Here is a 72,089-nt window from a genome sequence, read left to right as displayed (position 1 = left end):
TTGTAAGGGGACCTCATAGACCTATAGATTATAAGCTCTGATGATCCTGAATAATTAATTACCTCTATGTTTTTAAGTACCACTTATCCTCTAATAAATAATTTGTTTATGATCTAACCATAAATCAAGTTCCTTTCGTGCTAGTGAGAGGGTGATACCACATTGTTAAGTCTCAGAGTCAACACTTAAGAGAATTACTCATCTACTTACCAAATACGGGAATGAGTGAATTACATCTTGTGAAATTACGTTCCCTACTTTCTATTTGTTTAAGTCCCCAAAATGGTAGGCATATTAAGTCACTCGGGCCACTCTCACCCATGCAATATAAAGGACAAATGTCACACCCCCTCCTAAGCTCACCTCTTGAGCTCGAAAGAAGGCGTGAGGATGACAGATACCACTCTTTTGTGATATTTGCTACCTATCTCACCTTAACTAGTGACAGTAATTTTCACCTCACCTATTGTCCATATTCATTTTCAGCGACACTTATTTTTAGTGACATAGTAATTTTCGTTGGTAAAAGTTGATTTATAGCGACGTCTTAAAAGAATGCCATAAAATATTATTATCAGTGATGCGACTTAAAATCGTGTCACTAAAAGATTCTGCAACGAGTCAATTCATGCCATTAAATTATTTATAACTTTTAGCAACATAGTATAATGTACTAAAAATGCATTAAATTTTATAAACTAGGGCAAATTTTCAGCCCTTTAGTTTTCCCTCCACCATACACCCATATTTCCTAGCTCCCTCCCTTTCCCATTTCGTTTTCCCACTCTCCCTTTTCATTTTCCCCTTCCTTAAACCTCTCCCCCTTTCCATTTTCTCCCTTTAATGCTTTCAAGTTTGTAGAAGTAAGCTTATTCTCACAACTACCAGAATGGTATCAAGGCTATTTGGATTTGCTTAGTAAGTATCAACTCACTTGGAACCCGTTCCAACTTGTTTAAAGTATTTTAAAATTGTCTCAAACATTTGGAAATTCTAGTTGGTTGTTAAGTTTGTTTATAGTTCCCATTGAGTTGTATATGTTTATAAGTCTTTTTTGTTTATGTTTATATATTTTGCCAAATTCTAGTTTGTTGTGTTTTCTACTAAGTCCATGAGTATCATTAACTTGTTGAGTTTATATTGAATCATTTATGTGTGCTTTTGTGTTTATGTTTATGTATTTTATCAAATGAATTTGGGATTTATTAGTCTTTCCTCTTAGTTTAAAGATATTCAAGACCGAAGTAAGAGGACACTTGAGTTCAAGTTGGATATGGTGATGCTGATGACTTCATTGGAAAAAAGTTAGGTGTAGTGAAACTGACGGTGAGACTTCATGAAGTATTTAAGCTAAAAAAGACAACTATTTCGGGGTTAATTTTAAGGTTTTAGAGTTCTGTACTTATTATAATTACCAATTTTGTTTGTCTTTGTAAGTTGAATATAGCTTGTGGAGGGACGAATAATTATATTACTTTTGTTGAATTAAATTACTTAATTGTTATATTGGTTGAAAGTTGTGTATACAAATATCTTATTACTTTTATTATATTATTTTTTTAATTAATGAAATATTTTTAACGACGTTTACATATGTTGCAAAAGATACTTGCAATGACTATTGATCCAAATTAAGCAACAATCTTTTATGTTGCTAAAACTTAACTTTTAGAGACGAATTTTCAATGTCACTATATAACACAAATAGCGACAAAATATGTGTTGCTACAAGTATGCTTTTAGTAACGCAATAGCATCAGTAAAAGTCACATTTTAGCGGCGCGTAGTAAGTCTGTCACTAAAACTTTCGACTACACGGCTACCACGACATTCACAACGACACACCCCTATGCATTGCTAATACTTTTAGCTGTGTTTTTTTTTTTTTTTTTTTTTTTTTTTTTTTTTTTTTTTTTTTTTTGCTTTTAGCAATGCATTTTACTCGCCACTAAAAGCTATTTTTCTTGTAGTATCTCTTTATCTCAAATTAACCGCTCAATCAAGTAAATATAACAACAGCTCTTGGCTAAACTTATTTTATTACAACCAATACAAAGTTTACACAATCCATAACTCAACTGAACAATTATAGACACTTAACTATAGAATCTCACAATAGTAGCTTAAGCTCAATAGTGTGACTATAGTGTGATAGACCTTGACTTCAACAACACCCTGAAACTCCTTTCTTTCGATACCTGGTGGCGGAAAACATTTTGGAAAACATGAGCTACTAGCCCAGTGAGTGACTTTTAAACCATAAACATTAAACTTTATACTGAAAAACTGCCAAGCAAACTCATACTTAAAACTTGAAAACATAGAATCTCTAAAAACATAAAACAGCATAATCCTTAGATGAAAGAGAATGTGTTCAATCTCTCAACGTGAAACCTTAGTTTGTATAGAGTAATCTCAACACTACCAACATCAACTCTACCTACGTGAATATGGTGACAACTAAGTACATTCATACCTTAGGTACTATGGTCCAGATACCTTCTCAATGTCCTTCAATATCAGGTTTATTACTAAAACATCCCCAAATAACTTCCCAAAGTCCTTCAGTATTAGGTTTATAATAATCATCATAAAAACATATTCATTGAAACATGTATGCTTGAAAGCATAAATAACATAAATCATATGCTTTAAACATCTTTACAATATAATCATGAAACTACTAACGCAATACCTCACAAACATAAAGTATATAAATACTTAAAACATGCTCTCATAAACAACTTAAAACTATGAATGCGTTTGAGAAACTCTTGGGAAAACTTGTTTGCTTGTAAACTATCTTAATTATACTTTTAAATAAAAGCAAGCATGAAGCTAAACTTGTAAGTAAATCATGCACTTATTACAGCATTTGAAAAACACTTAGTTTTGTCACTCACAGCCTTGGGCGTCCTTCCTAGGGTTGATAAGCCTTCCATATTGGCATTAACCCTGTAGAAATGATAAACATGTTTGGTGAATGCTATTAGTCCCCTTGTGAGACTAACTCACTTAAAAAAGCTTAACATTTAACTTGAAACACCAATTCCCATCTCAACGCATACCTCCTCTATGCGTTCATTGAAGGAAATCAAATCTGAGGATTTCCATGAGTAACGGAAGGATCATTCCAAATTACAATCGTATATAAACTTTACAATTACAATCACAAACAGAAACATACAGTTATGCATAAAATACAGAAATTACAGCATGTTCTACAAAAGATCAAGGACAAGAGCAACACATTTTTGTAAACTCATCTCAAAGCTCCTTGATCATGAATGCTCGATCACAGCTACACAGCAACACACGAACGCTCATCCAACACAACCGCTACACTGCACGAACACCGCGCACTCGAACTAAGCGATCGCCTTGGTCACAAACACCCCGAACAACACAAATGGCCTCCACAGAATCTCGACAGTGTTGAGTTGAGTATGACACCACCAAGAAGGCTACCTTGGTATTCTCGGTGTGAGAATCCAAAGGGTGGGCTCTATGTCAACTTGGATTGAGGCAGAAAACTACACAATCGTGTAAATGATTGAGCAAGTGGGAGATGAAAGAACCTATCGTATAGGTCAATGCCCAATCGTTTAGGAAAAGCTAAGCGATCGTCTAGCAAAAACTATGTGATCACTTAGCTCATCACTTAGCTGAGTTTCTATCGTCTAAGAACACTCCATGATCGTTTAGCTAACTCCAAGTTGTCGCTTAGTAAATCTAATTTACTTGACAACTCTCCATGAGATTTTTTCGAGAGAGGAAATCTCAAATTCACAATTTTGCAAATCTTACTAAAATTAGGAAAACATTGTTCCTTTTATCTCATGGTTACCATGAAACCACCAATAATCTCACTCAATTGGTTATTAGAGGAAAATAGATAATATCCAATAATTAATATTATTATAAATATAAATAATAATCAACTTATCATACAATATTTATAACCTATAATTTTAATATTTCATCTCATGAAACATACAAACCATAGCTCTTTTTTTATTTCATGGCACTTAATGTAAATCTCATTTACATTAATCCTCCACTAGATGTATCTCATACATCATACCAATCATATCATATATAACCGAATTACCTCTTGTCAATTTGAACATTACAAATCAACACCAAGAACTGATCCTCAACTTGAATTCATTGAGCTACCAAGGGGACCTTATGGATCTGTAGTCCGAAGCTCCAACGGTACGTGAATAACTGACTAAACTCTTTAGTCATGGGATCCACCATCTATTAACTTTCAGGCACTCCACTAAAGATTGACAGTTGAACTCTCTTTATCACAAATATATTATGTGTCCATATTAACCAATCAATAGCGCGACAACCCTTCACAGATTGCTCGTAAGTACAACTTGGCCAACAACCGTTATACCCCTATAGTTACATCTAACTCCTTAAGTACCACTGAATCCTCTAATGAACATAAGTAATAGTCCTACTATGACTGAGTCTTCTCTTCCAAAGAGAAGTTGTGGCCACTATGTTCAAGCCTCGGAATCAGCCCTTAAGGGAGCAATCTCTCTACTTATCCCTGCTTCGGGAAAGGAGTGAATTCCATCTTGTGTATTGAGTTCCCAGCTCCCAAATCAGACAAGTCCCCAAAAAGGTAGGCATGTTGAGTTGGCAATCTGGGCACTCTCACCCATACTAATCAGAGGACTACCTTCAAAGCCACGAGTTCCCAGAACACTCAAGATTGAGGTCGTGTCACTTATGGTCGTTTAGGTGAGATGTAAGTCTCTAGTATCAACGGTGTTATATATAGAGTCTAGTCATCTTGTGGTCTTGTCTTATAAAACCTCCTTGTATAGGATACCCTCGCTCGCATGTCTGTACATGAATGGTCAGGATCTACCATTTATAGTAGTTTACAACACTTGCAAACCTCTACAAAGTGGGCCATATCCATAGTATCACCAGGATCAGGTATCCCACCTTAATCGTTATACTACAGACCTATTTAGGTTATCACTTAAGGCATGATCCACTTGTATATCACATATACATGCTTGAGTTTACATAAGATAATCATGGAGCTTTGTTTATTGGATGTGAGTAAATGCCAGAATGAAATAACAGTTATTTTATTCATAAAACAATGTGTATCATTACAAACAACGAGACTCCGGGAGAATTAGGACACCAATTCCAACAATATTTCACTTGTCCTAATGCCTCGAGAGAGTAATGTACAATACAATATAAAACATGTACAATATACAATAAACTAGGACATACCCCAATATCATCTCCCATCAGACTCTCCAGGTGACCCTCAAACACTTTAGCCGTGGGAGCTTTTGTAAATGGATCAGTAGTGTTGCGCTCTGACGCGACTTTCGTGACTATCACATCACCGCGATGCACAATCTCCCTGATCAAGTGGTATTTCTACTCTATATGCTTACCCCGACGATGACTCCGAGGCTCCTTTGAATTTTCCACAACCCCACTGTTATCACAATAAAGAGTGATAGGCAAATCTATCTTTGAAAAAACTAAATTGGAAAGGAATTTCCTCAGCCAAACAGTTTTTTTAGCTGCTTCACAAACAGCTACGTATTCGGATTCCATAGTGGAGTCCATGATGCATGCGCGTTTGATGCTTCACCACACTATAGCCCCTTCATTCAGAGTGAACATTGACCCCAATGTCGATTTGCAAGAATCTCTATCAGTCTAAAAGTTAGAGTCCATGTATCTTGTAAGGATCAGATTCTTATCTCCATACACAAGCATGTAGTCCCTCGTTCTCCAAAGATACTTGAGGATCGTCTTGACTGTAGTCCAATGATCAAATCCTGGATTGGACTGATACTAACTAACAGTCCTTACTGCATAGCAAATGCTTGTCTGGTTACAACATTACATACATTAAGCTTCCTACAGCTGAAGCATAGGAAATCCGTCTCATCTCCTCAACCTATTGAGGTGTCTTAGGACATTGATCCTTAGACAAAATGATTCCATGCCTGAAGGGTAACAAACCCCTATTGGAATCCTGCATCATGTACCTGATCAACATTTGATCGATGTATGATGCCTGAGACAAGGTTAACCGTTTGTTCTTATGATCCCAAAGGATCTGGATCCTTAAAACATACCATTAAAGTGAATTAGATAGACTAATGTGGGAACTTACCTGGGAACTTACCATTAAACATAAACAACGTTTAAGTTGACGGAAACATAAAACCCCTACCTGGGAACTTACCTGGAAAGGTGAATTAGATAGATTTGATGCATGCATGCAACTTAAGGACATACCATTAAAGTGTTTAAATGTGACTACTTAAACTTGTTCATATTTCATAGACAAACGTTGTTTATGAGCAGAGTTTAAAAAGACGACTTAGACTAAAATCAGTAGCCGGATTGTCTAGGTTAATGAATCCCTAGGTAGAACATTCAGTGGGAGGTACTTAGGGCATAAGATGTTTCACTTAAACCTTTCACTTTTCTCCTAAATAGTCCACACTGTGAGATCTATCCTCGGCCTCGCGGCACCTTTGGCGGGTCCCCCCAACGGATGCTGTTTGGGTAGGTTAATATCAAGGTGGATGGAGAAAATGTTCATAGTAAATAGGAGTAGGAAGTGCGACAGAATATCCCTCGGTCTCCCTCGTTAGGTTGAATAAAGTTACTGTGCATCGCCTCGAGGCACCCTGGGAGTGTCCCCCTATAGGATGGAAGTTTTGCGCGTTCCTTTATTTGATCTCCTGTAAGAGGATAAGGTAACTTAGTCTCTTGTCTTAATCTGTCTTTTCCATACGATAAGCACATTAGAGCGGGACTCTAGCACCGAAAGCGAAGGGTTATACTTACGCGGAATAGTTAAAAGTTAACGATTCTAGACCGAAAATGGTGGCTGTTAAGTTCAATTCCAAGAGTTAGTTCTGCCTAATGGTTGAGAATGTCTCATCCCAGCGAAGGGGCAGCTGATCACCCCACCGATGGCGTTTGTCCTGCCTCACTGGGGCATCATTGCAAAATAGAAGTCTATAACTTAGGGTACTTGAAACTGTTTTGCAAAACTGATTGGTTTAAAAGTGGTTTAGCAAAATCTAATAAAGTTTTATTCGTATTTTCAGCAACATTTTCAAATGGCAACAACCACGTTATCGTTGTTAAGTACCAAAAAACTCACTGGCGATAATTTTTCAACATGGAAACACATGATCACGATGATCATAATCATCGAGGATCTCATGTTCGCTCTCACGGAGGCTTGTCCTCCTATTCCAGCTCCAAATGTCGCTCGAAATATTGGGGAGGCATACAAGCGATGGACAAGGGCGAATGAGAAGGCCCGAGCCTATATCTTGGTAAGTCTTTCTGAAGTCTTGGCCAAGAAACATGAGCCTGTGGTCTCAGGGTGTGAGATCATGGTGTCCCTACGGGGGATGTTTGGACAACCGTCTGAACGACTTATGCATGAGACTCTTAAATACATATTCAACTCCAAAATGTAAGAAGGCACCTATGTTCGTGAACATGTGCTAAACATGATGGTCCATTTTAATGTAGTGGAGTTGAATGGGTCTACCATCGATGAGGGCAACCAGGTTAGCATAATCCTACATTCTTTACCGAAGAGCTTCCTGCACTTTGTTAGTAATGTGATTCTTAACAAAGTGAAGTATAACCTTATAACTCTCCTCAACGAGTTGCAGACATACCAATCTTTACTGAAAAAGTAAGGAGAGGCAAAAGGGTGAGGCAAATGTTGCTTCATCCTCCAGGACATTCCATAGAGGTTCGACCTCAGGAATGAAGTCTGCACCTTCTACTTCTAACTCTACAAAAGAGAAGAAGAAGAACGGTGGTAAGGGAAAAGAGAAGGCACCTACTAACCCATTGCCTATCGCCCCAAGGAGTCCACAAGTTTCTAAGGGAAAGTGTTTCTATTGCAACCAAGATGGACATTGGAAGAGGAACAACTTTCATCTTCTTCCATCTTTAGCAACCTTTGACTGAAATTTTTAGAGCATACCACCTCTTCTTCTTCCTCTGGCCGCCAATGAATGCTTCTTTGTCATTCTTCCACTATGACTTCTCTCGGCCTCTACCATGATTTTTCGACCACATGGCTGCCAGCGTACTGTCTTTACTCAATCGTTTATCCTCCCATATGTCGCCGTAATCTATTTTCTTTTCTCTCGATCACGACCATTCTTCCTTTGCTACTATTGATTGCAACATTTTTTTTTCATATCCATTCGCGCCTTCTCTTACCATCGATGAGGGACTCTAATCAATCTCCATCTTCCTTTAGTTTCTTTTTTTCTTTGACCGTTGGCCGTCGATTCTTCTACCATCTCTACACGTCCCTTGAGGTGGCGTCTTCTTTGAAGATTCACCTCTGACCGCCCTTGCCAACGATGTTGACAATGGTCTCTCTCATCCTTTTCTCTTTATTTCTTTCGTAACTTGCAGCTACTAAACCGCTGTTTCCTCCACCGAGCCGACGACCTCTCATTGGACAACCAGCCTTCGGTATGCTAGATGCAAATTCAGCCTCTCCAATTACTACTATTGAACTCCACTCCATCACAAATCTACGTCTCCAATCCTTCCATTTCTGATGGTAACTCATTTTGACCCCTTCTATATCTTCTTTGTGCTTTCGTGTTCGCTTCCATATGACATCAACACTTTGATTTACTAGTTTTTCAATGACTTCTCATTCTCTATTTTATTTATCTTTTGATAATTCAAGTGCATTTTACCTTGTTCTTTCATCTTTGTTCCTCCCTCCTTTTTTGCTTTTCTGTATTAGACTTCACTAATGACTCCCTTTTTCTTCTTCTCTTCTTGTTTGATCGATTGACTCTACTTCTCTCAGGGGTGCCCTCTGGTAAGATCTTCGTCTTCCAGCCACATTTCGAACTCGATCGGATAATTTTTTAATAAAGTTTTCTTTCCCTGCTTCAATGGTTGTTGATCTTATCTCTTCTCTTTCTTTATCTCTTTGGTGAGACTCCTTAATCCTTTATTGTAGTGTCTTCATTTCTCTTTTTATGTCTAACAATGCTTCAATCAACTGATCATGATTCATTTCTAAAATTGATGTTCCAGAATGAACAACTTTGATACCAATTTGTTAGGATCCTTCCTAACAAGAACAAACTCAATAACAAGGAATGGACTTAAGAACAATCAAACATGAAAATATATTGAAATATTAAAAGAAATAGCAATAAGATAATACTCAGCACATTCTAGAGGGCTGAGAAATCCTCTCCCAAATTCCTAATTAGAAAATCCCACTAAATTTTTCACACCTTTCTCCAACCCTTCCCCTTTTATTTATAGTAAAAAAACCTAACCAACTTACAAACTATTTACTAATATGCCCTAACTAATAACCATTCTAATATTCTACTAATTATCCCAAAAAATTCCTAACTAGGGGTCTTATATTTTCATCCCCTAAGCTTCCAAGTTTTGAATTGAGAGTGAGGTCATAGTTATTTTTCTTCTTGGGAGTTGTGCTTATTCACCAACAGGAAAAATTAAAAGGGTAATGACTATTTCATATCTATATTTTGTACTTGGATAACTCAGGGTTGGATCCTTATAGTAAAGAGGATGTAGGTTAGCGTTTTGGGCAGCTAATTTGCTTTTAATTCTGAAATATTATGATGGATTCTATGTTGGGTGAAAATTTAACTTCAAAAATAAGAGGGAACCAACCTTTGGTTAGAGAATCCCACGTTGAAAAATTTTGATTTGGAAGCCTCCTTTATGTACTCCAATCTTGAGTTTTGGGTTTGGGCCCCAAGGGGTACCCATGTTCTGGAAGGAGTGAGGAGATAGACTAATGTGGGTTCGGTGGACGTCCCACACGCATGACAACGTCTGTTTAGTGGGGTGTGTGTGTGTGTGATTATTAATTTTAATAAAAATATTGTTATTTTTATTTTTCATTTTTTTAAACCGAAAAAACAAAAAAAAAAACAAAAGAAAAAGTCCTCCTATGCAGTTCGAAAACACAACTCATTCACTCCATTCCAATTTTCCTCTCTTAACTCTTCCATTTTAGTTTTTCAAGCAGTGGGTTAGAAAGAGTGTGTGTTTCAGTCGGTAACAGTGAATTTACGATCGAGTTTCTTTGGTTGTTTTATCTTGGGGACGACGTGGTAATTTTCAGACTTGCTTGCACACTTAGGTAGAGCTACGAAACGTCTTAAAGAGAGTGAGCTCCACGACTCAGCCTATAACGAGTTTTTGTTTTGCAGGTTTTTGCTCTTTGCTTAACCGCCGTGTTGTTATGAGAGCCCTGTTGTTTACAACAATTTTAAGACGTACTCGCCACATCATCAATGGCCCTCAGTAGCAACAATGACGTTATGATATCTGACCTCAACCATCCATTCTGGTTCGAATGAGCGAACTTCAAACAGTGGAAGCAAAAGTGTTGTTCTTTCTCACCGTCAAGAAAGTTGCTGAAACATGTATCAGAGATAAGCCGATCGTCCCTTTAGAAAAACCAACTGAACAATAGATAAAAGAAGCTGCTGACTGGGAGGAAAAAGACTTTCTTTGTAAGAATTTTATTTTAAATGGTTTGACTGATGATTTGTATGACTACTACAATACAATGAAGACAGCGAAGGTGGTATAGGATGCCCTGCAAAAGAAGTACGACACTGAGGAGGTCGGGTCGAAGAAATATGTTGTTAGCCGTTATCTCAAGTTCCAGATGATGGATGAAAAATCTGTGGAGGCCCAATCCGATGAACTCCAAAAGATAGCCCACGAGATAATTACTAAAGGTATGCCTCTAGACAAACAATTCCAAGTTGATGTTATTATTGATAAACTGCCCCCTTTGTGGAAGAATTTTAAGAACACTTTGAGGCATAAGACCAAGGAGTTCTCCTTGGAGAGTCTTATAACCCAGCTAAGGATCGAGGAGGAAGTTCGGAAGCATGACCAGAGGGAGGAGGTGAACACAGTACCTGAGAAACCCGCCCTCTACTGTGGTAAAACCTAATAAAAAAATCCAAGGGGACAATGAGGAAAGGTCAGAATCGTGGATCCAGCAACCAGAACCAACAGAAAAAACCAGAAGCCCCCTTCAGGAGAAACGGTACAATTCCTTTGCTTTAATTGTAATAAATCTGGGCACATGGCTAGAAACTATAGGAACAGGCATTGTCCTACTGGTTAGGCGAACCCGACAGAAGAACCGTTAGTCGCCATGATCACAGAAGTAAATGTGATTGATGGTTGTGAAGGGTGGTGGATAGACACTGGTGCTACACGCCATGTCTGTCACGACCTTAGTCTATTTAAAACTTATACTGAAACTGAGGATAAGAATATTCTGTTGAGAGATCACCACTCCACGAAAGTTGCTAGAACCGGTGAGGTGGAAATAAAGTTTACCTCTGGGAAGACCCTCACATTGAAGAATGTCCTGCACACTCCGGAGATAAGAAAGAATTTGGTTTCAGGCTATCTCCTCAACAAAGCCGGGTTTACTCAAACTATAGGGGCAAACCTATATACCCTTACCAAAAATCATGTATTTGTAGGGAAAGGGTATGCAACTAAGGGAATATTCAAATTAAATTTAGATCTTAATAAAATGAAATCTTCTGTGTATATGTTGTGTTCTATGAATATTTGGCATGCTAGACTCTGTGATGTGAATAAGAATTTAATTAGTAACATGATTAGGCTGAAAATGATACCTAAGTTATCCACGAATGATTTTGATAAATGTGAGTATTGTAGTTAGGCTAAAATTACTAAAACTCCACATAAATCTGTACTTGGGAATTCTGAGCCTCTAGATTTGATTCATTATGTTGTATGTGAATTTGATGGCATCTTGACTAGGAACAGTAAAAGATATTTCATTATCTTTATTGACGATTGCTCTGATTTTACTTTTATATACGTGTTGAAAAAACAAAAGTGATGCTTTTGATGCCTTCAAACTTTTTGTTTTTGAAATAGAGAATCAATTTAATAGAAGGGTTAAAAGACTTTGTAGTGATAGGGGAACTGAGTACGACTCGGATAGTTTTAATGATTTCTTTAACTCACATGGAATAATACACGAAAAGACCGCACCTTATTCTCCTGAAATGAACGAAAAAGCCAAAAGAAAAAATAGAACTTTAGCTGAGCTAGTAGTTACTATTTTACTTAGTTCAGGAGCCGCGTCTTATTGGTGGGGTAAAATCATTCTTACTATGTGTTATGTCCTAAATAGAATCCCAAAGTCTGAAAACAAAACTTCACCTTACGAAATTCTCAAGAATAAGAAACCAAACTTGTCCTACTTTAGAACATGGGGTTGTCTGGCCTTTGTAAGGATTCCAGACCTAAAAAGGAGAAAGTTAGCTAGTAGAGCTTACGAGTGTGTCTTTATAGGTTGTGCCTTAAATATTAAAGCCTATAGGTTCTATGATCTAGTGAACCAAGTGATCACTGAGTCAAATGATGCCGACTTCTTTGAAGATAGATTTCCTTTTAAATCAAGGAATAGTAGGGGCTCTAGATCAAGTGGTATAGCGCTAGTTAGAAATCCTAACCCTAGAGAGGAAACTGACCCAAAACCTAGAAGAAGCAAAAGAGCTAGAACCGCCAAAGATTTTGGAAATGACTTCCTAACCTACAATGTAGAAGAAAACCCTAAAGATCTAAGAGTTGCCCTGTCCTCAATAGATGCTAACCTATGGCAAGAAGCCATAAATGATGAGATGTACTCACTTGGGTCAAATAGAACTTACACTTAGTAGATTTACCCCCAGACTGTAAGGCAATAAGGTGCAAATGGATCTTAAGGAGGAAACTTAGACCTGATGGGACTGTCGACAAATTAAAGCTAGGTTAGTAGCAAAGGGCTTTAGACAAAGAGAAAACGTAGATTTCTTTGATACCTTCTCCCCTGTCACTAGAATTACCTCAATCCGTGTCCTGTTCTCTCTCACTGCCTTTATAACCTCGTAGTACATCAGATGGATATAAAGAACTCTTTCCTAAACGATGAACTTGAAGAAGAGATTTACATGGAATAACCTGAGGGTTTTGTTGTCCGTGGTCAAGAAAATAAGGTGTGTAAATTAGACAAATCTCTCTATGGACTAAAACAAGTTCCTAAACAATGGCATGAAAAATTTGACGACCTTATTCTACCTAAAGGTTTCAAGGTTAATGAAAGTGACAAATACATCTACTATAAGTTTGATAATAACCTTTGCACTATCTTGTGTCTATATGTAGATGATTTATTGATCTTTGGGTTGAACTTGCACGTCATAAATGATGTGAAATCAATATTGAGTGCAAACTTCAACATGAAAGACTTAGGAGAAGCTAGTGTAATCTTAGGCATAAAAGCAAATAGGTCTTAAAGGGAATTTCTTCTGATCGATCTCACTATATAGAAAAGATTCTAAAGAAATATAATTACTTTGATTGTAAACCAGCCTATACTTCTTATGACCCTAGTGTCAAGTTGTTCAAGAACATTGGTGATAGTGTTAATTAATCTGAGTATGCGAGCATTATAGGCAGTCTTAGATACGTTGCTAACTACATTAGGCCTGACATAGCTTATGCTGTAGGATTACTTTGCAGGTTTACAAGAAAACCTAGTAAAGAGCATTGGAATGTTATAGAAAAGGTAATGAGATACTTGAAGAAAACCCAAAACCTAGGATTACATTATCAAAAGTTTCCTACTGTACTGAAAAGGTTCAGCGATGCTGACTATAACTCTCTTTCGGATGATCCAAATGCTACAAGTGGCTATATCTTTAATATAGCTGGCGGAGCGTCTCTTGGAAATCCAAGAAATAAACTATTTTAGACCAATCTAAAATGGAGTAAAAAATGATAGCACTGCGACAACTAGTGAAGAAGCAGGCTAGCTTAGAAGTCTGCTATTTGAGATTCCTTTATGCGAAAAGCCGGTACCAGCCATATTGATCCATTGCATTAGTACTGAAGCAATCGCAAAAGTTCAGAACCGTTACTACAATGGAAAGAGACGAAAAATACGTCGTAAGCACAATACCATTAGAGTTTTCTCACTACTAATGTAGTTAGAGTGGATCACATATGAACTGATGAAAATTTGGCAGATCCTTTGACGAAAGAACTGTCCAGAGAAAAGGTTTTCAGAACCTCAAAAAGGATGGGACTCATGCCTATAGAAAGATGAATCACGGTGAGGAAAACCCAACCTGTAGACTGGAGATCCCAAGAAATAGGTTCAATGGGTAATAACTAATCACGAGCGATATATAGTGAATCATGCTAAACCAAACATAGAGTTCCATTCATATGACTTATAGTCTAAGCATGATATCCTGAAGCGTAAGAAAGGTTGAACTCAGTTCTTAATGAGATCTATACTTGATGTCAAATGAGGTACCTAGCTACAGGAGTACTCTTGATAGATTCACCTGTGTGAATGTGGAAGTGAGGGCCGCTTCCTATGGATTTTTAGACAAACTCTCTAGAGCATTCACTAAACCGAGATACACGTGCTAGGTCTTAAAGCACGAACTTTCGTATTACACCCTAATGACACTCTGTGTGAGATGCTGTTAGAGCTAGAGTTCAAAACCAAGGGTTACTCTAATATATTCTGAATCATCTACACTATGTAAAGGTTCAAGTCGTAAGATACCTTTGCTTATGCACAATGTTGTATAGACTGAAACTGCTCGATGAAATTTTTTTTCTCTTTCTCTTTTTGATTAAATTTCCAAGTGGGGGATTGTTGGGTGAAATTTTAACTTTAAAAAATAAGAGAGAACCAACCTTTGGTTGGAGAATCCCATATTGGAAAATTTTGATTTGGAAGTCTCCCTTATGTACTCCAACATTGAGTTTTGTGTTTAGGCCCCGAGCGGTATCCAGGTTTTGGAGGGAATGAGGAGATAGATCAATGTGGGTTTAGTGAACGTTCCACACGCACACCGTCACCGTTCGTCGGGGCGTGGAGAGGCGCGTGTGATTATTAATTTTAATAAAAATATTATCATTTTTATTTTTTATTTTTTAAACCAAAAAAAGACAAAAGAAAAAGTACTCCTCGTCTGCGCAAATGCGTTTCTTTCGTGCACGTTCTGAGGCTCACCGCCTATTTCGCTCCTTACCATTCCATGCTGAAGGCCTATAAAAGGCGCGACCTTCAACAGTTCGAAAACATAACTCATTCACTCCATTCCAATTTTCCTCTCCTAGCTCTTCCATTTTAGTTTTTCGAGCAGTGGGTTAGAAAGGATGTGTGTTTCGGTCGTTAACGATGCATTTCTGATCGGGTTTCTTTGGTTGTTTTATCCTGGGGGCGACGTGGCAATTTTCAGACCTGCTTGTACACTTGGGCAGAACCGCAAAACGACTTAAAGAAGGCGAGCTCCGCGACTCAGCCTATAACGAGTTTATGTTTTGCAGGTTTTTACTCTTTGCTTGACTGCCGTGTCGTTTTGAGAGTCCTGCCATTTACAACATTCTATAAGGAAGAACGCCTTATATAGGATGCATGACTAGTTATTAGTTATGCAATCTATTATGATCATGTCAGAGTAAACAAAGGGAAAGTAGGTGTTGTTTTATAGTTCCAAGGTAGGTGATGTGGTGCTTGGTAACAATATCTGTTACCATAAAGCCACTGAATTGGTCTTTAGTGGAACCATATATGCTTAGGCATGTGTCAATTCCCCTATAGAACCGTTTGAATTTTTCTTTTGCACACCCTTTATGTATTATTAAAAGATATGTTGAAGTTGTAAAATATACGCTGTGAAAAGGAATTGAAATTAAATACTATAGAGCTGCTAGGCTTATGATTATTATTGGAAGATCCATAACTTGAAGTTTTTATGATTGTTATTCTTTTATAAATCTTCTTCATCTAGCTAATCAATGTTTTCTTCTAGTCATTGAACCAAAACTAAATTTTAACAATTGATGCGTTTTCCTCAAACTCAAATAATTGTTTCCTCTTTACAGGTTATTAATGTTTCATCACCCAATACTCCTTGATTGCGTGTGCTTCAAGGTAGGAAGCAATTAAAGGACCTTGTTCGTAAGGTATAAAGCAAGGGCCTCGACATATTCATTAAGTTACTTTATAAGGGTTCTTGTCATGATATCTTTTACGTTTCATCTAGGTTCAAGAAGCTCGGGATGAACTGCAATGGGGTGAGGAGGGTCCTCCTCCACTGCTAGTGAAAATAGCCCCTGGCTTGTCTAAGGAAGACCTTGAAGATATAGCAGCTGTATGTGTATGCTGGTTGTCTCTTCCTTTGTATGTTCTTATTTTTCATTTGTTGCTCAGTTTTGTTAATTTTTTTTTTATTTTCTTCCTCATTGTAGGTTGCCCTAGCCCTCCATTTGGATGGATTGGTATCTTTTCTTTCTACAACATGCTATGATAAATTTGCAACTTAAGTCTTTGTTGGGTTATTAAATCTTCACTAGACTTAATTACTCAAGATCAACACTGAAATGGTGAAGAAAAGGCTGAGAAAGATTCTGCCAAATCCTCGATGCTGGATACTCGACGCTCGATATGTTTCTACTCGATGCTTGATGCGAATTTCCTTCTTTGTCTGACGAGTTTCTGTTGAATCCTCGATTGAACTCGATGAATATTGAACGATACTCGATCTTACTCGATGAGTCTTGATCTTTACTCAATACGACTCGATAAAGGAAATCGACCAACTCGAAGCTACTCGATAGCAAAGATCGATCCACGATTCAACTCGATACTCTGTAATTCAATACATTTTGAAACAAGATTGTTTTTGTGCGCGATTTGCAGAAAGATAATAGTCGATCAAACAAAGAAGATAAAGACAAGAAGAAGAAACAAAAAGGCTTACGTTGTTCAGTAAGAATGCCTATGTCCACGAGAAGATTCAAGTTCTTTCACTTAGAAGATTGCGTACAATGTTTGTTTGTTTACAGAAAATTAGGAAATGATAAACTCACTCTTTGTTTTTGTTTTCCGATCAGAAGTATTTATAATATATACCTACTGACCGTTACAACATGAAGTTAGTTAAAAACAAAAAATAAGTTGAAGTATTTGAGTCACAGCTTCTTCAGTCCTACTAAAAATTTTGTTGCTTGGTTAATTAACTTGAGTGTGTAGTCTAATTTTTGTCTATTTTTGTTTTAGATTATAACTAATACAACTGTTTCAAGACCGGAGCCTGCTGATAAAAATCCATTGGCTGCTGAAGCTGGTGGACTTAGTGGGAAGCTTCTCTTCAATCTATCCACCAATATCTTAAAGGAGATGTATATTTTGACCAGGGTATGTTGATGAATCTCATGAAATGTGAAGCTTTTAATTCATTGGGTTGCTCTATATGGTAAAATAATATGGGCCTCCTAGTAAGAATGGTTATTTCAAGTTCTTAGACACGCTACTGTTGGATTTCAACTCAGTCATTTGCATGGAAATTCCCATGCTTATAGTCTTCATGTGTCTCACCGCCTACTTTTTGAGTTCCATTAATTTGTTCATCTTTGAAATCATAGGTGATTTTCTTTATTTCACTAAGTTTAAGTGCTAGCTTAGGGCGTTTTAAAATTTGCATGAGGTCCAACCAGTACATTTAATATTAACTCTAGAAGAAACGATATGTGTTGGGCTTGCTCACTTAATTGTTTGATCAAGAAAAGTCTAAATGATGAAAATATCCTCAGTTGAAAATGTCCACGATTCAAAAGGCCTTAGTTGATTTGCCCCAAGACCTGGTAGGTAATCGCACGGCTCTAGTTGCTCCACGACCTTCTAGCTGATGTGCAACACGTGGTAATCACCACTTTCACTGTCTGATAAAAGTGACACCATTCTGATGGGAAAAAAGGAAAAATAACAAAACAATCTAATTTTCTTTCTCTCTCTCGTTTCAGATTTCTGTTTACATGAGCTTTCTCTCTAACCCACTTCTTATTTGATCGTTTGCGTGAGTTTGCTGTGTGACTGAAGAAGATGAAACATGCAATCTGATAAAGAGAAAAAAGGGGAGAAGAGCTACACAAAAATGTACACGGTTCAACAATGGAGTGCCTATATCCACGAAAAGGAGAAGAACTTTTATTATTCAAGAGCTAAGTCACTTTTCTTTTACAGATCTTGTAGCTTCCTTGTCAGTTTATAAAAGAACTCACTACTAAATGTAAATGATGCATATTTATACTTTGAATTGATACAAATAGTTATATAAAAAATTGTAAAGAAAGTATAAATAGCCGTTGAAGTCTTGATTTGTATGCTTGAACTTATTTTTGTACTTCAACATATTTGAGAGATTTTAAAATATGTTTTTTTTAGAGAAGAAATGACATTGTGTAGGACTTGAAAATTGAATCCTTAATCTTTTACTACAGCACTTTGTTCAGCTACCAATAAATCTTAGAGTTTAAGTTGATATGTTACGTAGACTTAATCTTTTATATTCTTTCCTCTAGATAAGAATCTTCTTTCTGGTGGGGATTGCTTTGGGTTTGGAGGTGCCAAATCTGTTTTTCATTTTTACATTGCTCTTGATTTCTCACAATGGGAGAGAATTCTATGGAATAATTGTTCAAAACATTCTTTTCAGTTATTATAGTGAGAGGTTTTCAAATATATCTTTTTTCTTTTTACCTTTCTATTTTCAATTTTATTATTAGATTTCGGTCCATGGATGGATGACCCAAAATTTTGAAGAAAATTTTTATATTTGAGGTTTTTTTTCTTTTTTCTTTTTTCTTTTTTCTTTTTTTATCTTTTGCTTATGTTATATTCATGTGAAATTACTAAAATGGAAGCTTGGTCTTTGCTCTCTTACTCACGCTTGGTCTCTTCTTTTCTCTCTCGACTTTCTCTTTTGCAATACAAAATTATCAAAGTCAAAGTCGATAGAGAAGATGCAAACACATAAAGAAGAAAACCCATGGTGCAAACGAAAAAGTGAATCAAGGGAATCGAAAGTGAGTGAGATGAGAAGACCAACAAGGAAAAGGAAGGAGGAAGAAGGGAAAAAAGAAATTAAGGGTAATTTTGTAAATTTATTTAATGATGATGTAATCAAGATGACAAAAATTTTATGTTTTAAAAAGTGGGTCAAAAATCATTTTGGAATTTGAGATTGGGTCTTTTATACAATTATCTCCCTTTTGTTTAACCATACTTGAAATCATCATGTATTTTGTTGATATGTTTTTCTACCTCTAGTCATTTTCAATTAGTAATAAATATATTTAATTGATATACACTTATGAAAATTTGATATTTAAATCGATACAACTATTAATTTAGAATTTAAATGATACAATGTTCAAAGTTTAGGAAGGTAAATTAATATTTTTTTCTTATATTTATAATGACCTAGCTATGTAAACCCTAACTAAATAATAGATATATGATATTGGAGTAAATATGTTTAAACTATTTTAATCTCATTCAAATTATCTATTGTACTTGGCAATTGTCTACTCTACTCTCCAAAATTCTTTTTTAAGAATTGTATTGAAGATGTCTTCTTGCAAGTGAGAATAAAATTGACAATCCTTTTTCACTCATCTAAGCTAAAAAGAAACTCATATAATTTTCACTCATTCATGATCTAACCAATTAATTTTTCTCACAACTTAAGGTGCACTCATACTTTAATAGAAAATCTAATAAAAATAAAAATAATTGTAATGGATAGCAAAATTGGTTGTTATTTGTAATATGTTACACAAATAAAGAATTTCTGAAGACGATATATATCTTTTTTTTAATATTCAAGTCTATCACTATTTTACATAGTCTAAGAGTGATAGATTTCTATCATTGGTATATCATTTTATCAGTCTATCACTAGCCAACAATTTTTTTTTTCCTATAACTAATAAACCATTCTAAGTTTGATGTACGTCGTTGATGAAATTTTTTTATGTCCATTGTAGATTAACTATTAATATATCCATTAGTGGATGACTTCTTATAACTAATAGAACTATTTTTATGTCTACTAGCAACTATTTCTACATGCATTTTCATGTTTATAATTGATGGATCATTTTGACATTTATCATCAATACATATTTGTGGCTTATATATACATACATACAAAAAGTAATGTCACGTTGCTATTAATAAGTTGTTATTTCTTACCAAATGTTTTGTTATTTTGATTGATTACATTTATAAGTACGTAAACGTGGTCATAGTTTAATTCATGAAATTTAAATACTTTTTTTTTTTTGTCTTAGTCTCATATTGTTTACGGATTTTAATCCTTTGTCATATAATTATTGAACAAAATAAATTGACCTTTTAAACTTATTCTTAAGAATTTAGAGACTAAGGAGAACATATTTTAAAGACTCAAAAGACCAAATACAACTATAAAAAACTAGGTTGAAATACTATTTTAGTTCCTATACTTTTGGTTTTGGTTCATTGTAGTCCCTCTACTTTCAAAATATTCATTTTAGTCTTATATTTTTAACTTTGGTTCAATTTAGTCTCTATATTTTCAAAATGTTCATTTTGGTTCTTGAACTTATAAAAAAAAACCAATCATTTCAATCATTTAAAAATGAAATAGAAATGAAAATAAAGAGACTAAAATAGTCATTTTTTAAAAGTAGAAAGACCAAAATGAATTAAAGTTGAAAGTGTAAGGATCAAAATGAATATTTTGAAAATACATGAACTAAAATAAATCAAAGTTGAAAGTATAATAACTAAAATGAATATTCTAAAAGTACGAGATCAAACTGAACCAAAACAAATAATAAGGGGACTAGTGGTATTTAAAAAAAAAAAAAAAGGAAAAAAGAAAAACTTATGATTATGATTCATCCTAAAAATTTAGGGGCAAACATAACTATGCTTTAGTGACTAAAAAGCTAATTCCCATTTTTATTTATTTATAGGAATAGATTTTCCTAACTTCTTATCCTTGGTTGTAAAAATAAACACTTATCCTTGGGCAGGTGCATATCGCGGGAAAACATAACATTCTTCTTCTTACAGTGAACCTGAGTTCAACAACGGCCGCAACATTCCACACACCAGCAGATTTGAACTATAGCTCTGTAATTTCCCAAAAACTAGACGAAAAACCCATCTCTGTCCTGCCCATTTTTCTCCGTTTGGTTTCCCAGGAAACGCAAAGGAATAGCATCAACCCCACTTTCCTGCAGGTGCAATCGACCGACCTCTTGAACTTTTTTTTGGGTCGAGGGAAATGGGTTATGTATATTCGAAGAATTTTACATATGGGGTTGTAGAAAATCGTTTTCCTATTTTCTTTCAATCTCTTCTTTTTGTGTTTAACGGGTAGGTAAGAGAGTGTCACTGTATTGAGAACCTGACACTCCATTTTCTGTTTGATTGGTGATGAAATATTAGGATGAATGTCTTAATTCTCTATCTGCTTTAATGGAAGTGGTCCATTTTGGAATTGGGAAATTCGGTGTTCGATTGGTTATTAAGTATGAAAAGCACATGAATTGTTTGAGTTAATGCCTTATGTGTTATTGATCATGTATGGGGGTGGTTATGTTTGTAAGAATCACCTTGGAGTGCCTCTAGTTATCTGATAATTGGTAACTGAAAGCCTAATTTTGTGTTTGTAAGAATGTCCAAAGAGAACAAGCAAGGAGACAAACTTCGAGTGGCCCGAGTTTAGTAGGGATAGGGAAGATACATGATGATGTTTTATTTAATGTATATGAAGGATGTGTCAAGGAACAGAAAGATCCCCTCGGATGTTTTTGAATCATCTATTTTCAATGCCCTTTTTTGGTGTAAACATCTACAGCCCTCAATATTTACAACTTAAATTTCCTTGTATCTAATTGGAGAAATCTTTTGTAATCTCGTTTATGGGCCCATGTTGTGCTCTTTAGATATTTCATTCATCAATTAAATTGTTTTTTATCCAGAAAAAGAAAAAGAAAAAAAGTTAATGTATATGGTTAGTTTTGAAAAAGAGAGCTCAAGTAAGGTACTATAGTTTTCAGTATATGGTGGATGGGAAGGTATATGGATGTGTATAGAAAAAACATGGGTCATTTCTATCTTCTTCTTTCTTTCGTTTCTCTTTGTTTCTTTGGATGAAACTCGAGACCATGAAATTATTTTGGGTCGTATTTTTCTAAGAGAATATTATTACTTTCATCTATAATAATTTTGAACAGCCTTTGATTTATTCATCAATATTTTGTGTTCTGAATTCAGTGAGTTATGATTTGCAGACGGCTGCCGCAGCTAATGAATATTTAGTTGCTAGCAATACAAAACAATGATTACTTGCTACAATCCTCTGAACGTTAACTCTCCACTTCTGCTGACCAAGTCTTCCCAGCAATTGAAGAGCACCAAGCATCCTTACTTGGTACATTGCCTTTTCCTTGATATTCTCAGACTGATACTTGGTTCAAATAATTCGCTTCATTCATGTAAACTCTTTCCTCGATCAAATATAGAATGCAATAGTTCCTCAGATTGAAGTTACTTTTTCTTTTGACTGTTCTCCCTCACTCTCCTTCTCTTCCCCCTTACATTTCTGTGTAGTCTCCTTAGTCCTTTCCCTCCCTCTTCTGTTTTATTTCCACTTGCATCAATATGTGACTATTACTATTAAAGAAACAATGTATGTGGAGTCTGGTCATGGGCCAAGGACCAATATTCTGACCTAAATCCTATATTTTGTGACCGTCAGGTGACATTTAAAAAGTCACAATTAGATACAGTACAAGAGATCCTTTGGGGTACTGATATTCTTTAGTTACTCTATTCTTCTTTTTAAGATCTGACATCAAAATTTTCCATATGGAAAGAGATGGACACATTTACCTTCACACCCATTCATAGAATTGTGCATTTGAAATTCTTCAATCTTCAGTTTTTACAACATGTTTGTCATTGGACTTATTCTATGGTTATATGTTTGGCTGCTGAGTCTAAGGAAGTAAAATAATTTTCAGATAAATCTATGTTATCGGGATAGTTCATCTTGCTTCCTCTCTTTCTCTTTATTTTTGTTTAGATTTTTCCTACAACAGATTCAATTTATCATTATAAATAAAAAAATATCTGATATATTTGTTTTTCTTCTTTTCTTCTTTTTTAATGAAACTCTGCCAAAGAGTTTCCAAGTATGAGTTCCTATTTCACGACCATTGTCACATCTTGGAAAATTGTCAAGATCCCTCTTCATGCAGAAAGCCGTCGGGAGAGAACATTTTGTTTGATAGTGATGCATGTTTGTTCTTTGCAGCATCAGAGTAATTCGAATAAGAGAAGCTCTGATGTAACCACAAGAGGAATGAAAGTCGCTGCTTATTATGGCTTGAAGACACCCCCATATGAACTTGTAAGTCACCAACGTAATAATGTGCATGCTTATTTTGCAACTAAAATCCCTTGTTTTAGGGATTGTTTGTTGCAGATATTTGCAGAGTTCATAGAGTTCACTTGTTGGTCCCAGATATTTATACATGTCTGTTTTAGAAGCAAGCATAGCAAAGATCTTCAAAGTTAGAGTTGCGAAATTAAGCTTTATGTTTTTCTATTTACCATTATGAATTTTGTCTCAAATACCATACCATATCTTCATAAAATTGAAATTTTACCGTTCAATTACAGTATTCCCCTATACTTTTGGTTCTTGAATTTTTTGTCTGTAAAAGATTATTAAGACCCACAGAAATCAGGTTCAGTAGCTGGTAAAACATTATTTGAACCCACATAAAGCAGGTATAATGTATTGGCATTAAATGTGATTGGAGTGGCCTTAGTATTTCTTGTCTTCTTTCAAAATTGGCAACTAGACGTGTGAGAGGCCAACTAAGGTGAAGTGACATCAATAAGGCACCTATCCTGGTTCTTTCTTCTTCTTCTTCTCTCTCTCATATGAAATTTTTACATATATTTTTTTTTATATTATAAACCTAATCTTAAGCACTCTTTTGTATTTATATTTATGTGTATTGGGGTCCTTTAAAATCCCCAACTTGGTTGGAATTTTTATCCCCTCTCAGCCAGCTTTTCTGTGGGTATAGTCATTGTCGGATCATAGATTCATAGCAAGCCTACAAATTTCTACCAAAGTGATTATAAAATTTTCACAATTGCAGCATTACTGGTAAGAAATGGATATATCTATGAATTTTTTAACAGCACTACGTTTTATTTTCTTCTTTACTTTCAGGATGCTTTAGAACCATATATGAGTCGGAGGACATTGGAGGTTCACTGGGGTAAACATCACTGTAATTACGTTGAAGGTTTGAACAAACAATTGAGCCAAAATGATATTCTATATGGCCACACTTTAGATGAACTTCTCAAAGTAACATATAACAATGGGAACCCATTACCTGAGTTTAACAATGCTGCCCAGGTACTTCAATGCTAATCCATGGCAAACTTCGAATTATGAGGGCTAAAAGTAAACCTTTATGATATTCTGATTGGCTCCTTCATGTAAGTCTTTTAGTTGAGTTCAAGCTATTTACCACATGATACAATGTCTATCACTAATAACCCAGGATTCAAATTTCATTATGTAGTGTTTTCAAAAGCTACATGACTTCAACTGATTGTTCCCTTTATCATTAATAAGAAAGGCAAAATCATCATGGGTTGGTCTAGTGGCAGAGGAACATAAAAGAAATGGCCAGAGGGTTAAGGGGTTATGGATTCAATCAATGGTATCCGCCTACCTAGGATTTAATATCCTACGGGTTTCCTTGACACCCAAATGTCGTAGGGTCAGGTGGGTTGTCCCATGAGATTAGTCGAGGTGCGCGTAAACTAGCCTGGACACTCACAAATATCAAAATAATAATAATAATAAGAAGAAGAAGCAGTAAGGCAAGAGATGATCTTTATTTTGTTTTTAATATTGGGACAGAAAGATTTCTGTAAAATGTGATTACCAACTGAAGTGTTCAAAAATCTAGAAGGAAGAGAAAAAGGGTGCGTAGTAGAACAATGCTATCCTAATAGTTCTTTCATACGGTGACTGGGGTGGCTATGAAATAGAAATTGAATGTTCAATAATATACTTCTGGTAATAGCAGGTCATATACTATGAGATCCTTAATGCACCATCTTACATGCAGGGCTATTATTCTTGATAAGAAAATTTCCAAAGATATCTGGCTCCATGGTATTTCGGAGAAGATAGTAATCGTTTTTAATGGAGCTTGTCTTTAGGGTATTTACATCACTTAAATGAGATACCATCCCTGCCTAATTTCGCCTGATTGCTAAAATCTCTAAACCATCTTTTTGTCCCCTTTTTCTTTACACAAACTGTCCCCTTTTTGCTAAAATCTCGAGACATCTCAAGGTCATTGGTGGTCATTACTGGACACGTTCAACCTTTCTTGAGGTTCCCGTCTTCCAGTTCATCATTGTTTAGAACAAATACAAAGTGAATGTACTGTGAGTGTGAGGTTATATGGTTAGAAGTCTTTTTTTTAACCTCTGATGGAAACTCAGATGCATTTTTATTTCTGATCTGACAAACTTGTTTACTCTTACTTACCCTGTTGGAGGAGTTTACTATTAATGTTATGATATTTTGTTTAATTTGTTGCATGGGCCATTCTTTTTTGTAAATCCTCTCTTTATACTTTTATCAACGGTGGTTGGTTTCTTATCCAATATTTGTATGTTCGGTGCCCTGTGCATTGAACATCCTTGTGTGAGAAATGAAATTGTTTTTTTTTTCTTCAGAACAGAATGAATCTGGAAAAAGTATATTACGTTTGTAGATTTCCAAGTAATGTGTCCTGTAAAAGTTTGAGCGGTGCAAGATACTTAAGTCATAAAAATGGAAAAAGATGTAGGCTCATTACCTTTATGTATGTTCAGGTCTGGAATCACGACTTCTTTTGGGAATCCATGCAACCTGGAGGTGGAAACATGCCCACACTTGGTGTTTTACAACAAATTGACAAAGATTTTGGTTCTTTCAACAATTTCAGGGACAAGTTTATACAAGCATCTCTTTCACTCTTTGGTTCTGGCTGGGTTTGGCTTGTTTGTAAGTTTTCAAACATTGGTTAAACATTCTTTAAATAAGTGCTTTTTTAACACCTTTATATTAAGTACTTTTGAGTTGAAAGAATTGTATGTATTTGAATCACCCAATTTGTAAATGGCGCCATCTTGCTCTCTATCTCTCTCCTTTTCCTTATTTTTCCTTCCCTTTTTTTTGGTTCCCTTTTTACAGCTTGACGATATTTATGATCTCTTCAAGATTTCCGGAGTTTTCGAAAAAGTCTTTTCATTGAGTGTTATTTTGTCTAAACTTAGTGGACTGGCTGTCTTTATTTTTGTCTCCTCTTGACGATATCCAATCGATATTCAGATTGACGTTGTAGTTCTGTTTTACAAACGATCATTTGACACAGTCTACTTAGTTATCCTGCATTGTTGTTCATTGTATCAGTGAAAAGACAAGAAAAACGACTCGCTGTGATCACAACTTCGAATGCGATAAGCCCACTTGTCTGGGATGACATTGTAAGTCAATGCGCCTTTTTGTGTACAAGGTTCTTGTATTCTCAGAATTTTGATTCACCATATTTTGTTGTGCAGCCAATCATTTGCTTGGATATGTGGGAGGTATCAAATACTTTTCTACCTTCTTCAAATATTTGTTATGTTTCTTCATTTGAGCAAATCATATATCATCTATAATAACATTTGATTGTGTATTTTCCCCGTCCAGCATGCTTACTATCTGGATTACAAGGTATTGAAACTCTCCCTGATTTCCTTCTATATTTTATTTATAGATTACATACCATTTTAATCTCTGGATTTTGAAACTCTTCTCATTTTGGTCATGTACTCCCACATGTCCAAATTTAATCTCTATACTTTCAATAAATCTTAAAATTAGTTCTTATGGTTAGTTTGAACTTAGCTTTTACTGAATTTGGTTAAAAAAAAAAGTCGATGCAAAGACACCATGTGAATATCTTTCCAAAAATTATATAGACTGAAGACTAATAGAGAGACTTTTTTTTTTCTTTTTTTTTTTTTTGAATAAGTTGACTATAAACTAACATTTGGAATTGACTTTTAAGATTTATTAAAAGTAACTAAATTTGGACATTTAAAAGTACTCAACTATGATGAACAAAAGTATTTCAACCAAAATGGTATTTTAACCATATTTGTTTTACTAACCAAGTGCCCACACGCTATATTATGCTCATAGCCTACTTTCACTAATTTTTTAGAAGGTTTTGTCCACGAAAAGGCCAACTTTGGGAGACCTGGATACCTCGTATTATCAAGTTATTTAAGTGAGATTTCTGTGATTGATTTTATTTATATCTTACCTTGGCACAGAATGATAAAAAAGAGTATATCAATGTGTTCATGGACCATCTTGTATCGTGGAATGCAGCGTTGGGGCGTATGGCCCGAGCAGAGTGTTTTGTGAATTTAGGCGAGCCAAAAATTCCTGTAGCGTAATAACATTCGTTGATACTAGGGTTACTCGCAAATGATCCAACGAAGCAACCGGGGAATCTTTAAGCCTCGTGTATGTGATCGAGTTCCCTTACAGGTTTGACAAGTTTTGTTCTCTACATTAGATTTCCTTCATGATGTTGTAGTGACATGGAGGATTGCTTCCTCAAAATTGTATAGGTTGATAACAATATGGTTTGTTTTGACAAAACTTGATTGTATGGGTTATAATTTTATCCAGTGTTGAATGACTTGGTTAGGTTTTGAATTCAATCAACCCATTAATGTATTTTGAGTGCTCGGTAGAGTAAAATTTAGGGAAATTATTTTAAATGATAAAATTATTGAAAAATACTTTTAAATATAATAGTAAAATATCACCGTCTATCTGTGATAAACCGCGATAAACTATTCTTTGTGTTTATCTATGTCATGATAGACTGATATTTTGTTATCATTTATAAATATTTTGGTTCATTTTCTTATATTTGAAAATAGCTCGTTAATTTATTTTAAAATTACATTTAAAAAAGACTAAATTATAGAAAATGTCTTTGAAGTTTGTATTTTGTTTTAGAATACCTTAGAACTTTATGAGTTGTATTAATGCCCTTAAACTTCAGAAAAAAGACCGGAAGTACTCTTATTATTATATATGGACGTTGTTAACAAGTTGTTAAAAAATTTTGCCTTTTAAAAATTGTATTAATACTTTCAATATTTGAAAAAGAGAGTTAAAAAATGTCCTTATCGAAAGTTGCCAACTTACATGTACTATAGATCATAAAAATTATATTATAATATGAATTAAAAAAAATAATAATCATAATAATAATAATGAATTGGAAGTTATATTATAATATGGATTCAATATATATATATATATATAGTATAATATTAAAATGATTATATTTTGTATGTTAAGCATGCAACCAATAAAAAAATGTCTGCAATATCGATAAGCATATTATTTTTTCCTTGATAGAACTAAGGCTAAATTGAAAACTTTGGTTGTATTTTTTTAAGAGAAACTTTAGTTCAAATTTAGATGAGTAAAACAATGTATATGCTAAATTGTGTATACATTATATTTTTGTAATAAAATCATTGAGATAGAGTTTTGCCTATTTTTCATATATTTTTCAACTTTGAAAATGTTTGGAGTAGATTTGAACTCAAGAAGATCCGAAATAAATTTACCATTATTTGAATAAGGTGGGACAAAGATAAAATCTAAACTAAAATATATGACTCAATGCTCAAATGGACTTGACTTAAGTGGGCCACAAGACTAAATCCCATGAGAGTCACCCTTGACCTTAGTACAGAATGGGGTTAAGAATGACCAATTCGATCGAAGGGTGTACAATTCAAAATCATAGGCTCCAATAATGAAAAATGACCCAAAATCTAAATTGAAGTAATGATTTAGTCCCTAAACTTTAATTTAAAACAACTTAGTCCATAAAGTTTCAAATTTATAATAATTTATTTCTCGAATTTAGAGATGAGAATTGACTTCCTTTTAGAGTAACTATGATGTATATATAGGTCAACTAACCTAGGTCTTTCCTTCTCATTTTCACATTTGTTGATAAGAATATATATATACATATACATATACATACATACATACATACATATGAAAGACAAAATAGAATTACATCATAATTCAGTCTCATCCGCTAAAACAGGGACATCTCTAAATAATTCTAGTCCCATTAGACACTAACGATATCGATTTATGGGCTTAATCTTTAAGCCAGTCGCTAGAGACGTTGATTCATCGTGCATTACAAGCAATGTAATTATAAATCTGTGAAAAAAAAGGAGACCTAAGTAATATCTCATCTATGAAAAGCTCGAATGCCATCAACTTTTGTTTAAATTTCGTTGTTAAAACAGTCTTGACCTTATCTACCCATAAGTAATATCTCAATGATGATTGGCATGCCACATAATAGGATAATCTAATAATAATAATAATAAACAATAATCTTTCTATAATTCCAAATCATAATTATTTTAGTTGTAAAATTCCAAATTTGAAGGACCATAGTGCATAATTTTTCAATTATTCTAATTCAATTTCAGAGATTCATCATCTTCTTAATCCTCATTTCTCCTCCTCTTCTGCAGAGCATCCAACATGGGCAAACAGAGCGAGGAGAAAGGCGAGTTGTGTCCTTTAATCGAAACCCATAATCATGACTTCCACGGCGGCTCCAGCGGCGGCCGAGCTCCTGCCTCCGCCACTTTCGCCCTCATTTTCAGCACTTTGGTTGCTGTATCTGGCTCATACGTTTTTGGGACTGCCGTAAGTGTTTATTTCTTTTTCATAAAAAGGTTTGTAGAGGCAAACTTTAATTCATATTGCTAGCTTTTGATGTGAAATGAATGGGATGATGTTAACAAATGGATCGTGAGTAAATTGTTAGGTGCTTTCAATTTGAATGTTTAGGGTTAAGTTTGGGATGAGTTTTGGATGGGGGAAATGGAAAAGTGCTTTCCACGCATTCATAGTGTATATACTTTTAAACAATTTTTATGGTATTGATGAGAGATTAAAGGTTGATTTTGAAAATTCTAAAAATAGTAAAACTAATTTAAATTGTTTTTAGGAGGACCACTTGTCGTATTTTCTTCCAAAAAAATAAATCAATAAAATAAATTAAGCTTTAGGAGCGTTATAGGAACTTTCAGAAATAGCCCTAAATTGTTTCCTCCTTTTCCAACTAGCACACGTTTTGAAAAATTGTTTAAATAGTTTTTCTTGGTGCTTCCCGGCCGAGATCAAGTCCCGAGATTTGAATAAAAAATTAATTTTTTCATCTTATATCCAAATTGTTGATTATTTTGGACTTTCCTAGTGGAATCTCAGTAACATGAAATTTACATAATTTTTCTAATCTTACCTAATATTTCCCAAATCTTACATAACATTTGATATAAGAATTGGTAAAGATTACAAAATTTGGAGAAAATTTCAGAAGATGTAAGATTTGGTATAAGATTTGTAAATGTTACAAAAATCATGTAAAATCTTAGTTCAATTGGGTGAGATTTCACTAAGAAAGCCCAAAAGAATCAATAGTTTGGATAAAGCTAGTTTTTTATTCAAATCTCAATGGTCAATCTCGGCCGGAAAACACCGAGAAAAACTATTTCAAAGAGTTTTTCAAAAGTATGCTAGTTGTAAAAGAAAAAAACTTTTTAGGGCTATTTCTGACCATTTACCTAGCGCTATAGTAAATTGTAAGTTGCTTTCAATTTGAATGTTAAAAGTGAGTTTGGGATGACTTGTGGAATGGAAAAGGTGCTTTTAGTTTATTGGAAACACTTTTCAAAATTTTTATTATATTCGAATCCATGGTGGTCACTTACTTGAAATTTAATATCCTATGATTTCCTTGACACCTAATGTTATAGGGTCAAGTAGGTTGTCTGTGAGATAAGTCGAGATGCGCGTAAGCTGGCCTAGACACTCATGGATACAAAAAATATATATATATTTATTATGTTCAGCTAGTTGAAAGTGGTTTTTGATAATTCTACAAAATCTAAAAATAATTAAAATGCTTTCGAGAAAAATTCTTCTTCCAAGTGTGCGTAGAGAAGAGGTGACTCCAAACGCACCCATAGCTACTGGGAGATTTGAAAATAATGCTTTCTGATGCTTTTTCTCAGATTGGATATTCATCACCTTCAGAGTCTGGAATCATGACTGACCTGGATCTTACTGTATCAGAGGTGAATGAATTACAGATGCTTATTGTCTTTCATTTATTATGTAATGTGTTTTATTCCTGTTTATAATTGGTGTTTGGTTCTTACCAAGTAAAATGGTACGTTTTCTTTTCCCCAATTTTTTCTCAGTGAAAGTTCTTTCATAAAATAATTAAAAAAAATGTAAAGTGGTACGATATAACCCATTACAGTATTATTCAATGTCAAAGAGGTTAATTTGCATGTTTATTTTACAAATTTTGAGGATCTTGTGTAATAGATTCCTAAACTTTTAAAAGTGTCTAATAGGTCGTAAATGTTTGACTTTATGTCTAATATATCTCTAAACTTTAAAAGTATATTTAATTAATATGTAAGCTTTCAATTTTGAGTCTATTAGATCTCTTACCTTTTGAGTCATTTTTTAAAACTCACGAAACTATTATATATAAATGGGAAGGGAAGGAACAGGAAATTAGATACAAAATCTAATCGTGTCCCTCCAGTGATAGGACTGAATTTTAAAAAATGTCAAATAATTGAGGGATTTATTTGACATAAATCAAAAGTTCATGAACCTATTAGACATTTTTTAACATAAAATTGAAAGTTAAGTCTATTAGGCATTTTCTAAGTTCAAGGACTTCCTAGATACAACTTTGAAAGTTTCAAATCTAATTAGAATAAGATGTAAATTCATCTATCTTGTTTAATGATTCAATAAATGTAAGTTTGTTCATTCTCTATCTAGTTCTCAAATTATTCTTTGATGATTGTACAGTATTCAGTCTTTGGTTCAATATTGACAATTGGAGCAATGATTGGTGCTATTGTGAGTGGAAAACTGGCAGATTATATTGGTAGAAGAGGTGTAAGTTTAGTCATTCCTATTTTCTTTTTAAAATCATTTTTGGCTATTTCGAGCTTTCAATGAACCTTTTTGATCTATTTCCTTTGTTTTGTGAGCAGACAATGGGTTTTGCAGAGATCTTTTGCCTCTTGGGGTGGTTTCTTATAGCATTCTCTAAGGTCTCTTTGAATTTTCTTTCATCTGGTTGAGATAGTTCGACTTTCAAGTCTCTAAGTCATCAAAATGTTACAACCAAATTAAAAGTGATTAATTATATACTTAACACTTGAAGTATGCATGCATAAAAAATGTACTATTAAGTTTTGATAAAAGTGCTTCTCGAGGCAGTCTTACATTTAGCTAGTTATTAAAGCTGAATTGTTTTTCTGGGAATTCAGTAACAAAATTAAAAAGACAAACAAATATAGTGTCATTAAAGAACTAAGACTTTTTGAAGTTCAATTGAAAAAAAAAAACGAGGTTTCCTTCTCTCCCTCTCCATCCCTTTCCTACATTTTAAGGACAAAGTTTTTTCATATTGTTGTTAATTTGAATGAAAAACCTCACATCTAAATTGGTGCTGACTACTGATAGGCTGCTTGGTGGTTGGATATAGGACGAATACTAGTAGGATTCGGAATGGGAGTTATCTCTTACGTGGTATATGTTACAAGAACTCTCAACTCTGTTTATTTACAATAGCTCTTATGTATGACCTAATTGTGCGTAGGTTCCTGTCTTTATAGCAGAAATAACACCCAAGGAACTTCGAGGAGCATTTATAACAGTTCATCAGGTAAACTGCAAATGATCATGAATTTCTCTGTCATTGAAGAAGAACTACCACGTACATATTCTGTTGTAATGTTTGAAACAAAATTGTCAGTTAAATATTCATATCTAGATCAACGAACGTACATGTCTTTTATAGTAAGGTTGACTTGGGGTAGAAGAGGATGGATAATTATTACAGGAAGGCAAGATCACTTGACCTAACTAAACAAGATCTGTTTATAGTTTGTACAACTATCGCCTTGAGCTCTAAAGTAATTACTAATTAGGAGGCAAGATCCATTGAACAATATTTTATTTGATGAGCTTCTAAGCGTGTATTGGACTTTTTGGCATATATTTGGTCATTTTTAATTATAAGGTACACAATTTATTTATTTATTATTTTTTTAATATGGATGACCATTTAGTGAGAGATAAAATATAGTGACAAACACTCGATTTTTGAGTGTTTCTCTAATAATGATCTCCTTGCTTTATAGTATGGTAAACATCCATGATTATTAGCAGATCTGATTTCATTGGGATAGGGGTATGGGAGAAAAGTTGAAATCAGTGACCTAATTTTCATTGGGAGAGGAGTGACAGCTCATCTAGCAAAATCTAGTATTCTAGTGGGTTTGAAAGTTTTGCATCCACGATACAAAATTACTTGTAAAAAGAGAAAAAAATCAAACAAATAGAAAAATGTCTACAACATACTCTTAACTCAATAATATATAATTTCCTTATAATGTTGATTGTACAGCTGATGATATGTTTTGGTGTTTCACTGACATGGCTGATTGGAGCTTTTGTGAACTGGAGGACTCTTGCTCTAATTGGTAGCGTTTCTACTTGCACGAGTTTGACACTTAAGATGAAGATGGTTTAAGGGAAGTGTTTTCTCACTATGATGATTGTCCTGCAGGAGCGATTCCATCTCTAATACAACTCGTAGGTCTTCCTTTCACTCCAGAGTCTCCTAGATGGCTGGTATGTCACACTGTCAAATTCATAGCCGGTTCTATTACACTTGACATTTGTTTGAAGAGACAAAGTGAATATTAGGTCCCATATGATAATACTTTTGTTTTCTGTTTTTTGTTCTTGTAAAACTCAGCTTTGATTTCTAGAAATGTTTGGTTTTGTAAATAAGTTTATTTTTCAGGTCAGGAAAACTAACAATAACAAAATGGTTATGTAACTGACACTAAACTATCTTAATAGCAATCTATCAAATAAATCTAATCAAGAAAATAGTACTGTTTGTAGGCAAAGAACGACCAAGGGCTAGATTGTGAAGCTGCTCTCCAACGGCTAAGGGGGAAGAGTAAAGATATTTCTGCAGAAGTTTTAGAGATTCAAGTATATTTTTCATTTTCCTTTTTTCTTCTACTTTTTCTTTTTCCTTCTTTTTATTGAACAATGGCTTCATATGTGTTTGTTTTCCTAACCTTGTAGGAATACACAGAATTGCTTAAACAGCTCCCTGAACCAAGTGTTCTTGATTTATTCCAAAGGCAATATGCACGTTCTCTCATTGTGAGCCTTCAAATTTGAGATTAATCATGGAGTTTTTAATAAAACATAACTCTTCATCTCTTGTCTATATGGTGGTGACTTTGAGCTATTTGTGCCAGGTAGGAGTCGGCCTTATGGTACTGCAACAATTTGGAGGTGTTAATGGCATAGGATTCTACGTAAAATCTTTATTCACTTCGGCTGGTATTCAAAAATCCGAACATTAATGTGTTCTTATAATAAGTTAAGATTGCGGAAGTTAAAAGAAGTAAAATCCTCTCTATTCTGACAGGGTTTTCAGGAAATATTGGAACTATAGCATTGGCTGCTGTTCAGGTTTTTCTATCGCATTATACACGTTCCACAAACGTGATTGCAAGAACCATCCTTTTTTCTCATTGTTTCCAATGATTTTACAGATACCAATGACTGCTCTTGGTGTGGTTTTGATGGATATATCAGGACGACGACCGCTTTTGATGGTATACTATGCAATACAAATGCACGATGTTTATACTGACTTGAAGTCACAAACAAGCTAATAAAAACTTTGAATTCAAACAGATTTCTGCAGCAGGAACTTGCGTGGGTTGTTTATGTGTTGCATTATCGTTCCTCTTTAAGGTTTACTTTCTAGCTTCTTTCTGCAATTGAATCCAGTCGGCATGGGAGCTTTCATAATTCATCATCATATTCTAAAAGAGCCCTGATTTTGAACGTGCAGGATCTCCAACTATGGCGATCTGGTTCTCCCATGTTGGCACTTGTCGGTGTACTGGTAATGTTGAATTATGGATTGACCATGGAAAAACACCACATTTCTTTACAAGCTCTTAGTAGATTTGTTGTCATTGGCCATTTGCCAACTTTTTGTTAATCCACATCAAATTAAATGAGAGCCTAGTTCTTTTGGTACAAGTAAAATTCCAACTGGCTGATCAGTCATTGAATCTGGTGAACTTTCAATTTAAGTCCTTTGGTAATTTTTCTCTTGGACTTGGTTATTTTTATAAACAGACGTTCTCGGGATCTTTCTCGTTGGGCATGGGAGCAATTCCTTGGGTCATAATGTCGGAGGTATGAATTTATAAACTTCATTAGGAATGACCCTTTTTACCTAATGACAACAGAACGTTGATATTGAGTTAAAACATGTTTTGAAGTTGCATAGCTCTTTTCTTTGCTTCACAAATAACGATTTAAAATTCTACCCAAAATTTAACAACAAACATGCACAACAGTGTAGTTTTCACAAGCTTGTTTTCAGACTTTTGAAATTTGGTTGTCCTCAAAGAATGGCAAGTTCAGACAGAGATTGATTTAACTAAAAACAAAACTCTCTATCAGAATTTGTTGTTGATTGACTTGATTCATTGCAAATTCTATTTGTTCAGATATTTCCTATAAACATGAAGGGATTGGCTGGCAGCTTGGTTACTTTAGTGAGTTGGCTAGGCTCTTGGATTGTCTCATACAGTTTCAACTTTCTTTTTCATTGGAGCTCTACAGGTAAAAAAAGCTACAATTCTCACCTTTTGAATATCTTGTATTGATTGTGAATGGATGAGTAATTTGGTGTTTCTGTTTAACTTTGGAAGGTATCTTTTTCATATTCTCAAGCATATGTGGCCTCACAGTTTTGTTTGTTGCAAAGTTTGTACCTGAAACTAAGGGTAGAACTTTGGAAGAAATTCAAGCTGCAATGAACCCTTTATCTACCCAAAGTTGAACATTTGTTGGTTCCCACAAATAATCCATATGAACCATCATTGAATTCTTTTTAGTTTGAATTTAAAAAATGATGACAATAGCTTTGATTCAGATATTGGATGTTATTTTCCAATAATAATTCATTCTGATATGGAATTGTAATATGATTTACTGTCTAGTATTATGTATTATGAACATTCTGCAAGTCAAGTCCAATTTGTGTCCCATAGTAAATAACCTGAATCTAAAAAATTAAAATAAAAAAACATATTTCTTCTGCTAGTGGTATTTTAAATTTTTAGATTTATTCTATTTTGGTTTCTAAATTTTAAAAAGGGCCACTTGAAAAAGTAAAAAAGTAACTTGCTAAAGTAACAACTGCTTTTCAATTTGGCAAAAATTTCTAGAAGCTCAACTTGCATTAAGAAAGCAAAAAATACAATATACCGTTGAGAATATGGAGTCCAAACAATGTATATATCATATATGCTATGCTTGTGTAAGCCAATGTTGATATATCAGTGACATACTCGATACATTGATAAGAATGTTGATTAGGAGTGTACAAAAGATTAAGTAACGGTAAGAATTCAAAGCAATCTAACTCAAACTGTAAGGATTGAGTTGAATTAGGTAACTGCTTGAATTGGGTTGGATTACGATGTTTAAGAACTGATTGAATTTGGTTTGATTTATGGGTGTAGATTTTTAAAAGCAGTTCAATTTAAATCGGCTTTATGTGGTGTTTTAGGGTTTTGTTATTCTAAGTTTTATTTTGTGTCACCTCTCCACATCCTATCTCTCTCTCTCAAAGCCTCTCTGACCCTCATCTTTGTCACGCTCTCACTCTCATCTCTCTAATGAAGCATTGTCTCTTTCACACAACCGTTTTTCATTTTCATCATTGTTGATAAGATGTCTTTTTTCCGAAAAACTACCATCTTCATTGATGATATTCAATTATTTAGGCCTTTATTTAAGTTGTGAAGAGATTAAGTTTTTGTAGGTCATACCAAAAAGAGCAACCTTAGGTAAAAGTAAAAAAAAAAAAAAGGTGTCTCTAATCATGATTTGTGAAATTTGCATGCTTTAGTAATATTTGGGTCATTTTTGTTAGTTTTGATGTGTTTTAAAAGCATTGGGTAGAAAATGTAAAATGCAACCAAGATAGCGCTCAGGATGTGGCCACAAGGTCACTTGAAGGCTTGAACTAAGCATCGAAGAGGAGGATTGAAAGACATTAAGGGGCTATTTGAAACGTGGAATTGAGATAGGATGTCAGGAGTTCATGTCTATGCTTTTTATGGGAAAATTTCACAAAATAACCCGAAACCCAAAAACTTTTCTACCAATGACCTCTTCCTAAAAACTTTTCTACCACTTTCCTCATACGAAATTCTAAAATTACACCCAGTTTTTAAAAAGCCTTTAGACCGTTTGGTGAACGTGCGTCTTGTTTAGCTAAATGTTACGCAATTGTATAAAAAATACTAAGCAATCGTTTAGCTAAATGTCACACAATCTTTGGATAGAGATTACTAAGCGATTGTATAGTAGTGATCGTTTAGCTAAATGTTACGCGATCATTTAGATATCCATTATGTGATCGTTTGGCTAACTGTTACGCAATCGTTTAGTTTTTGTTATACGATTGTTGAGATATCTATTATGCAATCGTTAAGATAACTGTTATGCGATCGTATAGTTTTTGTTAAATGATCATTTAAATTTTGTTATGCGATCGTTTAGAAAATACTAAGTGATCGTTTAGCTAACTATTACGCGATCGTTTAGATATCTATTATGCGATCGTTTGGCTAACTATTACGTGGTCATTTAGCTTTTGTTATACGATTGTTGAGATATCTGTTATGCGATCGTTTAGTGTTTGTTAAACGATCGTTTAGGTTTTGTTATGCAATTGTTTAGTTTTTGTTATGCGATCGTTTAGATAAATTTGTGCTAAATTTTTAAAATACAATTGGTGTTGTACATCTAACTAAGTAAATAAAGAGCTAAGCAAATAAATAACTAAGCAATCGTTTAGATAAATTTGTACTACAATTACATATTGTATAGTATAATTGGTGCTAAAATTACATATTGTATGGTATAAATTTGTATAGTATAATTGGTGCTAAAATTACATATTGTATAGTATAATTGGTGTTGTACAGAAAAACAAAGCAAAAATTACATATTGTTTAGTCTAGATGAGCCAGTGCCAGGTGTTATCAATGTTTATCTGCACGTTTTCTTGTTATGTCCTCTCTGATCATATCGTGTATACCTATGTATTTATCGTGACTCTTCTCCAATTGAAGTTATCCTGACGGTTTGACGTCGACCTACACTTACTACCTTTTGCAGTGGTAGAATTGGTTCAAAATCTCCAACATCTCCAGCCCATTCTTAACTTTGTCCGACTAGGAAGATTGGTTCAGCATAAGCAGCAAGCACACACTCAACTGTAAACCATTTTGAACATAATGTTTGAACATCAATGTTTCTCAAGGTCGCTGCAGATATTGCATGGGAGCATGGGATCTCGAGGCAATTACACTTCATATACATACATGTCCGTGAACGAAGTTCAACCAACCCCCCCAAATATCCATCGTTCACATTAATTATATGCATATCCACCGAAGAAACACGATATGTTCTTGATATCATTTCTGATTCCTTAAGAATACTCATTGCGTAATCAGTTACAATGTTTGTGCATGCCATTGCGTATGTACGTTGGATATAGAAACTGGTGGGGTTGATGCCCTAAAGTCTCGTGTCCTGTAGTTTGTACGAACGCTTGTGTTGTATAATATATGATATTTACTTCATATTTTGATTTTGCTCAGTTGTATGTTTTATTTGTTTTACCACAAACCAATAAACATAAAATCCCTGGTTATCTGTATGTAACTTAAGCATGTATGTGGTGACATACAAGTGGATCATGTCTTGAGTGATAACCAAAATGGTTTGTAGTATATGGATATAGGAGGGAAACATTATCCTGGTAACGCTACGGATGCGGTCCGCTTTGTGGAATGGTCACAAGTGTTATGACTTGTCACAGATGGTCTGATCCTGATCATTCGTGTAGGAGACATGCGAGCAGGGGCGTCCTATACAAAGAGTTTGTATAAGACCTAACCATGAACTATTAACGTCTCATTATATAACACTGTAATGACAGAGACTTAACTTCATTAGAATGACTGTAGGTAACATGACCTCAATCTTGAGTGAGTTGGGAACTCCTGCCATTGAGGGCGGTTCTTTGATTTGTATGGGTGCAAGTGGTCAGATCGCCGATTCAAACCTACCATTTTGGGGATTCGTCTGATTTGGGAGTTGGGAACTCAGCTACATAAGATGGAATTCACTCCTTCCCCAAAGCAGGGGCAAGTAGATAGATAGCTCCCTCAATGGCCAGGGCTTGAACGATATGGCGCCACACATCTTCTCTTGGGCTGAGAGGTGTTCACACATAGTTGGACTATGTTGTATTGTTCATTAGAGGAATCAGTGGTACTTAAGGAGTGAGATGTAACTATAGAGGCAAAACGGCTTTCTCGAAATGATCGCTTAGCTTTCATAAACGATCGCCTAGCATGTCGTGTTTTCTAAACGATCGTTTACCTATTACTAGACGATCACTTAGTAAAACCTACACGATCGTGTAGCTTTGTCTAAACGATAAGCATCCCCACTATACTATAGCTTTTTCTCCCACTTGCTTATCATCTACACAATCAGCCCGTTCCTCCAACCTCTACCAAATTCACCAAAGACCACACTTTAGATTCTCACTCCGAGAATACTAAGGGCTCTAAGTGGTGGTGTTGTCCCCGCTCCTGCTTGCTCGTGCTTGTTTGTGTAGACGATCGTGCTGCCGTAGCCGACTGTTTTGTTTGGTGATAGAGTATGTAGAGGTTCTTCCGCTGCGTTGAGTTCGAAATTGACGAGTCTTCAACTGGTATGTGAACTCATTCCCTTGTATTTTATTTATCAAAGCATGTCATTAATTAATGTTAAATTGCATAACTGTTTGATAGAATGTGTGTGTTGTATTTCGGTCACAATGAAATCGGAAAGATCTGAATGTGCTCATGGATGCTCTTCATTAAGAGTTCCTTCAGAACCAACCTTGCAGCCACTCGCAGATATGCTTTAATAGCTTTGTGATTGGTAGTTCTCGGGCATCTTTCAACACTCCATTGAGGCATTCTACTATATTTGTCGTCATCTTGTCATACCTACAATGGACTTGATAAACCCTTGCCCACCATTGTAATCCAACCTTCTCAAGATAGGTCGTCACACCAGGATATTGATGGAGCTTAGCCCAATACATCTGAAAGTCAGACATTCTATATGCTTTCGCCGCTAGGTGGAAGTGTGGGATTATGTCCTTATTCTTGAATTTGTCCACCAAATTGTTCCAAATATGGTTTATACACAGGGCATGAAATGCATCAGGGAATATCCTTGCAATAGCCTTTGCAATTGAGATGTGACAATCTGATATAATCACGAGATTGGGAACGTCTCTTATCGAAGTCTTCAAATGAGTCATGAACCAAGTCCATGATGCATCATTCTCACCATCTACAATACTGAAGGCGTTAGGATATATGTTGTTATTTCCATTGATACACGTTGTTATTAACAATATACTTTTGTATTTCTCATGCAAATGGGTCCCATCAACAATGATTACTGGGCGGATGTAGTTTAGAAAACCCCTGATACACGGACCAAGTGCCATGAAGACGTACTTAAAGTATTGTCCGTCCTCTACTTCAACCTCAAATATGGTACCTAGATTTGCAAGCTTAAGTGCCTCACCATATTCCCTAACAACAACATATGATCCTTCTGGCGACCCTTATGCATACACCAATCCGTACTCGTGATAAGCCTGTCCGTAGGTAATGTTCACTCTCTATTCTCGTCGGACGTCCTCAATTATATCCCTTAGGCGGTAGGTTCAACCAACTTTTTCGTATTTTGACCTTATTAAGTATCCAATAACCCAACTTTTTGTTTGTCGATGATTACCAGTTCTCATTTCAAGAGAACTTTGATCATCAAATGAAGACATGGTATGAATTGGATTGGGTTGATCAGTTGGATTGCAATGCTGGTGTACTCCATGACTTTCACAAGGTGTAACTAATACAAATAATGGCATCTGGGATGTCTCACTGCCTTCTAAAAAGAAACTAAGATCTTCGTTGTCGACTATGTCAATTGGGGGAGCCGGGACCAATAGATTGTAGCAATATTTGATGTATATATCAAACATATCCGAATCAATATTCAGTCGTTGGTGCATCATACTCACTAGTTCACTGACTGTTATATCATTTCTGACTTTCAGACCTTTCATATGACCACCAACATATTTTCTTCAAACTCATCCCAATCCCCACCAAATCGTACAAAAATGCGAAGTAGCACCACTGATCTACAATGGGATAAACAAATCATTGTGAACGATCGTGTAGTACGATCGTGTATAAATTACTACACGATCGTTTATAATTTACTATACGATCGTATTGTAATTTATGAACGATCGTTTAGTAATTTATACACGATCACATAGTAAACGATTGCATAGTAATGTATAAACGATCCCATAATAATGTATAAACGATCATCCAATAATTTAATGCTAAACGACACTTATTATGAAAGTGATCTGGGAGAAGAAATCGTACATTGAATGAAGGACTGAAGAAACCGTTGAAGGAAGAAGAAATGTAGACTGAATCCGATGATGAAAGCTACGAGAGAATCTGAAGTCATTGGGCTGAAACTCTGAGAGAAAGCTACGAGAGAACAATGAGAGAATTTCGTGAGAAGTTCGACGACAGAAAGTGAATAATGAGAGTGACGTTCCATTATCTTCAGAATATTAGTTGGGAATAAATGTTTTGGTAGAATGTTGGTGGTGTATTGAATGCACATTGAATAAGGGTTGAAGAAATCGTTGAAGGAAGAAGAAATGTGGTGCGGTTTGAAGAATGAAGAAAACTTAGGGTAATTTTGAAATTTCACATGGGGAAAAGGTTAGTGGTAGAAAAGTTTTTAGGAAGAGATCATTAGTAGAAAAGTTTTGGGGTTTTGGATCATTTTGTGAAAATTTCCCCTTTTTATGATTACTATTTTTGTTTTGAAACATTTTTATTCAATAATTCTACCCATGTTTGTTTGAATAAAATATGGATTGCAATTTTTTCTTTTAATTTTTAAAACTTTTGTTTCTTTCTTTCTTTCTTTTTTGGGAAATGAACAACAATTAACTCATTACATTTCTTGTAGAAATATGGTTAAATAAAATGGAAACTGAATTGAAATCAAAACTTTTGATTCTAGCTAATTTTTCTCTATGAATTTCATTGCCATCTTTTTCTTTTTCTTCTTCTTTCTATTGTTGCTCTATCTTTTTACTATGTCATGAATACTTTTAATTAAATCTCTCCCATCATCGTAACAACCAATGAAATGTCACTATATTTCTTCAACAGTTTCACTTTCATTTCCTCTAAATTTAGAGGATCATCAGAGAACAAATTTGTATTTTTTACTAATTCTTGCTGGAAAATATTCTAGGAAAAAAAAAGTTTCATTTCATAGTTTTTTTTTTTGTTATATGTTACGTACTTTTCAACTACATCCATATTTTTCGTCTAAATATTCTTAACACATGTTTGATATATGAATTCATTACATATAAATATTGCACTTAATGTAGATAAAATAATATTTTTTATATAATCAACAACCCTACAACATATTTTAACCGTCATTAGTCTTATAGTAGTCAAAAGTGGTTGTCGAAGTTGATTATCAAAGATGATTTTTTCTGGAGTTTGTAATTGGAGGTGGTTGTCGGAACCTGAAGTTGGTCACATGAAGGTGTATTGGAGTTGGTTGTCAAAGTTTGTCATTGGAGGTGGATTTCGAATCCGGAGTTGGTTAGGGGGAAAGTGGTCGTCGAAGTTGATCATCAAAGATGATTTTCGCTAGAGATTGTAGTCGAATGTGACTATCAGAGCCCGAAGTTAGTAGCATGAAGGTGGTATTAGAGTTGGTTGTCAGAGTTTGTCATCGAAGGTAGTTTTCGAAGCCTCGAGTTGGTCATTGGAGTTACTCGCTCAAAGGTGATTTTCATCTGAGTTTGTAGTCGGAGCCTACAAAGATGATTGTCGAAGTTGGTCATCAGATTTTTTTGTTGGAACCAATTGGTCGTCGAAGTTGGTAGCATGAAGGTGGTCGTCGGAGTTGGGTCACCAGAGGTCGTTGTCAGAAGCAATAATTGGTTATCGAGGTTGGTCGCACGAAGGTTGTCGGAACTCAGAGTTGGTTGCCAAAGCTGTCATTGGAGGTGGTTGTCAGAGTTCGGATTTCGCTGTCGAAATTGTCATCGAAGGTGGTTGTTAGAGTCCAGAGTTGGTCGCCGGACTTGTCATCGTAGGTGGTTGTCAGAGCCTAGAGTTAGTACTCGAAGTGTGACAGTGGCCGATAGGTGGAGTTATTGAAAATATGGGAAGAAGGGATAGTTGAGGTGAGTTGGTAAAATATACTAACTCAACTCCACCAACATTTAAAGTTGGTGGGACAAACAATGAGTTGGTATATTATACCAACTCAACTCAACTCATGTTGGTGAGTCAAACACCCCCCTAAGATGCACTCACATTTTGCGCCATCTTTGAAGTAAAGTTGTTTGCATGAAGATGCCACATTGTGCCCCCACATCTAGACCTCTTCAACATACTGTTGAAATCAGGAGAAATGACATATCTTGATTGACAAATTTATTTTGATTGCTTGATTTTTGCATGAATTAGAGGGGATGAATCTTATTATGGATCCGTTTGGATTGACTTAAGAAAAAAGTGTTTTTCAAAAAACTCATTTTTATTAAAATACACTTGAAGAAAACTATTTTAAGTGGCTATTAAACATTCTAATTTCTTCCAAAATAACTCATTTTTTAAATTAAACACTTACACAACCTATGTCTAAGGTAGATTGAGTACTTCTCCACGATTATAAATAGAGCCCAAAACTGCAACACATCCATGATTTGATCATCTAACATTCTACGTCACATCCTACATCTTAAATCTTAGCTTTTAGTTTAGGTTTACTTTCTGTATTTCAATTTCTGCATTTTATTGTATTCAAAAGGTAAAGTCTCTTTATTCGGAGTGAATCACTCGAAAAAATGGGGTTAATCATTCCAAATCAATTTTTATAGTACGAAAAATGTGATTAAAAGTGTAAAATTAAATATTAAATTGATTTTTTTGAGTGATTAAAAGTTTTTTGAAGTGGTTTTAAACATGACGAAAGTAATTTCTCATTTCAATATCACTCTCAAAATCTCAAATATTGTTGGTTCAAATTCACACCATGCAGTCATTGAACTCAAAAACAAAATATGCTCCCATTTTATTGATAGTGATTAATTACACTTTACTCCATAAGTATAGAAACTTTCTGTAGAGCTTGGTATGCTCAAAACTTGCGAGTTTAAGAAAAAAGTGACAGTAAAAAGAAGTAAAAGTAATGATTAAGTACGACTTTATGCTTTTAATTTTTTAATATAGTAAAAATAAAATTTTAAAAAAATTAATTTAGAAAGATATATATATATATTTTTTTGCGATGGTACACTTTTATTAGGTCCAACCAAAGTATATTTTTTCTTTCAAAAAGTAATATTCATGCATCAGGAATTCCATCCATATTTTTACAGCTCACTCCAACCAAACAATAAAAAAATGACAAAATCGATAAATAATAAAATTTATGGTAACTCACATGTAATACACATGGTCACAAATTTTCAAATCCCTATTTTACCCTATCTAGTTCATAACTTTTATTATTGATGGAACTATAAATACATAGTAAATGTAGAATCATAAACAATGATAAGATTCTGTATACAAGTAATTGCTGATGCCTTAGTTCTTCACCTTCTTATTCATTTGAAAAACTAAAAATAATCGCTTTCTTCAAAATAACCACCCTTGCTAATTTTCCATAGTTAACATTTCAATGCATATTTTATTATTAATTTAGATTATGTATAACCACTTTTCGAATTAATCTCACTTGAATTAAATATCCAAATTTTTCTATCAAATTTATATTTTAAATATTCATATATTATCAAATTTCATTTATCTAATCAAATTTTAAATTTATTCAACCGCTTGAATTATTTTTCATTATTTTATACATATTTTTAATAAATAACCGGATATCTTTCTATATTTTTAAAGGTTTAAATTGCTACGTATATGTTATTAGATTCAATTGTACATATTTCATATTTAGTTACTAATTTAGTTGACATTTTGATAATACCTGACTTACCCTTAGTTGGTTCGTATATCCAAAATATTATATACAGTGTAAGTGTAGAGCTTTATTAATAACCAAAATATAAATACAGTGTAAGTGTAGAGCTTTATTAATAACCAAAATATAAATACAGTGTGGAAAGCTTGCTTAATAACCAGGATATAAATACAATGTAATTGATAACCAAATTAATCATATTATAATCTAACATATCCAATTTCAAAACTGAAATGGGCCTCATTCCACAATTTTCGCCATCTTTTAGAATTTGGATTTATTTTTAATATTGAAATTAGATTTTAATAACTACTTCACCTATTGATTTAAAATAAACCAATCTCTTCCTTATTTTTCTCTCTAATTGATTTAAATTAGCTATCTGTTTATTTGATTTAGCCATCTTTCGAAAATATTCAGAATTAATCAATTTTTTTATTTGTTTATCACTATTTTTATTTTAATTATAATATATCTTTAGATTTTATATTATTTTATTTGTTTTTTTTATTATTTTAAATTTGAATTAAATGTTTTTATCCTGATTAGGATTTTACTTAAAATTCTATACATATTATCATCTAACAATCTATATATTTCATTTTTTTAATCATTTTTTGTATTTTTTTAATCACCTTTTATCCATTATCATCTTATTATATTATTATACCATTAATTTGTGTTTGACAAATAAATAAATATTTACTTTTGCAGTCTTGTTATTTTTGCTATGCCTCTATAACGAGTCAAGCTTCTTTCATAGGTTTTGTGGTTGATGGAGTTATAGATACAGTGTAATTGTTGAAGTCTAAATGAAAATAGAATTATGAAAACAATGTAATGGTAAATAAACGAACTCCTTTCCTGATTTTTCTCCCCAAATCATATTTGAATTTATATTTTATTATTAAATTAGATTTGATCTAACTACTTATTGTTAATCACGATAAACAAAAACTTCCTGATTTTTCTCTCTAATTTATATTTGAATTTATCTTTTATTATCAAATTTAATTTTATCTAACTAACTTTTAATTTTTTTAAATGTTTGTTACAAATTCAATCATATCTAAATATTTTTTTCATTATTTTATATATATCGTTATTAAATTAATTTGATTTTTTTTTTCATATTTTCGATGTTTTCAATTTTTCATATCGAAACACTTAAAAATGACTTGTTATACTTAAAAAGAAACATATAAATGAGAATTAAACTTTAAATTTTTGAAACATGTGTGTTTATATATAAATATATAAATAGATACATATGTTTTGTTCGGTTTTTTTATTAATATTAATATTAATATCAATAATATTACTATCATTATCATTATTATTAAAATAAGATAACAAAAAAAATTCTAAATCTCGTCTTGTTTATCATTATCATTATCATTATCATTATCACTATCAACTAGCTGTCCCCAAAATCTCTTTTTCTCCTTGTTAATCTCATGTCAGCAATTGCATCTTGGCTAGCTTTTGACTGCCACCCTCGCCAAGTCGTTGACCTTTTTTGCTCGCATACATGTTTCCTGATTTTGTTTCTACTCTAAACATCGTTGTCAACAATGATGTTTTAGGATTAATAGTGTTTAAAGTTGGCTTTCAAGGACGATGACTCCCTACAATTGGTTTGATGTCAAATACAATCAAATTTCCAATAGTCACATCATCTTGAAGTTACAATTTTTTCAAATACCCACTTGCCAACAATAACTTCATTGGTACATTATCTTCTCTCGCATACACGCGTTCTTGTGGTTCTAGAATGTTCAGGAAAGTTTTATCACTTACTAATTAGGATTTTCTATATATAAATTTGTTTTGCTATTTTTATAATTTTGAAACATTTTGCCATTTTTCTATAAAACTTTAAAATTTGTTATTTCTCTTGTCGGTTCTTAAATGAACTACATAAAAAAGTCCATGATGCACACAAAAATATATAATACTACAACATTAAAGAATTACAGGCTCAAAGATTAAAATAATTTATCATCAAATAGCGTGTCAAATGCTGAATGAGAATAGTATATACGATGAAATTTTCTACTACTACCAAAGTACGAAAACGGCTCTTATTTATTATGTGTCACGTCAAATATGTTTTTAAGAATAAAGTGGTCCTACAAAAGAGTTTTGGGTTTTTTTTTTTAATAATAAAAAAAAAGAGAATGAAAAGGTTGTTAACGTGTTAGCTAAGACGGTTAAAGCGGGATGGCATTGCCATGTATTCTACTCCCGAAAATTTACAAGGAGTCATGAAAGATCCCCTTTATAATAGGATACTCCTTAACTAACTTACTCTCTCCCCATTCAATTCTTCTACTCCATTTTCATTCATTGTTTCATCCTTCTCATTTCTCTCCTCCTCCTCCTCCATCTTCTTCGCCCTCCGGTCCAATATGAACGAACAGAGCGATGACAAGGCCGAGTTCTCTCCTCTAATCCAAACCCACAATCATGATCCACAAGGCAGCTCCGGCACCACCTTCGCCATCGTTTTCACCACTTTGGTTGCGGTTTCTGGCTCATACGTTTTCGGTACAGCCGTAAGTTCCCCTACGCTTTACCTCTGTCGTTGCTGTCATTTTTCATTATAAAACCTTTTTATTAAGGATCTTTTATGATTGATGACCTGTCTCCTATCAAAGTATGAAATCTAATTTTCTACTCACGTACGAACTATTGATAGACACGATTGCAAAGGTTAGATTTCATACATTTGTGGGGAGTGAGTCAATTAATCATAAAAGAGCTTGTGAATGAGTCATCTTTTATTAATGCACAATTATCATTAAGTACATTGTTCGGTATCTTCAATTTGAACGTTTGCTTTTGCCTTTCATGGAAACAATTTTTAGACTTTTTTAGTGTTTGGTTAGGTAATTCTAAAAGCACTAGAAAAATTAGAACTCTTTTAAGCCAAGAGGGGTGCTTAGAGAAGAAGTGACTCTAGAGATTTTGAGACTTTTGTACAGGTGACCCAATGACCGGTATTTTTAAAACCAATGAAAACTAACTTTTTGTTTAGTCATAAATCACTTACCAACATTAAATTGTCCATTTGCGATTGCGAGTTTAATTGTTTTCATTTGTCACAAATTGCTGAGACCCTGAACACGATTTTCACGTTCGAGAAAAGTTAAAAAAAAGTCATAACATTGTGAAATTTTTATAAAAATCGCAATGCACCTTGAAATTGCATTTGGGATCTCATCAATTCGTGATGGATGCGAACTTTCGACTGCAAATGGACAGTAAGGAGAAGTTAAGTTGGATAGTACTGTGTGATGTAAGCAAAATTATTTGACATTAACCCAATCAAATTTGGGTCAACCATACAAAAAAAAACTCCTTTAAATTCTTCCATAATTTTGATTGATTTGAAAATAATGGGTTGTGATGTTTTCATTTTTGTCAGATTGGATATTCATCACCTTCTCAGTCTGGCATCATGACCGACCTGGCTCTTACTGTCTCAGAGGTGAATGAAAATTACAAATTATTGTTATCTTTGATTTATGATGGTTGAAGTAAAATGGTACGAAAATCAGCCAATCAATTAGAGTGAAATTTAGTATTAATAGGTTAAATAAATATTTTTAAGATTGTGATGATTGATGAATAGGTCCCTAAATTTCTAATTTTGTGTCTTACTAGGTTCTTCCACTTTGAAGTGTCATATAAATCTTTGGTCTTTCAATTTTCTGTTTAATAGAATCTTGAACTATCAAACGACGAATTAGACACAAACTTTTCTATAAATAGGCATCCATTAGACACAAAATTGAAGGTTCAAATAGGCACTTTTAAAGATAGAATTGTAGGTTTAGAGGTCTATTTAAACATTTTGAAAGTTCAAGGACGTGTTAAACACAACCTTAAAAGTTTGAAGACAACAATTATAATTTAACCTATTTAATGAATTGAACACTGCTTTTATCGAATGATGGAGAGAAAATGGGAGAAATTACATGTTTTTATTCTATCTAACAATCTTTGAACAACTTTGCTTTTAAGGTTGGCTCCTGAAAACCATCATATCAACTGGTCAATAGTTGTTTAAATAAGTTAAAAATTCTCATATTTATCTAATGATTCAATTAATGTAACTAATTTGTTCATTTCTAAGAAGTACGGACATTTTAATTTGGTTAGTGTGTCCGTCTTCGACACATGTTGGACACTTGGATACTCCGACACTTATTGGACACGTATCAAACACTTGTTAATGCAATAGATATGTTAGACACTAGTTGTACAAAGCCAAAATAGGACCAACATTTGGTAGACATGCATCAAACTCTTCTTACACATACTAAGTCAACACATAGATGACAAAAATAATAAAAGTTGAGAGCGAAATACAACAAATTAATTTTTTTAAGCATAGAAATAAATAAACTCATTAACTTTAAATTTCCTTCTTGTTTAAAAATGATATATATGTTAAAAAATGTATGTTTTTAATAAATGTGTCCATGGCGTGTCCCCGTCTCAAATTTTTTAAAAAACTGATGTGTCACTGTGTCAGTATCATGTTGTATCCATGTTTTTATCTGTATCTGTGCTTCTTAGGTTCATTTTGTATCTAGTTCTCAAATTATTATTTGATGATCGTACAGTATTCAGTCTTTGGTTCAATATTGACAATTGGAGCAATGATCGGTGCTATTTTGAGTGGAAAACTGGCTGATTGTATTGGTAGAAGAGGTGTAAGTTTATTCATTCCCACTCCCATTTCCTTCTTCTCTTCTTCCTTTTTCCTATTTTCGACCGAGAGATTCCTTTTTTATTCTTAAAGTCATTCTTAGCTATAGAGTTTTTCAGTAAACTTCTTTGATCTGTTTTCCCTTGTTTTCTGAGCAGACAATGGGCTTTGCAGAGATATTTTGCCTCTTAGGGTGGTTTTTTATAGCATTTTCTAAGGTCTGTTTGAATTTTATTTCATCTGATTGAGATAGTTATACCTTCAAGACTATCTTAAGTAGATATTTTTTATGTTCTATGAGCATTATAAAAGATACCGAAAATATCAATGGATATTTAATATCGATATCGAACCCTTCAGTTTATGGATATATCAACATGTTGGTGGATACTTCCATCGTTGAATTTGAAGGAAAAACTTGACTTGACTTGACTTGTCAATTGGTGGTGACTGTTGATAGACTGCTTGGTGGTTGGATATAGGACGAATGCTGGTCGGATTCGGAATGGGAGTTATCTCTTTTGTGGTATATGTTGCAAGAATTCCAACTCTTGTTCATTTACAATTAGTTCTATTTTATCCACATATTTAAAGAAAATTAACTAAAGTATGAGCCTGGTCTAACAGGTTCCTGTCTTTATAGCAGAAATAACACCAAAGGAATTTCGAGGAGCATTTACAACAGTTCATCAGGTAAAAGAAAAACCATCATGAATTTCTATGTCGTTGACACAAAATCGTCATCTACTCGGCTTCTAGTATGATGTTTGTGTAAGAACCCCTAGTTAGGAAGAAAGTAGAATGATTAGTATGACTATTAGTAAGGGGATATTAGTAATTAGATATGAAGTTTGTAACGATTTTTAGTTATAAATAGAGGGAGTCGATTGTGAGCAAGAGTGTGAAGAATTTGGTAGTATTTCTAATTTGGGAGAGAGTTGCCCTCTCGAAAGACTATGCTATATTGTAACTTCTTTAAATATTATAATATATATTTCTATCATTTAGTGTTCTTTGTTGTTCTTGAGTTTTCTCGTCAGGAGATATCCTAACATTTCAAAAAAAAAAATTATCACTCGAATACCCGTATATAAAAATGTCTAACACATGTTATAAATCTGACTTAAGCATAGAAGGGGAGAGAATAGTAACTAAAAGATGTAAGATAACAACGTTGTGAACCGTATCTATTCTATACGTTGTGCAGCTATGTCCTTGAGTTCTAAAGTAATTAAAGGAGGCAAGATCCCTAATGAAATTCCATTAGAAGAGCTTTCCACAAGGCTATGTTGGACCTTTTTTCATAGATTTGGTTATTTTTAGTTATAGTTTATAGAAGTTTTTTAGGGATGAACATTCATAAATATTAGAAGATAATTACATTGGGTAGTACTTTTAGGAATAATAATTAAGTATATGATAACATGGGTAGAAAATTTCCCACTCTCACTTCTGTTGTAAAAAAAGGAATAAAAAGAGAACTACAATATTATTATGGATATCTCTCCAATACCTTATTATGTTGATTGTACAGTTGATGATATGTTTTGGTGTTTCACTGACATGGCTGATTGGAGCTTTTGTGAACTGGAGGGCTCTTGCTCTAATTGGTAGCGTTTCTACTATACATTATTTTGAGACTTAAGATGAATAGGGTTTAATGGGAAGTGATTTCTCACTGTCCTGATTATGTTACAGGAGCAATTCCATGTCTAGTACAACTCCTAGGACTTCCCTTCATTCCAGAGTCTCCTAGATGGCTGGTATCTCACTCTCAAATTCATAATTGGTTCTATTACTTATATTTGTTCGAAAAGACGTGAAAAAGTGTATTATGCTAAAATGAGTATAACTCAATTATCATAATGCCTGTATTTTCAACCTCAAAGTTAGAAGTTTGATTTCCCCGTCATACGCATTGATAGAAAAAAAAAGTGTTACTGTTTTGCAAAAAGTAGTAAATAATGGTTATGAAAGTGACACTAAATTACTTTTATATGAATCTATCAATAACTTTATTCAAGAATTTTTGTTGTATGTAGGCAAATAACGATCGAGAGTCGGATTGTGAAGTTGCTCTCCAACGTCTTAGGGGGGCGAGTAAAGATATTTCTGCAGAAATTTTAGAGATTCAAGTATACTTTTCATTTTCCTTTGTTGTTCTAGTTTTTTTTTCCCTTTTTTTCCCTTATCAATCAAAGGCTTCATGTGTGTTTCCTAACCTTATAGGAATTCACAGAACTTCTTAAACAGCTCCCTGAGCCAAGTGTTCTTGACTTATTCGAAAGGCAATATGCACGTTCTCTCATTGTAAGCCTTCAAATTTGATCTTTTGGGAGTGATATTGAAGTTGTTAAAATTTCTTTTTCCATGTTCAAAATCATTTTGAAACACGAGTCACGACCTTAATCACTCAAAAGTAAACTAATATTTAATTTTTACAATTTTAAATGTAATTTTTCATATCGTCAAAATTGATTTTCAATGATAAAAACATGTTTAAGAGTGATTTTGAAAATGAAAAGAGCGATCTTAACTATTTTGAAATCACTCCCAAACATATCCTTCAATTATTGAATTTTTAGAATCGCATATCTCTTTGTCCTTTGTTTATATGGTGACTTTGATCTAACTGTGTCAGGCAGGAGTTGGCCTTATGGCACTTCAACAATTTGGAGGGGTTAATGGCATTGGATTCTATGTAAAATCTTTATTCACTACAGCTGGTATGTGAAAATTCAAATACAAACACCCCATTTGATAATAATTTAGTTTTTAATTTTTGAATATTAAATTTATAAATATCTTTTCTATCTTTGGATTTCTTGCTCTGTAGTCTATTTTTACCCATGTTTCAAAAATCGAGTCAAATTTTGAAAAACTAAAAAAGTAGTTTTTAAAATCTTGTTTGTGTTTTTGGAGTTTGGCTAACAATTAACTCTTTTATTTAAAAAAGATGCAAATTATTGTAAAATAGTTGAGAAAAAATAGACTTGATTTTAAAAAAAGAAATGGTTACCAAATGAGGTATAAACGGTTGGGTTGATAAGAAAACATTAGGTCCCTTGAAAGAAAATTAATCCTCTAGATTCTGACAGGATTTTCGGGGAATATCGGGACTATAGCATTGGCTGTTATTCAGGTTTTTCTATCACTTCATACACATTCCTCAAATGTGATTGCAAAAACACCCTCCTTTAGCTTATATTTTGGCCTTAATGATGTTTCAGATACTAATGACTTCTCTTGGTGTAGTTTTGATGGATGTATCAGGACGACGACCGCTTTTGATGGTATGTGATAATACAAAATCCACATTGTTTAGACTGACATGAAGTAACAAACAAGCTAATGGAAACTTTGAATTCAAACAGATTTCTGCGTCGGGCACTTGCTTGGGTTGCTTAGGTATCGCATTGTCGTTTCTCTTAAAGGTTTACTTCTAGCTTCTATCCGCAATTGTGAATCCAGTGGCCATGGCAGATTTCATGATTCATCATCATGTTCTAAAAGAAACCTGATTTTGAATGTGCAGGATCTCCAACTATGGCTATCTGGCTCTCCCATATTGGCATTTTTTGGTGTACTGGTAATGTAGAGATTAACACAGAAATATAGGCATGAGTATCCTTTCTTTTTTCTTTCCATAGCAGGGTATTCAGCCATTGGAAACTAGTTTTGAAGTTTAGGGAGGACTATCTTGCAATATCGTTGAAGAAACTACAATAGTTAATAGGCTTTCGAGAGGATTATCTCTCTCGATTAAGTCCCACAAGATGGATAAACCACCAAGATGCACATTTAGATGTGATCTCAACTCATTTATTGTACCCCTCCTGAACTCCGGTATTACAAGTAGAACATAAAGGGGCGCTTTGGATATAAAACATCTTCCTTTCTAATGGCTCACTCTTTGGAACTCCAAAATTAAGCGTGTCTAGCTTAAAGTAATCCTATATAGAGTGATCTCTTGAGAATTTTCTAAGAAGCTTTGAATGAAAATAAAACATGCTAAAATGATCCCGGATGGTTAGTGAGGATAGTCTTCACTCTTAGAAGCATTCAAGACAAGCAATGATGACATTATCAGGTTAGAGGGGATGTAGGAAATACCAACTGTCAAATTTGTATTCTGGATCGTGGGCCTGGGCCATTATATCCTACTAGTATTACCAATATAATATCTCTTATTAGTACTCTCACATCCTCATAGTTAGCTTGCAGTGGATTCATCTTCATTAGCCATTTGTCATCTTTTGTTAATTCACATTCATTTAAATGAGAGCCTAGTTCTTTTGGTACAAGTAAAATTGTAAGTGGCTGATAGTGATCTCATTGAATCTGGTTAACTTTCCTTTCTCTTATTCTTTTAAGATTGGAGTCCTTAGGTAATTTTTTTCTTGGACTTGGTTATTTCTACAGACATTCGTGGGATCTTTCGCGTTAGGCATGGGAGCAATTCCTTGGGTCATAATGTCAGAGGTATGAATTTACAAGCTTCATTAGGGATGGTCCTTTTTACATTATGATAGCAGAACATTTGATATGGAGTTAAAACATGGAGGCCACCATATTTTTGTTTGATTAGAATTTATAAATCTATGGTCTCGATTGGTAACCGTTTGATTTTTGGTTTTTAGTTTTTGAAGATTAAGTCTATAAACACTTTTCCACATCTAAATTTCTTTCTTTGTCATCTATTTTTTACCAAGGCTTTCATAAACCAAACCGGATTTTGAAAACTAAACCAAGTAGTTTTTAAAAATTTGTCCTTGTTTTTGAAATTTGGTTAAGAATTCAACTCTTAGACTAGAGAAAAATGCAAATCATTATAAGAAATTGAAAGAAAATATGTTTAATTTTCAAAATCCAAAAACAAAAACAAAGACCTTATTTGATAACTATTTGGTTTTTGGATTTTGAAAATTAAGTCTATTTCCTCTAAAGGTCTTTCAATAATTTTCATCTTTCTTAACTAAAAGAATTGAATTCTTAACCAAATTCCAAAAATAAAAACAAGATTTAAAAAACTAATTTTTTTTTAGTTTAAAAAAAATTGAGGCTGGTTTTTTAAAACTTTAGTAAAAAGTAGATCACAAAGTAAGGAATCTAAAGATAGAATGAGTGTTTATAGGATCAATTTCCAAAAACTAAAAATCGAAAACCAAATGGTTATCCAACGGGGCCATACGAACAAAATTCTGTTTGGAAATTCGTTGATTGACTTGATTCAATTTCTACTTGTTCAGATATTTCCTATAAACATGAAGGGATTGGCTGGTAGCTTGGTTACTTTAGTGAGTTGGCTAGGCTCTTGGATCGTCTCATATAGTTTCAACTTTCTTTTGAATTGGAGCTCTTCAGGTAAAAAAGAAGCCAAAACTTTCACCTTTAGAATCATCTGATTACATTGAATTTGAATGGTCTATGGATGAGTAATTTGGTGTTTTTTCTGCTAACTTTGGAAGGTATCTTTTTCATATTCTCAAGCATATGTGGCTTCACAGTTCTGTTTGTTGCAAAATTTGTACCTGAAACTAAGGGTAGAACTTTGGAAGAAATTCAAGCTGCAATGAACCCTCTATCTACCAAAAGTTGAATTTTTGTTGATTCACTAAAGTAATTCATATAAGCTCATATTATTTGTTTATTCTTTTTAGCTTGATTTTTTGAAAATGATGACAATACAAACTTTGATTCATACATTTGGATGTTACTTTTTCAGTGATAATTTGTGTAGTGATATGGAATTATAATATGATTCATTGTGTAGTACAAGTTCTATTTTATTAGTTGAATCATTTTTACCTTCGAAATCTTAATTTGTTATTAAAAGAATTACCCTTTCCATTAAAGTAAAAGGATGAAAAAATCGTTGTTAGCCTTTATTTCATCTCAAAATATACCATTCAAATCATTTATCTAATCAATTTTCGTCTCAAAACAACATAATGGTAATCAAATATTGTATTGACACTGGTTTTTTCTTTAAATGTGTCTAATATCATGGGATTTATGCCCTAAAATAGTGTAATGATTGTTTAATTATTAACTATCTTAATTGCAATCTTTTACTTGTCCACTACCAGAAAAACTTGAGTTATTACTAATAAATTATTAGTTGAATAATATGTGATTCACATACCAACAAATCATTTTGAGAAGTAATTTTATTATCTTAACGGTGGTTAACGAGAGATACTTATTTTCGGACTACTTTACCGCTTCACCAAATCTTAAGTCGACACTATTCTTTGTTTTTAAAATAAACCTAAACCGTGATCATTGTCTGAAAATTTGGGAGGCGAGAATAAGATGTTCTAGTTAAAGTTGGTAGATGTTGAGTCTATGAGTGGGTCAAAATTAGCTTGAATATGCACAAGAGTTGGCTTGGAGAGGAGGGGTCTGATAGGAATGACATTGTAGAGGCCTGCTTGCTCACTCCCACTTCTCGAACCAAGTGAAAGTCACCAATGATGTCTTTTTGGAAGTTGAATACTGATTTTCAAATCTAAACGCAATACTAGTAAATAATGGTTTAAAATTCGTTTTAATAGAGGAATATCCTCTAACTTCCAACTCATATGAATGTTTGGAATGCTTATGACAGATGGATTAAGACAAATGAAAAGGCCCGAATCCATACTTTAGCAAGCATATCCGATAAACTAGTTAAGAAATTCGAGAATATGGTCTCTATTAAAGAGATCATGGATTCGGTACAGATGTTGCTTGGTCAATCTGTCAAGAACGATATTCTTGATAATATTTATATTTATGACTACAGCATAAAGGATATAACCTCTATTAGAAAACATATTCTAAATATGTTGAAAGTAAACAATACTGTCATAGATGAGAAAGTTGAGAAAGCACAACAAAGTAAATATGATTTACTCGTTGAAACATGTTTAGTAGAAAATGATAAATTAACCTGGATATCAGATTCGAGGGCCACTAATCATATTTGCGCTTTCGCTTAGGAAACCATTTCCTGGTGACAGCATATAGAAGGTGAAACAACCTTTAAGGTTGGGACCGAAGAGATTGTCTCAGCTAAAGCAGTGGGAGATATGAAGTTGTTTGTTGAAGATAGATTCATTTTGCTTAAAAATATATTTTATATTCCTGTTATGAGGAGGAATTTAATATCTATCTCATGTTTGCTAGAACAAAAGTATAAAGTTTCTTTTGAAGTTAATGAAGTGTTCATTATTTCAAAAGGTATTAAAATATGTTCTGCAAAACTAGAAAACAACTTATATGTGTTAAAATCAATTGATGCAAAAAATTTTTTGAACATAAAGATGTTTAAAACAATTGAAACTCAAAATAAGAGGCGAAAAATTTCTCCTAATGCCTATCTTTGACACTTAAAACTTAGCCACATAAATATTTATAGAATTGGGAGATTGGTTAACAGTGGACTCTTAAATCAGTTAGAAGACAACTCTTTACCTCCCTTTGAGTCTTGTCTTGAGAGTAAGATGACCAAAAAATCTTTTACGAGAAAAAGTCTTAGAGCCAAAGAACCCTTAGAGCTCGTGCATTCAGATCTCTTTGGTCCGATGAATGTCAAGGCATAAGGAGGGTATGAATATTTCATCAGATGATTATTTAAAATATGACTATATTTACCTAATGCATCATAAGTCTGAAACCCTTGAAAAGTTTGAGTATAAGTAGAGATTGAGAACCAATTAGGTAAAAAGATTAAAACACTTCGATTAGATCGAGGTGGAGAATATATGGACTTGAGATTCCAGGACTATTTGATAGAACACGAAATTCAGTCTCAACTCACAGCACCCAGTACACCCTAACAGAATGGTGTAGCGCAAAGGAGAAATAGAGTCTTGTTGGACATGGTTCATTCGATGATGAGTTATGCTCAATTTTCCAATTCATTTTGGAGACATGCAGTAGAGACTATTATTTATATTTTGAACATAGTTCCCTCAAAAAGTGTTTATGAAATGCCTTATGAGTTATGGAGAGGACATAAAGGTAATTTACCTCACTTAAGAATTTGGGGATGCTCGATGTCACAATTGCAGACTTTCGTGTACGGGACAGGTGATTGTGCAACACTTGCTCTAACTCGGCGAGCAAGTCAGTTGTATAAAATGAAAGATGCAGACAACATTGGTATATGACATAACCTTCACTCATGTTTCGAGAGAAAATGGTTTCATAAAACATGAGAGAGGAAAAGAATTGAAAATATCATTAAAGAATGCATTGAAGATTTATAGTTGCAAGAAAGCTTAGATTGCAAAGAGTACATCAATACATAGGACTGAGAGTTGACTAGTGGGTCTCCCCTATAGTGTATTATGAACAATTTTTAAAATGTCTAGCTAGCATATCAAAAGAGGCCAGTGGTCACTCGTAAGAAAAACAACTTGGAATCAAAACAACTTACTAAACTAATTACAAGATTCAAGGATAGGATGGTTGAGGATGGTTTGGACATGCGGCCATGGGCTAATATTACCCTGAACAAGCATGCCCAAGACATTCTCCCACACTTAAACAGTTGATGTCCCTATCAATTGGCATAACTTGAACTCAACGATTTTCTGCTTTAAGCTTCTAAATCCTTAACACGTTCCCAACTTGTTTCTTCCATAGGGAGGTTCTTCCACTTAACCAAATATTCGTGGACTCTTCTAGTGGGTCTTCTGGCTTTTCTCACTCTGTCATTAAGAATCTCTTCTACTTCCTTCTCTTCTTTCTGCTTCAAGTCAATACTCGGTCGGACAGTCTTATTACAACCATCATCTTTAGGATCAGGATAATAGGGCTTTAAGTTGCTTACATGAAGTATTGGATGAATTTTCATCTATGCAAGTAATGCCACCCTATATGAAGTGTTCCCAATCTTCTTGAGAACTTCCACTAGACCTTTATACTTTCTAACAAGACGTTGGTCCTTGCAGTTTCAAAATCGGATTTGTTCTGGTCTCAACTTTACGAGAACTTGGTCCCCTGCTCGAAACTCGAGAAGGCGACGTTTCTTATCAAGCCACTTTTTCATATGTTTGGAAGTTTTCTCTAGATATGCTTGAGCGATGTCGGTAGTCGGCTTCCACTCTTTGGTAAAGTTATGGGCTTAAGGATTTTTTCCAACATATAGGTGGCAACAATATAAGGTAATAAAGGTTGCCTCCCACGCACAACTTCAAAAGGGCACTTTTCAGTTGACGAGCTTGTTTGACAATTGAAACAAAACTAGGCTATGTCAAGTAACTGGATCCAATTCTTTTGGCATGCATCGACAAAGTGGTGTAAATATTCCTTTAACAAGAAATTGAATTTCTTCGTTTGACTGTCAGTTTGCAGATGATAGCTTGATGATATATTCAAACTTGTCCCCATGAACGCAAACATCTTGGTCCAAAATGTGCCAATGAACCTGCCATCTCTGTCACTAACAATACTCATCGGAACTCCCCACAACTTCACTATATGTCTGAAGAAAAGTTGGGTTGTCAGCTCAGCCAAACATAATTTTGGCATAAGTACGAAGGTTGCATATTTTTAGAACCTATCAATAATAACCAAGATGACCTCATGATTGCCCGCCTTCGGGAGATGGTAATAAAATCCATGAGCACACTTTCCCAGGGTCTGGTTGGTATAGGTAGGGGCTCCAAGAGCCCGACAATTTTCACTTTCTTGACCTTGTTTTGTTGACAGATAAGACAAGTCTTGGTATACTGCATGACATCGTCTCTCATATTGGGCCAAAAGTAGCCCTTCTTCAACAATGCATAGGTCCTCTGCCAGCCCGAATGACTGACCCACAAGGTATCGTGGCACTCAAATAATTACTTCTTCCTTAAGTCTCCCGCTCTTGGAACATACAATTGATTCTCTTTTGTCACCAACATATCTCCCTCAACCCAAAATTGCCTGGTTTTACCAACTTTAGCTAGAGCAATGACAGCTTGGGCAGAAGAGTCCTTCTGTAAGAACTCTTTGATGATGTCCCATATTGACCCATCGACGATACTTGCATGAATGTGGACTAACATGCATAGGCCCGTATGCTCCCCCTTCCAACTCAGAGTGTCGGCTGCTTGGTTACTCGTTCCCTTCTTGTGTTCAAACTTAAAATCAAATTTAGCCAGAAACTCTTGCCACCACGCCTGTTTAGAAGTCAACTTGAATTGTCCAAAGAAGTGGCAAATGGCATTGTTATCAATCTTCACTACAAAGGAGGACCCCGGTAGATACTGTTTCCAGGCTCTCAGACAATGAACCACGACCAGAATTTCCTTCTCATAGACTGTATACCTTCTCTCAGTGCTATTCAGTTTTTGGCTTTCATAGGCCACAAGATGACCCTCCTGCATGAGGACACCCTCGAGGGCGTACTCTAACGCATCCGTCTCTACCTCAAACGACTTTGACACGTCAACTAGACCAAGGACAGGACCCCTTATCATGGTTTCCTTTAACTCTTCAAAGGTGTTCTGACATTCTACCGACCACTGCCAAATTGTGCTTTTCTTCAATAACTCAGTCAATGAGGCAAGTCTTCTTGAAAATCCTTCGATGAATCAGCGATAATAATTAGCCAATCCTAGGAATGAATGTAACTCGATTACAGAGGTGGAGATTCGCCATTCTTGTATAGCTACAACTTCTCGCTATCCATTCCAATATTTGCAAAGAAGTTTATCTGACATTGCGTGAAAACATATTTCTCTTTCTTGACATATAGCGGTTTTTGTCGCAGCTTGTCAAAGACTAATCAGAGGTGAACTTGGTATTCCTTCAGGGTAGGACTACAACGACTATGTCATCCAAATAAACCACCACAAACTGGTTGAGATACTCGTTAAAAACTCGATTCATCATGGTACTAAATGTCACAAGAGCATTCTTCAGACCAAAAGGCATCATAAGAAATTCGAAAGCACCGTATCTTGTCACGCAATGGTCTTTGTTGCCTTCTGCTATGCATACTTGATAATAACCCGATTGAAGTTCGAGCTTCATAAAGTATCGAGCTCCATTCAACTGATCAAACAAATCAGCTATAATCGACAGAGGGTACTTGTTGCGAATCGTGACTTTATTCAAAGCTTTGTAATCAATACATAGCCGTAACGTTCCTTCTTCTTCTAAAATAAGACTGAGGCCACATAGGGCGCTTTCACTGGGTGAATGAAGCCAACATCCAGTTGTTTCCCTGAGTTCAGCGAGTTTCGAAGGAGCCATCCGGTAGGCATTTTTTCTCGGCGGTTTGGCTCCTAGCATTAGTTCAATCTCATGATCGATCTCCCGCCGAGGAGGTAAAGTCTTTGGTAAGCTTCTCGATATAAAATTTTCATAATCCTTCAAAACTTCTTGGATCTCCACAGGAACAACCTTTTCCCTGTAGGCTCACCAACAACTGGCATAGCCATAAAAGTGGGCTCTCCTCTACTGAGCCCTTTCTTCAGCTAGAGAGCGGAGATCATTAGGTTGTTTGATGTTGGTTGGGACTACTGTGGGGTTACTGCTTGTAATGATTAGGCACTTGGCCAAGGGAATGGGGATGACTTTATGCTCCAAGAGCAACTCTATTCCAAGCACAACGTCAAATTCATCCATACGCACGACAACAAGATCAACATTCCCAATCCATTCACCCATTTTCAGAGGTACCCAAATTCATCCATCCGCACGAAAACAAGATCAACATTCCCAATCCATTCACCCATTTTCAGAGGTACCTTTTTCGAGGTCCCCACAACCTGGGGGGAGGGGGGGAGGGAAGGGATGCTTCAAAGTTAATAGCTTTCATCTTGCCCGTGTCCCTTTCAACTTTCAATCCCAGATGTCGGGCTTCTGACTCCAAGATGAACTCCATTCCAAGCACAACGTCAAATTTATCCATATGCACGACAACAAGATCAATGATGCATTGTAAATGGTGATGGAATTATAGTGTGAGTTGCGATGATGTGTTATGCGTTGCACATGCAAATTTTCCTAATAAGACTCAAGTATAAGCCTCACTAGGTTTCCTGGTAAGTCCAGAGTCGAACACAGGGATTACTAAGTTAATATGCGACAGCTAATTTTGATTCTCTTGCGGTGGTGAAAAAAAATAAGTTGGATGGTGTTTTGATTAAGTATATTTCTTATGCGACGGAGTTCGAATAAAGAGTTGATGAAATCGAGAATTACAATGAGTATGCGATGAACGGGTTGAGAAGGGGTTTAGCTAACACTTCCTAAGATTGCATACAAGTTATGCGATCATGCTACACACAAACAACAGCATGTCATCTCTCAATGCAAATGCCATGATTCCTATTTCTAGGACGCATGCGATGTATACAAAAATGTCGATAGGACTTATGTCTAAGCCTCTATTCTTGTCTATGCGCTGATGAATGATGCACACATATACAAGGTGACCGCATACTATCATATCCTATTTCTAGGGTGCATGCGATGTGTTAATAGCAATAGAACTTCTGTCTAAGTTTCTATCTCTTGCTTATGCAGTTCTAATCTGACTCTCTCAAGCCTAGATTCTAATCTGACTCTCTCAAGTCTAGATTCTTTCTTTAGACTACTCTCTCAAGTATCTCTAAAGGGTGAATGACGCATACATAAGACAAGATGATCGCATAAAGTGTAAATCTTAGGTCATGCTAGCTAAGCACTTCTCAACCCATTCGGAAATTTAGCTACTCATGCGAAGTATGAAGAGATTAAACATAAGTTGAAATGAGATTTCTATCTTCTATAAATAAGATGCAGAATACAGAATAGCAATGGAATGTAGAGATAAGAAGCCTGATAGCAATGTCTTGCTTCCCGTGGCCTTTTACACTATCATTCTCACTCCAACTCTATCCAGATGAATATTCTTGCTTTCGCAAGTGTTGGCCCTCTCTCCCTTTGTAGCGCTTCCCGGCAATCTCTCGATCTACCTAGGAATGATCTCTCGGCTTCTTCGTCTCTTAACTCATCTCCGTCTTCTAAGTATGAGTATGAATATGAACAAACTAACAACTCTCTAACTTATTCTCTATTTTATATATGGCGATATGGCGATCTAACTTGTTAACCCCTTTTTACAATAGTGGCCTCCGGTATTTATAGAGCTCAAGGTGAAGCAGCCTTTCTCTCTAATGATTGCAATAATGCGCGGTCATTAAATTTTCTGCTCTGATGTGCCGATTAATGGTCACCGAAAGTTGAGTGTACTTGCTACAGTGTGGCTTTTACGGCTTGTCAACTAAATTTGGATTCGATCGTCATCAGCTTTCTGTCCCATCATGATTTATTATGCTGTCACCTTGATGCGCAGTTTTTATGCGGCCACCTTCTTGAGCAACTTCTCGTGATCGCATACAGTCGCATGACTTTGTGATCGCAATCTTTCAAGCGCGCAGACGCCTAATTTCTTGGATCACAATTTTACTTGTGCCAATACATTTTTCCTGCACAAAATAGGTGAATTAACTACTTTTATGCGATGGGCACATGCGATCGCAATTTTCTCAGTTTAACACTTTTGGACATGATATTATTTATTTTTACTATCGTATTCCCTCATTGTTTTACTTATTTGCACTGTAATAACGTACATTTCTACCCGTTATCACACCCCCAAATTTAAAATAATGTTTTTCCTCAAGCATAACCTAAAGATTTTCTTTAAAGAGTCAACACCCTTTTACCCTACCTAGATTTCTCAAGGTGCCTTATTCAAATTTCATGAACCAACGCCTTCTTAATTTCTATCCTGCTCTCTTCCTAAAATATTCTAATCTTTAGGGACCGCAAGTTTAACCTTAAAAAAAACTTTGCTCGTTTTCAGGACATCACATGATTTATTTCAAACTTTCTCCAACCGGGGTGTTTCCAATTGATTTTTTTTACCCTTGCGTGATTTAGATATTCTTTTTGTGATCTTGCGCTGATCCAAGTGCTTAGCCTTCATTTTGGTTTGCCCCCACGAGTGCCATACGAGCATCCAACTACGAGCAAGGCGCTTTTTCTCAGTCTCCACTCATGCCCATTTGGCAGCGGAGTTGTGATCACTTGATTTATGTGTTAATCACGATTCCCACCTTCGTTTTGGCTTGTCCCTATGGGTGTCATGCAGACATCCAACTACGAGTAGGATCCGATCTCAACGTTGTAATTTTTTTTTAAGTTGAAATTTCTAAAAGTAGCAAGGTTGAAAATAAATACTAGCACCCCCAAATTTATACATAGCAATGTCCTCATTGCTGATAGACTGAAATAACTCATACAATGCTCTTAGGAAATTTCATAAAAATTGTTTTGAAAGAAAACCGGTGGGCCGCTAACTTTTAGAAATGTTTCATGAATTGACTATCCTGAAATTAAGTTGATTCTATTATATGCAATGAGAAATAAAGGCATGAGTTTCATCATTGAAATCATAATTAGTACGGGGAAGAATGCAGTGACTAAATAAAGTAATCAAAATTTAATGATTGCGTCAAATTAAAAAGGATGCAATGATAAAATTTAGCAATATTAAAATGAGATGCGAGAAGTGCAAAATTTGGAATAAAAGAGTCAAAGAAAGATACAACCCCCAAATTTGCTATGTTGCCCGCATCATCTGTGATCGCACCCTTGCTTATAGTGAGTCGATTCCTCGATTGCGATGGGCTGATCGATCTGGTCGCGTATTTTTAGGTTATTGGTAGCTCCACTACAATCGTTCACTACGATTGTTGCTAAATATTAAGAGGATAAAAAGTATGAAAGATAGAGTTGGAAATTCCAAAGAGTAGTGGTTATACAAAAAGGCAAAGTAAGTTCATGAAATAAAGATATCAAAAGGATACTTCAAAAAAATTGCGTCCCTGATGAGTTTGTATCGCATACTAGTGCAGGGACTGCTCATTTCTTCTTCAGTCAGGATTCCTCAGGTCCACGGAGGTTTTTTCGCGATGAAAGTCTCCTCCGTGATACATCTTGACTATTTGCCCATTGACCTTAAATACGTTAGTCCCTTCTTCATTAGTTAATTCGACCGCACTGTGCGGGAATACTTCTTTAATTATAAATGGTCTGGACCAGCGTAACTTTCATATGCTTGAATTCTCCATTCGTCTCTATTTCACTACTATATTGTACCGAGGCTTGTAAGGCTGTCAAGGCAACCCAATGTGGGCACTCGGCTACCCGGTGAAGGCCTTTGCATAGAAAGAAAGAAAGAGGCCTTTGTTGACTCGGGTTTGCTTAATGAGGCTTTTGTTGACTCGGGTTTGCTTAATAGGGCCCCTGGGAGGGGCCTGCATCTGTAGTTTGCGATTTCTTTTTATTCCCAGCATTCTTTGGGGGATTTGGCTTGAGAGCCTTATTCCCTTGATTCAGCGCTTGTGCATTTTTCTTTCTTTTCTTTTCTTTTCTTTTCTTTTTTTTTTTTTTTTTTTGCAAAAGTATTGTAATTAAAGTGTGGGGTAGGAGAATCAAACCTCAGACCATGAGGGTGATAGTATGAACACTATGCCAGTTGAGCTATGCTCTTGTTGGTTGTGCATTTTTCTTTTGGAGGGTTTATTCACTGCTATAGTCAAGTAACCTATCCACTGCGGCCAGGGCGGAAGCAAGATCCTGAACTTTCTGCTCATATAATTTAGTTCTTTCCCATGGTTTTAGTCCCTTGATAAAGTAGAACACTTTATCCTTCTCGGACATGTCCCTAATGTCCAACATGACAGCTGAGAATTGTTTCGTATAATCTCTAATTGTCCCTGTGTGTCTAAGTTCTCATAATTTCCTTCTTGCAATGAACTTGACATTCTCAGGTTAGAATTGGGCTCTCAGTTCTCTCTTGAGATCTTCCCATTTTTCAATGGTGCATAGACCATTCTAAATATCATTTACTTTAGACCTCCACAACAACTTTGCATCATCAGCAAGAATCATCGAGGCCAATGTCACATTTATTTCTTCGGTGACTGTCCTACTCACTTTGAAATATTGTTCCAAGTAAAAGATGAAATTCTCAAGTTCTTTTGCATCACGGTTCCTAATGAAAGCTTTGGGTTTCAGGATCTTGAATTTGCTCGACACAATGCCTATCAGGTTCGGGGTCTGGTTACCCATTGTACACATTTTCAAATTCACTTGCGTCTTTATTTCAGCCATCCCAGCTTTGGTGACATCTATTGTTGCTCTAAAGCCACCAGTCAGGTCATTGAACAACTTTAGCATGTTTTTTTTTGTGAACTATCAAACTCTTCGACATGCTCCTCCATGTGTGCAACAGAGCTCATGGAGCTATCCCCACGCTCAAAACTACCAAGTCGTCTAGTCTTGTGTTCTAAAGAATTAACTCTCAGCGTCAATTATTTTATTGGCAGCCCATCTACTTGGGCGTTCAGGGCCTCAATTCCTACGAACTTTTCCTCTAACCCATGAAGGCGGGTTTGGACGTGTCTCACTTCGTCGGGCAATTCCATCATATACAAAAATTGCTCTTTAATCTCAGTAAGTCGGTCAAACTGCGACTTCGACAATTACTTCATTGGAAACATGATTGTGGTCTTTACTAGCCAAGGAGCTATTTAAGCTCTGATACCATTTGTCACAATTGCAGACTTTCATGTAGGGGATAGGCGATTGTGCGGCACTTGCTCTAATTTGGAAAGCAAATCAATCTTATAAAAATCAAAAGTTGTGGACAACGTTGGTAAAATGATTTGATAAAATGTGAGAGAGGAAAAGCATTGAAGACATCATTAAAGAATGAATTGAAGAATGATAGTTGCAAGAAAGCTTAGATTGCAAATAGTACATCAATACATCGGTCAGGGAGTTGACTAGTGGGTCTCCCCTATAGTGCATTATGAACAATTTCTAAAATGCCTAGCTAGCATATCAAAAGTGGCAAGCGGTCACTCGCAAGAAAAACAACTTAGAATCAAAACAACTTACTAAACTAATTACAAGGAAAAGATAGGATGGTTTAGGATAGATTGGACATGTAGCCATGGGCTAATATTACCCTAGACGAGCATGCCCAAGACACTTGGCACATGTGTTGGCACATAAACCAAAGTAGTTAGAATGTCATTCAAAAGTATTTTATGTATAGAATACCACAAAGAAACAAAAGATGGTTAATTTTATGATCTTTAAGATGACAAAGTATTTGTATCGACCTCACAGGACCACGTAAGAAATTATCAACCTTACAGTAAGCTAGTATTGAATGAAATTTCTACAGAGGCTACAGATAGATCAACAAGGGTTGTTGATCAGACTGGTCCTTCAACAAGAGGAGTCGATGAATCTGGTACATCTGGTCAGTCACATCCTTCTCAAGAGTTGAGAGTACCTCGACGTAGTAGGTGTTGGAGTTGATGCCCTAAATCTCATTGGGTCCTATAGTCTATAATTGTATTGTACAAACATTTTATTTATGTAATAAAATATATGATGTTTTATTTCAAAATTTATTGCATTAACCAAAAACCAATAAACTAAAATCCAAGATTATCTTGTAGCTTAAACAAGCATGTAGAGACATATGGGTGGATCATGTTTAAGTGATAACCTAAATGGTCTGTAGTTAGATAGATAAGGCTGGATACCTTATCCTGGTGACACTATGAGTATGGCCCGCTTTGTAGATGTTACAATTGTTGTAAAGTGCTACAAATAATCTGACCCTAATCATTCATATGGAGACATGTGAATGGGGATATTCTATACAAATGAGTTTGTATAAGACCGGACCATGAAATGTTTAGTTTTATTATATAACATTGTATAATAGAGACTTACATTTCACCAAGATAACCATAGGTAACATGACCTGAATCCTAAGTGAGTTATGAAATCCTACCTATGAAGGCGGTCCTTTAATTTATATGGGTGAGAGTGGTCGGATCGCCGACTCAACAAGCCTACCATTTTGGGGATTCGTCTGATTAGGGAGCTGGGAACACAACTACATAAGAAAGAATTCACTCCTTTCCCAATATTGGGACAAGTAGATAAATTTTCTCCCTAAGGGTTGATTCCATGGCTTGAACAATATGGTACATACCCTCTCTTAGCCTAAAAATTAACAGATGGTGAATAATTTAATTAATTATTCACGTGTCGTTAGAGTTTCAAGCTACAAGTCCATGAGGTCCCCTCGTTAACTCAATGGGATTTTAATGAGAATCAATTTCGGATTAATTTGAATGATTCAAATTAATTGAGTGAATTAGTTAATTATATGTGATATGATTAATTCTAATTATATATGATATAATTACTATAATGTAATTGATTAAAAAGTATTTATGAGAGAAATTAAATATTTGAATATGATTCAAATATTAATTATATGAATTGAATTCATATAGTTATATTTAATATAAATGTGATTTATATTAAAATTCATTTGAGAGAAAAAGGAAACTATATGTTATGTTGTATATGATACAATATTAAAACTATAGGTCATATGTTATATTTGATATATAGTTTAATATATATTATATAATAAGGTTGTTATCATATGAATATATATATATATATATAAAATAAATTATTTATTTAATTTTTTAAAATTATTTTTGGGAGGGAGTTGTCCCCGCACTTTTCTCTCCATCACGTTAGTGGCAGAGAAGGGTTGGGGGGGTTATCTGATTATACTCTTCTTCTTCGTAATCGGGGGTACAGAATTGTTCTGTATTTTTTTAGAAAATTTTATTCCCAATCTCTCAAGCTTCTTCCTTTCTCAATTAAGTTTTTTTTCCCCTCACCAAATAGCCAAAGCACCATACACTCCTGGATTCTCATCCAGAGAATACCAATGTCACCTTTGTGGTACTATCCAATTGAAGTTGGAGGTAATTCAATTAAAGATTCATTCTTCAAAGGCATGGTTCTGAACCCTATTTTAATTATTCTTTGAATCGTTTTTATGCATGTTATAATTTTCTGGGTTAAATGCATAATTTCATTATGTATCTTTAAAATTTTACATTCTATAAAATTTGGAAAAATTGGGATGATCTGCTTCCGCTTAATGGTCCCTTTATAGGGTTCATTCAGTAGGAGGGTTATTCAACAACCTGATCATTACATGGGTTTGATAGAAACTGAGGTCGTCATATCTGATGATGGCTTAGAGGATCCATTAACATTTAAACAAGCAATGGAAGATGTAGATCGAAATTAGTGGATAAAAGTCATGGACCACGAAATGCAGTCTATGCACTTCAATTCCATCTAGGAACTTATAGATCAACCAGATGGGGTAAAACCCATTGGTTACAAATGGATCTACAAGAGAAAACGAGATCAAGATGGTAAGGTACAGACCTACAAAATACGAACTCATGGAAAAAGGGTTTACCCAAATAAAGGGGATGGACTATAAAGAAACATTTTGTCCGGTTGCCAAGATTAAGTCAACTAGAATTCTCTTGTCCATTGCTTCCTTTTATGATTATGAAATATGGAAAATGAATGTCAAGATAGCCTTTCTGAATGGCTATCTTGAAAAGAGTATCTATATGTCTCAGTCAGAGGGATTCATTGAACAGGGTCAAGAGAAAAAGTTTGTAAGCTCAAATGATCCATTTATGGATTGAAACAAGCATCTCGATCCTGGAATATAAGATTTGACACTTCAATCAAATATTTTGGCTTTGAACAGAACATTGACGAACCTTGTGTTTACAAGAAAATTGTCAACAAGAATGTAGCATTTCTGGTATTATATGTTAATGATATCCTACTCACTGGGAATGAGGTGAAATTCCTTGCTGACATTAAAAGATGGCTAGCATCATAGTTTCAAATGAAAGATTTGGGAGATGTTCAATATTTTCTTAGAATCCAAATAGTTTAGAATCGCAAGAACAAAACGGTAGCCTTATCTCAGGCATCTTATATAGACAAGATGTTGTCTAGATATAAGATGTAAAATTTCAAGAGAGGTATGTTACCTTTCAGACATGTAATTCATCTGTCTAAGGAATTGAGTCCTAAGACACCTTAAGAAGTTGAGGTTATGAAACAAATTTCTTAAGCATCAGCAGTTTGGAGTTTGATGTATGTCATGTTGTGTACACGCCCAAAGATATGCAATGTAGTTAGAATAGTTAGCAGGTTTTAGTCCAATCTTGGATATAATAATTGACTACCGTTAAGAACATCCTTAAGTATCTTTGGAGAACGAGAGGTCTATATGCTCGTGTATGGTACTAAGGATCTGATCCTTAAAGGATACATTAACTTATATTTTCAAACCGATGTTGATTCAAGGAAATCAACTTTGGGACCAGTGTTCACTCTAAATGGAAGAGTTATAGTATAGAGAAGTATAGAACAAAGTTGTATTATTGACTTCACCATGATAGAAGCAGAGTATGTAGCTGCATGTGAAGCAGCAAAAGAAGCGGTATGGCTTAGGAAATTCTTAACTGATTTGGAAGTAGTTTCAAATACGCATCTGTCTATCACACTCTATAGTGATAATAGTGGAACTGTTGCAAATTCGAAAAAATTGGAAGCCATAAATGCAGAAAGAACATCGAGCAAAAGTACCATCTCATCAAAAAGATTGTACACCAAGGAGACGTGATAGTCATGTATATTGCCTCAGAAGACAATCTAGCTTATCTATTTACAAAGGCCCTCACGGCTGAAGTGTTCAAGAGTCATCTAGTCAAACTAGGACTACGAGACTCATAAATCTAGGACAAGTGGGAAAATTCATGGATATCTGATGCCCTAGTTTATTGTATTTGTATTTTATTATCTCATATTCAATATTGTATATATGTAAACCCACTAGATTTTAGTCCAAGTAGAATTTTGTTGGGTTGTATGTTCTAAAACTTGTAGTTCGTAAACATTAAACATATTCTATTTTGCAATAAAGATGTTATTGAGGTGTATTTAGCAAAATTATTATTGAATATGTAAATTGCACTTGTCAAAGCCTAAATTCAATAAACTAATAAACCTCTGGCTATAGCATGAATACATGAACTTTATGTGGAGACATAAAAGTGGATCAAGTTTAAGTACATAGCCAAAACAGTCTATAAGTATAGGGATAGGGTTGGGTACCTTATCTTGAAAACACAATGGATGTGGCCTACTTTGTATTTTAGATAAATGATGTGATCCTGAATCGTTCATGTAGAGACATGAGAATAGGGGCATCCTATGCCAAAGATGTTTACATGAGCTCGGACAATAAAATAGTCACTTTTCTTTATAACGTCATTTGTCGCTAAAACTGACAGTTTCATTTTGATGACCTAAGGTAACTCGATCTTAATCTTGAGCGAACTATGAACTTCTTTTTATTCGAGATTATCCTTTAATCTGCATGGGTGAGAGTGGCTCAATATCATCGTTTAATAAGCCTCCCAATTTAGGGGTAATACGGGGTAAATAGCTGAGGATATAGTCCTGCAAAATGAAATTTGCTCCTACCCGATTTCAGGGTTAGCAGATAAGTTGTTCTCTTAAGTACTGGCTCCTAGTCTTGAACAAAGGGCCCCATCCTCTCTATGATTGAGAGGGACTCGATTTATTGGTAGGACCATAAAACAATTGTTCACTAGTGGATCAATGGAGACTTAAGGAGTAAGATGTATTATAGGGGTAAAACAGTAATTTTAACCTAGCTGTAAATATGAACAACCTGTGAAGGATTGACTTATTGATCATGGTTAAATCAATTAGACAAAATATCTACAATGAGAAGTACAACTACTAAACTTTAGTGAAGTGTCCCAGTAGTTAACGAATGTTGGTTAATTCGGTTAAAAGAATTTAGCCAATTAATCTCGGATTGTTGGAGTTCATGATCTGTAGGTCCATTAGGTCCCCCTGCTAGCTCATATCGAACTAACCTTAGA

The 72,089-nt window shown here is 34.6% G+C and overlaps 4 protein-coding genes and 1 long non-coding RNA gene across 6 annotated transcripts; 4 read left to right on the top strand and 1 right to left on the bottom strand.

The window, feature by feature from the left end:
* The first annotated feature begins 16,163 nt into the window (after positions 1-16,163).
* On the top strand, positions 16,164-17,336 carry LOC120069928 (uncharacterized). The gene is made up of 3 exons (XR_005479723.2): positions 16,164-16,289; positions 16,387-16,906; positions 17,198-17,336. It is a non-coding gene; the product is annotated as an uncharacterized LOC120069928 (long non-coding RNA).
* Positions 17,337-20,962: 3,626 nt separating this feature from the next.
* FSD3 (Fe superoxide dismutase 3) lies at positions 20,963-27,800 on the top strand. Of its 2 annotated transcripts, none has more exons than XM_039021769.2 (9): positions 20,963-21,210; positions 22,267-22,406; positions 23,292-23,387; positions 24,225-24,416; positions 25,898-26,069; positions 26,478-26,551; positions 26,627-26,653; positions 26,760-26,783; positions 27,389-27,800. In XM_039021769.2, the coding sequence occupies exons 2-9, from the start codon at positions 22,314-22,316 to the stop codon at positions 27,512-27,514; spliced, it is 804 nt and encodes a 267-aa protein (XP_038877697.1). In that variant the 5' UTR covers positions 20,963-21,210; positions 22,267-22,313; the 3' UTR covers positions 27,515-27,800. The 2 variants fall into 2 exon arrangements, with proteins under 2 accessions (XP_038877697.1, XP_090167299.1); XM_090311173.1 differs by having other exon boundaries at positions 23,161-23,387.
* A 1,643-nt stretch (positions 27,801-29,443) lies between these two features.
* LOC120069925 (sugar transporter ERD6-like 5) lies at positions 29,444-36,297 on the top strand. Its single transcript, XM_039021762.2, has 18 exons — positions 29,444-29,828; positions 31,199-31,261; positions 32,019-32,108; positions 32,207-32,266; positions 32,682-32,747; positions 32,818-32,883; positions 33,628-33,703; positions 33,790-33,854; positions 34,134-34,226; positions 34,323-34,403; positions 34,502-34,586; positions 34,675-34,718; positions 34,802-34,864; positions 34,947-35,006; positions 35,107-35,160; positions 35,400-35,459; positions 35,777-35,891; positions 35,981-36,297. Exons 1-18 carry the CDS (start codon positions 29,661-29,663, stop codon positions 36,109-36,111), a joined length of 1,440 nt encoding a protein of 479 aa, XP_038877690.1. The 5' UTR covers positions 29,444-29,660; the 3' UTR covers positions 36,112-36,297.
* Positions 36,298-40,233: 3,936 nt separating this feature from the next.
* Positions 40,234-41,490, bottom strand: LOC150038071 (protein FAR-RED ELONGATED HYPOCOTYL 3-like). Its single transcript, XM_090311128.1, has 2 exons — positions 41,160-41,490; positions 40,234-40,985 (listed from the first exon to the last, which is right to left on the bottom strand). The coding sequence occupies exons 1-2, from the start codon at positions 41,488-41,490 to the stop codon at positions 40,234-40,236; spliced, it is 1,083 nt and encodes a 360-aa protein (XP_090167254.1).
* A 6,339-nt stretch (positions 41,491-47,829) lies between these two features.
* LOC150038070 (sugar transporter ERD6-like 5) lies at positions 47,830-55,804 on the top strand. Its single transcript, XM_090310911.1, has 18 exons — positions 47,830-48,043; positions 48,916-48,978; positions 50,120-50,209; positions 50,364-50,423; positions 50,666-50,731; positions 50,833-50,898; positions 51,740-51,815; positions 51,904-51,968; positions 52,248-52,340; positions 52,435-52,515; positions 52,847-52,931; positions 53,304-53,347; positions 53,436-53,498; positions 53,580-53,639; positions 53,741-53,794; positions 54,628-54,687; positions 55,455-55,569; positions 55,674-55,804. Exons 1-18 carry the CDS (start codon positions 47,897-47,899, stop codon positions 55,802-55,804), a joined length of 1,419 nt encoding a protein of 472 aa, XP_090167037.1. The 5' UTR covers positions 47,830-47,896.
* Positions 55,805-72,089: the final 16,285 nt, after the last annotated feature.

Source organism: Benincasa hispida, chromosome 2 (assembly GCF_027475165.1).
Source record: "Benincasa hispida cultivar pf3 chromosome 2, pf3_genome.v1.1, whole genome shotgun sequence".
NCBI classification, from domain to species: domain Eukaryota; kingdom Viridiplantae; phylum Streptophyta; class Magnoliopsida; order Cucurbitales; family Cucurbitaceae; genus Benincasa; species Benincasa hispida.
The sequence above is the reverse complement of the archived record's forward strand: the minus strand, read 5'-3'. Positions and strand labels throughout refer to the sequence as shown.

Bases quoted from the DNA above. Each gene is read 5' to 3' on its own strand.
- LOC120069925 (XM_039021762.2), top strand. From the start codon at position 29,661: ATGGGCAAACAGAGCGAGGAGAAAGGCGAGTTGTGTCCTTTAATCGAA. The intron at 33,704-33,789 runs GTAGCGTTTCTA...ATTGTCCTGCAG, and splicing joins GAGGACTCTTGCTCTAATTG to GAGCGATTCCATCTCTAATA. The intron at 34,865-34,946 runs GTATACTATGCA...GAATTCAAACAG, and splicing joins GACGACGACCGCTTTTGATG to ATTTCTGCAGCAGGAACTTG.
- LOC150038070 (XM_090310911.1), top strand. From the start codon at position 47,897: ATGAACGAACAGAGCGATGACAAGGCCGAGTTCTCTCCTCTAATCCAA. The intron at 51,816-51,903 runs GTAGCGTTTCTA...ATTATGTTACAG, and splicing joins GAGGGCTCTTGCTCTAATTG to GAGCAATTCCATGTCTAGTA. The intron at 53,640-53,740 runs GTTTACTTCTAG...TTGAATGTGCAG, and splicing joins CATTGTCGTTTCTCTTAAAG to GATCTCCAACTATGGCTATC.
- FSD3 (XM_090311173.1), top strand. From the start codon at position 23,172: ATGAGTTCCTATTTCACGACCATTGTCACATCTTGGAAAATTGTCAAG. The intron at 26,552-26,626 runs GTAAGTCAATGC...TTTGTTGTGCAG, and splicing joins CACTTGTCTGGGATGACATT to CCAATCATTTGCTTGGATAT. The intron at 26,784-27,388 runs GTATTGAAACTC...ACCTTGGCACAG, and splicing joins CTTACTATCTGGATTACAAG to AATGATAAAAAAGAGTATAT.
- LOC150038071 (XM_090311128.1), bottom strand. From the start codon at position 41,490: ATGAAAGGTCTGAAAGTCAGAAATGATATAACAGTCAGTGAACTAGTG. The intron at 40,986-41,159 runs GTAATCATCGAC...TGTATGCATAAG, and splicing joins TTCTCTTGAAATGAGAACTG to GGTCGCCAGAAGGATCATAT.